The sequence below is a fragment of the Pinus tabuliformis genome, chromosome 2_2, assembly GCF_031772625.1.
Source record: "Pinus tabuliformis cultivar Carrire ecotype Pingquan chromosome 2_2, CPIR1, whole genome shotgun sequence".
NCBI classification, from domain to species: Eukaryota; Viridiplantae; Streptophyta; class Pinopsida; order Pinales; family Pinaceae; genus Pinus; species Pinus tabuliformis.
The window spans coordinates 424,759,808-424,831,896 of NC_142300.1; positions in this window are offsets into that span (position 1 = coordinate 424,759,808).

A 72,089-nucleotide genomic window follows, 5' to 3' on the forward strand; every position below is an offset into this window, starting at 1 on the left:
TGTCTCTGCTTCGGCCATCGTGGCTTTGGGCTTCTTATCCCGCCGCTTATATTTCTTCACCTGTTTCTTCAACCGGTGCACCTGCCTTCTCAGCCTCTTGACCTCTGTTTTGAGCCGCATTGTTTCTTTGAATTGCAGCTGATATTTCTGCTTAATAGGCAGCCTCTGTTGCTCACACAATTCTACCCATTCTTTTTTGACCACCACCTCATCTGGTACTGCAGCTGGTTCGACAAGTGGTGGATTACTTGAGGGAGTATCCACAGGGTTAATCGACGGGGCTGCTTTTCTTAGTCTCTCTTCCTTGGGAGTAGCTGCTTCCTTATTGACTCCTACCTCAACCTACTGTGAAGCTATCTCGATAGGTGGCGGACTCACTTGATGGGTGTCCATCGGTGGTTCAGCCAAAATTTCCCCTCCAGGTTCCCTTGTTTCAAAAACACCTGCCTCTTCCTCTATTCTGGGTTCCTGGGAAAGGTCTCTGTGGAGGTCTGCGGCCAACAAACCTGTGGTAGTTGGTTCCTTATTCGACCCATCAAACTTCAAAATCGGCGGAACGGCAACATCCTCCTCCGCATGTCGGGAAGAGCGAGACACCCTCGCCCCTTTTGGAATGGAGAAGTAAGAGGAAAATTGAAAGAATTTTCTTACCTAATCTATATTGGCCCCAGTTGTGGCATTGGGTTCTTTCCCTCTGTCTGCAATGTCTCTGCTCTAGGTTGAAACCCCTACCTGTGCAGTCCCCTGTTCTGAGGTTGATGCTAGTTCTTGTGGAGCAGCGTCAGTCTCAACGTCTAATTCCTCTGCAATCTCCAGGGTTGGACAGGTTGATGGTGGTTCTTATGTAACACCACCTTCCGTATCTAGCAGTTCTTGAACAAACGATGTTGGCACTATTTCTTCCAGCACGACACTGATAAAAATGGATTCTTGCATCATTACATCAATTCCGTCAATTATACCCATAGCCTCTCCTTTTGTTGGCCCCATGGTTCTTTCAGCTTCAGGCCCCTCTCGTCCTGGTTCATCTTCCTCCATTAGTTCTATGGTCGAGGGTGGTTCTTGTGAGACACCCCCGGCCACAATATTAATGAATTTCTCCACCTCAGCCTGATGTGGTCCCTCTTCTCTTATTACAGTGCTGCTAATTTGCTCCACTGGCTTCATGGTCGAGGTTGGTTCTTATGAGGCAGCCTCAGTCATGGTGTTCGTGACCCTTTCTATATCGACCCCTTGTTGTAGCACTTCTTCTTCCATCGTTCTGCGGTCAAGGCTGGTTCTTGTGGAGTAGCCTCGACTATCCTCTTTGGTTCACGCTCCTGGTTCTATTCCAGCCCCTCTGGTTCCATCTCCATTTCCTCTGGCTCTTCTTGATCTATGTACTCGTCCTCTACTCCGGGTTCTTCCTTCATCACTTACAGATCTTCTTCTCTAATGGAACTAGTAGTTGTTATCTCTTCCTTTGTATAGTCTTGGAATGTTTCCCATGGAATTTGAAGTTGATCAATTGCATGCATGACTAACAGCCGGACCAGCCCATGGTTGGTAATGACTGCCACCACTTGTCGTGAATGCCGAGCAGAGTGTGCCATCAGCTGGAGACTTTTTAACAGGAAGAAAGGCATATTCAATGAGAAGGCTTCTGACTGTGGGAACCAGAGGTGAGCCAAAATTCTGAAATGATATTTAAACACGGTGGTATACCTCCCCTCATAGGTTATGTATCTCACTACAAAACCTGCTACCTCACCCCATGGGTGTGGTAATGAATTCCGATGATACCCCCGGCCTTTCTAAACAACATTTTCTCTGGCATGCAAAAATGCTCCGAGGAACTCCGGGAGGGGCGTTCTTCGTAAAGACCATTTTTTCCCCTACTGGGGTAGCCTGCTAATCTTTGTAATGGTTTCCTCTCTAACAGGTATTTCTATCCCCCAAACTCGAGAGCTCCCTTCCTCTCAATTGAGTGCAAATTCAATCACAATCGCCTCGTTAAACCCCTTCAACCTGTCAAAATAAACGTTCCACCTTGCATTTTGAAAAACCTACCATACTTTGTGATTGTTTCGGACCATTATCGTGTCCTTTGGCTCATCGTGCACAGCCAACCCACCCATTGTTGTAGGAACTGGATCAACATGATGGATATAGTCGAATGGTAGGGGGCAAAGTAATAGCAACCCAACTTATGATGGAAATAATGTTAGCATGGTGGCCACAGGGTAAAAGAATGGTAACAATGGCTGGTACACCTCAAAGAACACAGAAAATAATGGTAGGGTATGGCAGTATAGGTGAATGATTATGGTGATTGAATCCAATGTACTGGGGAAATGACCGATAAGGTTTTTGGCATACGATTTCAATTTCCAATGTGTCAAAACCATGATTACAAAATCACACTATTTTCAATTTCTGTTCGCATTAGATTTGGTAATGATGTGATATGATTACAATTTTAGGTATGTTGTCATTTATTTGTAAAGGGACCCCCCCCCAACTTAAATGCGGCCATCCAGGGCACGTACTAGTCTCTTCTTTGGAATATTTTAATTAAATCTGTAACAGTCAATGAAGGCATACCTGGCGACCTACCTGGCGATGGAGTAACAGCAAAAATAACCAGCGAAGTAATAGCAATGGCGAAGTAACAGCGCTAATGGAGTAATAGCACCAGTGGAGTAACATCACCAGTGGAGTAACAACAGCAACAGAGTAACAACAACTATGGAGTAACAACACCGATGAAGTAACAGAAACGGTGGAGTAATAGCACCGGCGAAGTAACAGCAACAACAAAGTAACAGTAACTGCAAAGTAACAACGCCGATGGAGTAACAGCAACAACGGAGTAACAGCACCAGCGGAGTAACAAAAACAGCTGAGTAACAATACCGGTGGAGTAACAGCAATGGAGGAGTAACAACACTGATGGAGTAACAACAACGGTAGAGTAATAGCAATGGTGGAGTAACAACATCGGTGGATTAACAACAACGGTGGAGTAACAGCAGCTGCAAAGTAACAACGCTGATGGAGTAACAGCAACGGTGGAGTAACAACACCAGCAGAGTAAGAACAATGGTGGAGTAACAACATCGGTGGAGTAACAGAAATGGAGTAACAACACTGATGGAGTAACAACAATGGCGGAGTAACAACAATGACTGTTACTTGGAAAATTTCTCATTTTCTCCTTGTCATAATTCGGTTCTTATTCCTGCAAAAAGACAAACAAGTAAGTAGTAACAACATATTCTTATTATTATTATTATTATTATTATTATTATTATTATTATTATATATATATTATATATATATATATATATATATATATATATATATATATATATATATATATATATATATTAATAGAAGGCAGAGGGAGTTTTCCTTTGCACCAACAACCATCAAAGCAGATGTATCAAAAAGATGTTTGATCAAGGAATCCTTAAAGGTTGGACGGTTATATAACTTCGGATGGTGTCCGTTCACTAGGAAGGAAATGCGATTTTCATCTACTGTAACCAATCTGACTATTCCATTGTCGAATACAATGTCCACTTCATAGGGTCCCATCTAACGAGTGCGAAGCTTTCCTTTAAACTCTTTGAACTGGGAATCATACAGCAATGCCCAGTCTCCTGTATGAAACACCTTATTCTTGATAAATTTATAATGCCATTTCGTTCTCTTCTGTTGGATAGCAATGGTTCTCTGGATAGCTACTGAATGAATCTCATCTAACTCATTGATTTGTTCCAACTGGTGTTTCTGGGCCTCTGATAAGTCTAATCCTACCTCCAAATCTGTTCTAAGCATAATCATCTCGAACTCTACTAGAAACGAGGGTGATTTCCCATATACTAGCTCAAACGATGAAAAATCGTTTTCATTCTGCCATGTCATCCTATACGCCCAAAGAGCTTCTGGAAGTTTATACGACCAATCCCGGCAATGACTTGCTATAGTTTTTGTCAAGATATTTTCCAATAGCTTGTTTGTGCTCTCTACCTGTCCATGCACTTGGGGATGGTAAGGAGTTGTCAATCTTTGTTTAACACTGTATTTCTACATAACCTTCTCTATCATGTGGGATGTGAACTGTGCTCTTCCATCTGAAAAAATTTCTCTCAAGGTACCATATTGGGCAAAAATCTCTTCAAAAAGGAAATTTGCTACCACCTATTCTGTTGCTTTCGCAACCGCTTTGGCTTCCACCCACTTAGTCACATAATCAGTACAGACCAGGATGTGAACCTTCTAGTGAGAAGGTGGGTTGAAGGGTCCAATGAAACTGATGGCCCACTTCTCAAAAGGTTTGAGGACTATCTAGGGCTATAATGGCATTTCATCTGATTTCCCAGGTTGTCCCATCCGTTGATAGTTGTCACATCTTCGAACATAATCTCTAGCATCGTGAAAGATAGAAGGCCAGTAGTATCCCATTTGTAGCACCTTGTGGCCTGTTCTTTTATCTGCAAAATGTCCTCCACAATGTCCACCATGGGCGGCCTTCAATATCTCATAGATATCATCCTCTGATACACAACGCCGAATCTGTTGATCAACCCCTGTATGAAAGAGGTATCCTGCCATCCATGAATATCAGGTACTATGATGAATAATTTTCCATTGATCCTTATATGACAAATGACGAGGTACCTTCCCTATAGCAAGATAGTTAGCAATATCTGCATACCACGAAGTGTTAGTAGAAATTGCAAAGAGATATTCATCTGGAAAGCTATCTTCAATAGGTGTACCTTTGGCATTATTTTCTAACCTAGACAGAAAATCAGCAACCATGTTGTCCTTCCTTGGTTTATCTACTATAGTAATGTCAAATTCTTGAAGTAGCAAAAGCCATCTTGTAATACGACTAGGAGTAACGGGTTTATTCATCAGATACCTGATGGTTGCATGATTAGTGTGTACAAAGGTGGGGTAACCAGTGATATAGTGCCAAAACTTGTTGATGGCATAGATGACAGCAAGGAATTCTTTTTCAGTCACTGTGTAGTTTAACTCAGCAGGAGCCAAGTTCTTACTAACATAGTAAACTGCATATGGTACCTTATCCACTTGCTGCCCCAAAACTACCCCAACTACTGTCTGGGAAGCATCAGCATGAATATGGAATGGTAATGCCCAATCTGGCCCTCTAAGGATCAGAGCACTATAGACCAATTCCTTGATCTTCACAAAGGTTGCATCACAGTCATCTGTCCACACAAAGTCTACATCTTTTGTCAATAATTCAAAAAGTGGATGTGCTATTTTAGAAAAAATTTCTATAAAGTGCCTGTAATAACCAGCACAACCGATAAAGCTACATACCTGAGTGGGTGTTCTGGGTATTGGAAAATGTTGTATTACCTTTATCTTAGCTGGATCCATCCAGATTCCTGTAGCTGAAAGCAAGTGTCCCAGGACTATTCCTTCATTCATCATCATATGGCATTTCTCTGTACTTAAAGAGACATGCGCCTACTTTCATCTTTCAAGAACTTTTTCTAGCTTCCCCAATGCTTCTTCGAATGAATCTCCATATGTCGTGAAATCATCCATATAAATCTCAACACTATCATCCATCAGATCAGAGAAAATCCCTAAAATTGCCCTCTGGAATGTTGCAGGTGCATTACAGAGACCAAATGAAAGGACCCAGTATGCGAACGTTCCCCAAGGGCATGTGAAAGTGGTCTTATCCTGATCTTCAAGAGCTATCTGGATCTAGTTGTACCTGCTAAATCTATCCAGGAAGGAGAAAAACTTCTTCCCAGCCAATGTATCCAAGACTTGGTCAATGAATGGTAACGGAAAATGGTCTTTCTGAGTTGCCTTATTTAATTCTCTGTAATCCATGCATATTCGCCATTTACCATTTTTCTTAGGGACCAGTACCAATGGGGAAACCCATTGGCTATCTAAAATGGGGTAGATAAATCCCACATCCAGCAGCTTTTGGAGCTCTTCCTTAACAATGTTTTTCAGAGCAGGGTTCATTCTTTTCTCAGGTTGCCTCACAGGACGACAATCCTCCTTAATGTATATGTGATGGGTGCATAGATTAGCAGGAATCCCCTTCATATCTGAGTAGTCCCAGGCGAAGGCTTCTTTTTGTTTCTGAAGAACATCCAAGAGTTGTTTCTTCTGGGACTCTGATAGATCTGGATTGATATTCAGGGATTTTCCTAGTTCTATTTCCACATAAATACTGTCATGGGGCGTAGTTGTAGGTAGCTCACAAATCCATCTGCTATTCCGATAATTTCTTGAATCTCACAGCTCAAGACGGACTCCAATATTCGCTGATTTAAATATGAAACGGAATAGGGATCACTGATAAAGGTAGTAATTATGTCATCTTCAGTTTCGGTTTTCAGCTAGAGGGCCTATCCAATAGTAAGAACTGGTCTTAACTCCTCATTTTCTGATTCAGACTCTTTCATGGATAAAGATTTCTTGCGGCCTGTTGATTTTGCTGATGGGTTAGGTTCTGCGGGAGGATATAATACTAGATTCTTAGTGTTTTGTCCATTTTAAATGATCATATGTCCAGACTGACACCCAATATAAGTGTCTGCGGTTTCCAGCCATGGTCTTCCCAGAATCAGGGGATGGCCTCCAGTTGGAGATTGCGTTTGGAGTACTAGGAAGTCCATAGGGTAGTGCCATGAATCAACCGAAATTGTGATATCTTCTAAATTCCCTAACAATTTCACTGTAGATCGATCTGCCAGTTCTAACAATGTAGGTGTGTGTTTCAAGTTACGAAGACCTAATGCACACATAGTTTCAGCAGTGATGACATTTATGGCAGCACCCAAATCTACCAGTACATTTGGAATTTCTACCCCATTAATTTGTACGATTAAAATTAGGTTCCCGGGATCCCCATACTTTACAGGCATGGACCTTCCCATTATGAAATCTGATAACTTCCCCATTACGTGAATGGTGAGCGGGTCCCTTGATTTCTTTTTAGGCTTTTTATCACAATATTCCCTAAGAGTTTTTGCATTTATAGGTATGTCCCTCATAGCTTGCAACAGTGGGAATGTTTCCACTGGCATGTGCTGGGACACTATGCCACAAAGTATCCGTAAAGGAAGTTCGACAAGAAGACCTCAGGAGGAGTGGCAGGTGAAGATCTTGCTTCACAATTTGAGTTAGATTTAACCCTCATTTCTTGCATGGTGACATCGGTGATGGGCAGTGTGTGGTATCTGGTTAATGGAGCCTCATTCCATATGACTAGAAAAAAATAATTCTTCAGTGACTTGGAGGAGAAGGACCTCCATATGCACATCAAAATGGGATATGATGGAATGTATAGTGAAACTGACATCAATACTTTTACTTTTCAGGAGGAGTTTGGTTCTCTTCTCACTTTAAAATATGTCATGTATGTTTCGGGTCTGAAGAATAATTTGGTTTTAGTTGCTATGTTGGAGAACCATGGCTATGATGTGATATTTAGTAAAGGAAAGGCTTTCATTAGTCACATAGCCTCAATACAAGTGAAGTGGATCAGGGTTCGAGTGAAGAACCTCTACAAATTGGATGTAGAAGACTGGGTTGCCTTGAGCACAAAAGCAAAGAAGGTGTAGATCTGAGACATCGGTGAATTGTGGCATAGAAGATTGGGTCACTTGCACCATGGATATTTGAAGATCATGTATCATATTTCTACAAGACTTCTTAAGGGTGCACTAGAGCAGAGAGATACATGCGAAGGGTGTACATTAGGGAAGTACACCAAATCCACCTTTCATAATAAGGACATTGAAACACAAGTGATCCTTGAAAGAGTTCACCCATATGTGTGTGGACCGTTCTCGACAGCCTCCATGGCCAAGCATAGGTATTATGTAATATTTATAGATGATTTCTCATGTAAGTGTTATATTTTCTTCATGTAGAAGAAAGATCAGACATTCTCTAAATTTTATGAATTTAAAGCACTTGTTGAGAAAGACACTGGAAGGAAAGTGAAGGCTCTTAGGAGTTATAATGGTAGAGAATATGTGTCGAATGAATTCAAGAACTTATGTTCATCAGAAGGCATTCAATGGGAATTAGTAGAACCCCATAACCCACAACATAATGGAGTGGCTGAAAGGAAGAACATAAGTATTGTGGGAGTTGCATGGACGATCTTACATGATCAGGGCCTACCATTGTACTCATGGGATGAAGCATGAAACACGGTTGTATATGTGCAGAACATGAGTCCTCATCGGATTCTTGGGATGAGTACACTAGAAGAAAAATTTGCAGGTAAGAAACCAGATGTGGCACACTTCATAATATTTGGTTCATCAGTTTACTATCATGTTACCAAGGATGCAAGGAAAAATCTAGAGCCAACAACTAAGTTGGCATATTTTTGGGATACACTAATACACCTCACAACTATCAGGTGTACCTTCCATCTCACAGGATGACAGTGGTTCGTAGAGATGTGAAGTTCAATGAAGAGAAGGCCATGAGATGTTCCCTTGAGAGGGAGCTTCAGTTGCATGCAGGTGAGGAGATTTTAGCTCCAAAGGAAGAACCTTGGGATGGTGTGGAGCAGCCACATGCAGAGGAGAAGAAAGTGGAAGCACCCACTCATGGAGAAACTTCCATAGATGGAAGGAAGCACACCAGAAAGGCTTAGAGATTGATGCATGATTCTAGATAGAATGTGGTAGCACACACATCACAATGTAGGAAGAGGAGGTCACCAGAAAGGTACACTAGATACATGGCTCTTATGAGTGAGAGTGTAGAGATTGAGCCATCCTCATTCAAGCAAGAAGTGCAATAACTAGTATGGGTTGATGCCATGGTAGAGGAGTATGACTCCATTATCAAAAATAATGTTTGGGAAGTGGTCTCAAGACCAGCAAACAAGTCAGTGGTGAGTTCCAGATAGCTTTACAAGGTAAAGCAAGTAGCAGATAGGAGTGTGGAGAAACACAAGGCTAGATTTGTGTCCAGAGGTTTCTCTTAGGTGGAGGGAATTAATTACGAGGAGACCTTTGTTCCAGTAGTAGGGTACTTTTCAATAAGATCTATTATAGCACTTTCAATGAAGATGGGATGGAAGATACATTAGACGGATGTGAAGACAACCTTCCTCAATGGGGTGATTGAGGAAGAGGTGTACATTGAGAAGCCAGAAGGATTTGAGACCTTTACAATAGATTCACATGTGTGCAGACTCAAGCAAGCATTGTATGGATTGAAACAAGAACCTAGTGCTTGGTACACCAGGTTTGACAACTTTTCACAAGGTTGGGCTTCACCAAAAGTGAAGTAGATGCAAACCTTTACCATATTGTGGTTGAAGATAAATGTTTATTATAGGATTATATGTTGATGATTTAATTCTAAGTAAAATCTTGCAAAGAGGATCTTGCAAGAGAATTCGAGATGAAGTACTTGGGGCTCATGCATTATTTCCTTGGTATCGAAGTATGGCGAGGAGATGAGGAATTGCTTGTCTCTTAGGGAAAGTATGCCAACGAGATACTGAAGAAGTTCCACATTGATACTAGAAAACCCATGGAGACTCCTCTAGCAGGGAATTGGAGGAATGAAGATGCTACTTCCAGTGAAGTAGTGGAGGCTACTATATATAGACATCTTGTGGGTTCACTTATGTATTTGGTGAACACACGACCAAACATATGTTTTATAGTTAACCAACTTATTCAAGCAATGGTTAAGCCAACCAAACTCTATTAGAAGGCATATAAACATGTGTTGAGATACCTCAGAGGCAACACTTAGTTTGGTCTCTGGTACAGACGGACAGAGGGAGTGAAGCTTCAAGGCTTCACAGATGCAGATTTGGTAGGGAGTCCATTCAATGGGAAGAGCATATTAGGGGGAATCTTCAGTATTGGGTCAGCAGTGGTTTCCTGGTACAAAAAGAGGCAGAGATTAGTTGCACTTAGTTCTGTAGAAACAAAATACATGATTTCCAGTCAAGCAACTTGTGAGGCTATCTGGATGAGGAAGATCCTTGTTGGGTTATTTGGTCAGCAGATGGATCCTACAATGATTTACTATGACAATCAAAGTTGTATCAAACTCTTTGAGAATCTATTTTTTCATGATCAATCCAAGAATATCGACATTCGGAAGCACCATCTACAAGATTGCATGCAGAGGAGAATCATGTTGTTGGAGTACATTCCTATAGAGGAACATGATGTAGACATCTTGACTAAGGAACTCTCAAGAGGAAAATTCGAGTTCCATAGAGGTAGGATTGGGGTATCTGATAATCCCTTTCTTATTGAGAGGGAGTGTTGAAAATGCAACAAGAAAATCCTAATTTAATTTTGTCCTTGAATTAAATTAGGAATAAAATTGTAATTCCAGGTACCAATCGAACCCTCCGATGTGTGGAAGACTGCCTTCAAAGCCAAGGAGGGCCTTTTCGAATGGTTGGTTATGCCCTTTAGATTGACGAACGCTCCTACAACCTTCATGAGGCTAATGGATGACATCTTGAGCCATTCACCAAATCAATCCAAGAATATCAACATTCAGAATCACCATCTACAAGATTGCGTGTAGAGGAGAATCATGTTGTTAGAGTACATTCCTATAGAGGAACATGATGTAGACATCTTGACTAAGGCATTCTCAAGAGGCAAATTCGAGTTCCATATAAGTAGGATTGGGGTATTTGATAATCCCTTTCTTATTGAGAGGGAGTGTTGAAAATGCAACAAGAAAATCCTAATTTAATTTTGTCCTTGAATTAAATTAGGAATAAAATTGTAATTCCACATCACAAGATAACTTGTATGAGTTAAATAAGTTAATTTGACTTGGTTGTCTTAATTAATTCAAGTTGAGGGTCTAACTTGAGTCAGGTAGAGTGTCTCCTATTTTATAGGATCCCTGGTTGAGTTTATTATGAGTTGTAATTAATTAATTCAGTTTAACTAAGCTAAAGTCAATTAAACTAGTTCCATATGATGGAGGAACTAGTAGGAGGTCAAACAATGGGGTGATGCTTCATGTGTTCAACCATTTAATTGATGATTCACTCATAAATAACTCATGCATATCATATCTAAGAGTTACCCAGTTTAGATTAGAGTTCAGGGATAGTATATTATCATTTGTATAATCATCTGAATTGTACACGTGGTGCATGTAGTCAGAAGAAGGCCTATGATGGATTGCGCAATTCCAATTAAGGAATTTACCTAATTAATATGGGCTAATTCCCAAGGAAAAAGAGCAAGGAAATATGGACTTTAGTAAGCAAAAATTTTGTTAAGTATTGGCCTAGGATTTTCTAGGAAGTTGTGAGACAGATAAAGATAGTGTAGAGGTTGCTTAGGATTGAGAAAATCATTGTAATTGCCTCATATTTTTTGACTAATGTAATATACATATAGCATGGGTTTTTAGCTATGGCTTTCCTTGGGAAATCATTGTGTAATGTGTTGATTAAATTATTTCTCTTGTATGCTTCATGGTTTTGCGATTATTTAATTGTTTCCACTGATGAGTAGAGTAGATTCAAGTCTATTTTTTTAGTAAGTTATAGTTAACAGTTTGAATCTACAATGGTTTTCTACATATATCCTCTATTCATTATGCCAATGTATTTGGTAGTCTCATGTATGTTATGTTTTACACTAGACCACACATTACCCTAGTAGTGGGAACCTTAAGTCAGTGCATGGCTAATCTTGGACATGAATAGTGAGTTTTACTGAAGAGGGTCTTAATGGATTTGCAAGGTGCTTTTGAATATTTTGTTTTCTATCATATTGATGTTTCATGGGACCCACACTTAGTGGATTATACAAGATTAAGTGGACTTTAATTAGGTAGGGGATGTTGATAGGGGGGATCTATGAATGGTTATGTGTTTTGGTTGTTTGGTTGAGCAATGAGTTGAATGGATAAGTGAAAATATTTGATCTCTTTTTCTACTATAGAGATAGAATATGTGGTAGCTCCTCATGCCTGTAAGGAAGCTATCTAGCTTATGAAACCATGTTCAAAAGTAGGGTCAAATCAAAGTTATCATGATAGTAACAATTTCATTTGGCTAGCTAAACCCAATCTTTCATGTAAAGGCAAACAATATAAATATCCAATATTATTTCGTCAAGGACATGGTAGAGGATGGAAAGGTGATAATAGAGAAAGCTAACACCTTGCATAGTGTCACTAATATAATGACAAAATTGGCCAACATAGGCAAATTCAAGTGGTGCTATGAGTCTATGGGCCTTTTGGGTCCTAGGTATTAGCTCGTAAATTGATGCATTCTCCCATTTACCCTTGCAAAGTATATGACAAGTGAGATAATGTTAGGGTTGGTGTGGCATACACATCATAGTGTTGCAGAGAATAATGTTGTACTATTGTAGAGAATATTACAATGCTAACACAGAAAACAATTGTAGTGCTAAGTAGAGATTACCACGATGTTATAGTGGAGTAGAGCTATAACGAGGAATACTCGAAGTATGGTAATGATTAACATACTTCTTTTTGTTTCAATATGCATAAATGATAAACCATAAGTCATTTATGGGTTTTTTTATACCTTATTTATTGAGTGTTGGGGTGGAGGAAATGACATAAAGAATTTGTTAGATTATTATTATGCTAACAATTTATCTTCAAAAGTAAGTCATTATTAAACACTCTTGTAGAGAGCACAAAAAACTTTGTTTTGTAACCATTTTAATCTTTGAATAATACATTGAGTGTGACTTAGAGTGTGGTGTTTTCTCTAATAAGGGTCTTTCATGGGATATCATGATGTCAATGATTTGTTGTTCATTTGATATGTTTGTAATTATTCTATTTTTAATTTTCTACAGTTTCTTCTCTCATGGATTATTGTAGGAAGTGTACTTTGCATCTCTGCTTCCTTTTAATTTTATATATTTTAAAGTTGGAATGGTTATGATTTTTATTAAAAAATGTTTTGGTCATACTATACGTCATAGTAATAAAAATGAGATGAGGCTTTCCAACATCTAATCTTTTGAGGGGAGTTTCATTTTTTTTTTCTTCCTATACCCTATGCTAATATAACATCCAAAAATAATAGGTTATTTACCATATTTCATTGTATTTCATGTTGTTTATAATGGTTGAAGTGTTTACTTGAAATGTGTAAAACATATACGTTCTCACACAATTGCACTAACAAGCTTGAGTATAATAGCTCAAAGTATTGAAATGATGCATAGAAATGGAAATAGATTTTAAAGGATTCAATAAAGTTAATAAAAATTTTGTTAAACATTTTTTTGTCAACACTAAGCACTACTTTATTTTGGAATTTTAATGAGCATAAACATCTTATTATGTTATGCAAGCCTCTTTTCCACTATAAAGCTATACTTGGAGACACCTAGTTGTCATAATTACATAAAAGATGCACTTAGCTCCATCCATTTTTATAAACACAAGGACACACATGAAGATGAGCATGATATTTGAGACTGTTATCTTAATTGAAGCATTAACAACACCCAACATTTGAGAGAGCCTATATCAATAATATAGATTCATTTTTAACACAAAATACAATATTAACATTAAACATTTTTTTAACCCATTAAAATTTAGTTGAATCTAATTAATAGATATAGTTTCTAGCAAGATTGTGATATTTTGTTGTTTAAAATGCATAAATGGATTCAACACCTTATAAAATCCTTAAGACAAGAACTTTGCAAATCAAACTTATGATTTTTTTTAAAGAATTTACTAAATTTTAGACAAAATTAATGTCCGGAAGAAAAAAAAATAAAAAAAAAAACATAAAAAAAAACATTTCATCTATTAATTAAATTATGCAATCAACCATTTAAAAATAATAATAATAATAAATAGCGAGACTTATTTTTTAATTTAAACTTAAATATATTATTAAAAATATTATATTTAAATTATAGTGGAACAATAATGCCAATCTTACTTTCTTCCACCCACATATTTAAATACTTGTAGAAAAATAAAAAATAAAATTTTTTATTTTAACCTAGGCTAAAAATAACTTATAAAACTAGTGAGGAGTGACTCATCCCATGGACAAGCACACATACATCATTGGCTGCACTGGGTCCAGCTAATGTGCGTCAGCGAGGGGTCCATGGACAACTGTGGCGCTAGCTTCCTTTCTTTCGCTTTTGAGCATTAAATTTAAAATATTAATACTATCATATCATATCATGTGAGCAACACCATCACAATCACATGAATAGGATATCAAAAATGCAAAGGGCGTTGACATAGCTGGAATGGGATGGATATATTCTTGACTTCGTCGTTGGATGATCGTTCAGACCTTTGCTTTATGGGGTTGTATATACTATATATATGGGTTTATTATTTAAATATAAATCGAATAATTATTCGATAAATGTATTTATTTTAGATTATAGTTTTTAGAATTATTAATAATTATTAGATAGATAATAAAGATTTATTTTTATAAAATATTTTAGGATATTTATAATAATAGATATAAATTAAAGGTTGAGATTTATTTATAAATTATTTAGTGTGGTTTATGATAGGATAAGATAAAAGTGAATTATAGGTTTTTGGACATGTGGTATTGATAAATTATGGTATTGTAATAAAACCTATTTACAAATTAAAATCTTTTTGGCGAAATGGTGGTAAATCATCATGGTTAAGAATCTTATATATTAATTCTTTTTATAATTAATAATAATAGTAATAATAATAATAATTTAAAATAAAGTTATAATTTAATTATTTTTATGTTTTTTTAGCCATGTGAGATGCATTATTATGTTTTATGAAGTAAGTGCTTTGATGTTTATTATGAATTAATGTTGATCATGGATAACTAATATAAATTAGATATATAAATGTATTGTAACTTATGGTAGAGATGTAATATAATGTAATGTCCTGTAAACATGGTCAAAATAAAATAAAAATAAAAATTATTATTATTTTTTATAAATTATTACTAGTGGTTTTTGAGCTCCAAGTTTATTAGAACCCGTGTATTCATGTGGAATATAGCTTATTTAAAGGGGGAAATTAAACCAGCCCAAAATTAAATTTAAATAAAATTATTATTAATTTTTATAAATTATTACCAGTGGTTTTTGACCTCCAAGTTTACGAGAACTCATGTATTAAATTTTATTCAACTTGAAAACCAAGGAACAAAATTATATTTGGCAGATGCTTGAAAGCATTAGATTAGGTCAACCTTTAGGTTGATGCTCAAAAAAGAAAAAAAACTAAAAATATTACATAAATTTTCCAGGGCTAAGTGTGAAAAAAATCACTTGGCTTCTACTTTTTTCCTTTATTTTTTAGCACCTTTCACCAACCTCCTTAATCGGGAGCAGCCAATACTATTTCCATTCTTCTCCTTTCATCTTCATGCACACTTTTTTGTCTAAGTTGGAACCCTTATATATATGTGCCCGCTTTGTTCCACCCACTCCTTGAGTGCCATATATCTTTGCATATATTGTTGTTCTGGCACCTGGATCATTGCTAATTCAATGCATTTCTCTCCGTGATTTTCAGTGTATTTATGTTTCTTTTCTCAGGTCCTTGTTGGTTCGATTCCCCTGCATTTTGATGATTCCCACCCATTTCTTCTTCTTCGTCTTCTGAAAGATGTGGATCTGGTACCTACCATCCCTTTGGATTTTAGGGTATTTTCTTTGTCCTTTTTGTAACTTTTTAGCTTGCGGGTATGTATTATGCAAATGTCTTATTTGTAGACAAATATGACTCCTGAATATTGTTTTTTGAAAATCTAATCTTTGAGTCCACATAGAAATTTTATGAGCCAAATGAATGTGATATGGTAGGACTTTACTAAGGTTTATCCTGACACAAATCTTGACAAAGGTAAAAACCCCTTTTTTATTTCTTAATCCATCTTCAAAAACCTCTCCAATGTTTTTCCAACACTTCTAATACTTGGTGGTCCCAGAAAGGCAGAGGGAGACTGTGTAGTCTCACCCATACCTATGTCTTTGTAACCACCATTTTTGTAGCATAAAAATATGAAAAACATGGAGTTACAAAGAGGCCCACTCTACCCCACAACCATGGCCCCTTGTTTAAAACAAATTATAGATCTTTATGAGTGTCAAATTGTACAAAAACAAACCATTGTAGCACACGTAGATATCATAGTTATTTGTTTTGTTGGTGAAAACCCACTAATGGAAGTCTTCTAACTTGGTCCAGAAGCCATTGAATCTACATATAAGGGCTCTAGCTTGGAGGGTTGTGAAGAGACCACTTACCTCTAGTATATTTACTGTCATGTCTAGAAAATTTTCTATTTGTTCAATAATGTAAAGACCTAGGGTTAGCATATTTGGGATCTGTCCATTTGATATGGAAACTTTCCCTTTTACGACATCCTTGAATGAAGTTGGTCCATTTGGGGATCTAGCAAATGAAGCCCCATTTGGATTACTCATTCCTAGATTTCCTCCATGTAGCATCATATTGATGATAATAGTGGAATTATGTTCAATGTCATAGTCTTTCAACTGGTTGTCATCTTATAATGATTTACTTGCATAAATCAAATTGTGTAGATTTACTGGTATACCCAAGTTATATTGGACATTCTTTTTTAGATCTTTCACTAGATCTGAGGCCCTAACCCCTATGAGATGCAAAAATTCCTTGTAGATTCAAACTACTAATTGTAATTTACTAAAACAATAGACTTGAATCTACTCTACTCGTCAACGGAAAAAATTAAACGATCGTGAAATCACAAAGCATATAAGAGAAAAAATTCAATCAACACATTACACAATTATTTCTTTGGGAAAGCCATAGCTGAAAACCCCTGCTATCTGCATATTTCATTATTCAGAAAATATGAGAAAATTACAATGCTTTTCTCAAGCATGAGCAACCTATGTATTATTTTTATCTATCTCACTACTTCTGAGACAAGCCCAAGTCAATACTTAACTAAATTTTGGCTTACCCAAGTCCCTATTTCCTTTCGTTGTTTCCTTGGGAATTATCCCCCTATTAATTAGGAAAATTCCTCAATTGGAATTGCACAATCCTCATAGGCCTTCCTCTGACTACATGCACCACATGTATAATTCAAATGATTATACAACTGATAGTACATTTTCCTTGAACTCCAATCTCAACTGGGTAACTCTCAGATCTGACATGCATGAGTTATTTATGAGTGAATCATCAGTTAACTGGTTGAACACATGAATAAACACCCCACTATATGGCCTCTTACTAGTTCCTCCATTAGTTGGAACTAGTTTACCTGACTTTAACTCAGTTAAACCAAATTAATTAATTACAACTCAAAATAAACTCAATTAGGGCTCCTATAATGAAGGAGACACTCCACATGACTCAATTTAGACTCTCAACTTGAATTAATTGAGCCAACTAAGTCAATTTAACTTATTTAACTCGTACAAGTTGTCTTGTGATGTGGAATTACAATTTTATTCCTAATTTAATTCAAGGACAAAATTAGATTAGGATTTTTTTGTTGCATTTTCAACACTCCCTCTCAACAAAAAAGGTATTATCTACTACCCTAATCTTGCCTCTATGGTACTCAATTTTCCTCTTGGCAGTGCCTTAGTCAAGATGTGTACATATTGTTCCTCTGTAGGACTGTACTCTAGCAACATTATTCTCCTTTGCACACAATCTCGTGGATGGTGATACCAGATGTCGATATGCTTGGACTGATCATGAAAAACTAGATTCCCAGAGAGTTTGATACAACTTTGATTGTCACAATAAATCACTGTAGGATCCATTTACTGACCAAATAACCAAACAAGGATCTTCCTCATCCATATAGCCTCACAAGCTTTTCGACTAGCAGCCATGTACTCTCCTTCTATCGAACTGAGTGCATCTGATATTTTCATCTTGTTGTACCAAGAAATTGTTGTTGACCCAATACTGAATATTCCCCCTCATGTGCTCTTCCTATTGGATGGACTCCTTGCTTAGTTTGCATTTGTGAAGCCTTGAAGCTTCACTCCCTCTGTCTGTTTGTACTAAATACCAAACTAATTAGTGCCTCTGAGGTATCTCAACACATATTTAGTTGCCTTCCAATAAAATTTGGTTAGCTTGACCATTGCTTGACTAATTTGGTTAACTACAAAACATATGTCTGGTAGTGTGTTCACAAACTATATAAGTGAACCCATAAGCTGCTTGTAAATAGTAGCCTCCACTACTTCACCTGAAGCAGAATATTCCTTCCTCTAATTCCCTGCTAGAGGAGTCTCCATGGGTTTGTTGTTGTCCATGTGGAACTTCTTCAGTATCTCGTTGGCATACTTTCCTTGAGAGATAAACAATTTCTCATTTCCTTTCCATACTTCCATACTAAGGAAATAATCCATGAGCCCCAGGTCCTTCATCTCGAATTCTCTTACAAGATCCTCTTTGCAAGATTTTACCAGATTCCCATCACCTGTTAGAATTAAATCATCGACATATAATAATATAATCAACAATTTATCTTCAACCACAATATGGTAAAGGTTTTCATCTGCTTCACGTTTGGTGAAGCCCAACCTAGTGAAATAGTTTTCAATCCTAGTGTACCAAGAATGAGGTGCTTGTTTCAATCCATGCAAAGCTTGCTTGAGTTTGCACACATGTGACTCTTTGTTTATGGTATTAAATCCTTCTAGTTACTCAATGTATACTTCTTCCTAAATCATTTCATTGAGGAATATTTTCTTCACATCCATATGATGTGTCTTCCATCCCATCTGCACTGAAAGCGCTAAAATAGATCTGATTGAAGAGTAATTTTCTTCTAGAGAAAAGGCCTCCTCGTAATCAATTACCTCCACTTGAGAGAACCCTCTAGCCATAAATATGGCGTTGTATTTCTCTACACTCCCATCTGTTGCTTTATTTACCTTGTGTTTGTGGTATTGGACCCACCAACATTCGGGGGATCTCCCCAATATGAAGTCCTAATTAGACCTCACACTATTTGGTGTAGGATTCCCATCTGGTATAATGACCCTGTTTCCTGATTAGGGGCTTAGAACTATGATAAAAAATCAAAGTGTCAGAATCTTTTCAAAATCAGCTTCAAATTGAAGAGCTCGTCATTCTGGATCCAATGGTGCGAACGACACTCAAATCCGAGTTTGTATGAAGAAGTTAGAGCAAGTCAAAGTTCAAATTTGACTTGCTTACATGGTAGGATTGGGATGATGTGGAAAGGTCTTCAGCCAATAAGGAGGAACCAAGTGAAAGCCCTCCATTGGCCATTGCAAATCGCATATCACAGCGGTAGGCAGAAAAGGTATTACAAATCAGCCCTAGTCAGGTTCAGGTTTGCGATGAGATAAGGCAATCACAAATCGCAATCGCAATCGTTGAATGGGAGAATAGGTCAAAATCGGCCCCGACAAGTACCAGGTTGTGATGCGATAAATCATAGATCGTAGTCGCAACTCGCAGGAAGAAAAAGTCCTGCTTTAAAACTACCGCCAGTTCTCCGCTAAATTGTGAAATGCGACAAGACCCCAGATGCGAGGTGTTTGTGAATCGCAACATTCCACTAGATAAACAAGACCTTTCGCCCGTAAAAAATCCCCAATTACAATTTGCGATATGGCCGACAAGATATGGCCCACCCGGTTAGCGGATTTTGGGGCTAATTTGTAGTTTTCTGCCAATTTTGAGCTTTTCGTGGAAAGAATATTGAGAGAAATGGTAGAGGTCATAACTCTTTCAGTTCTTATCCAAATTTGAGGAAAAAATAGTCAATCCTAGTAGTTTTGAGTATTCTAAACTGATTTAGACTAGTTTGAGAGGCATTTGAGCATTGTAAACACACTTTTGATGTAATTTTAGCATAATAGAGAAGCCTAAGCCATTAGAATTTGGACTAAGGAGACGTAGCACAGGAGGGGTGAATTCCTTTATCATTTGCTTGTTGTGTGTTATATTTTGATGTTATTTGTTGTTATATTGTTGCTGTTCAGCATATGTTTTTATGTTAAATTGTTTATAAGATTTACATAAGAAACTCTCATGGGAATCAGTTAATTAAGAAAAAAGTATTGAATCCTTAAGCACTTGAAAAGAAAATCATAAGCATCTTGGGTTTTATTCTGAATGGGTAATTAGCACAACAATACTAATATGCTCCATTACAGATGAAGTTGGTATCATAGCTATGTTTTTCCTTACTAGATTTGCTTTGTGAAATAAGGGTTTAATTATTTGCAATTTCATGTCATGCTTACAAGGTTAAAGCTCAAAAAGGGTGAAGGAAAGTTGGTTGAAAGCCCTGAAGTTGGGTCAAGTGGAAGAATTACAAGATTGCCAAAGTCTTCTTCACCAGTTCAGCCTCAAGTTGTAGAAGTTGCAGTTGAGATTCCTGTTGGAATAATGTATAAATGATATGTCTAGATAGAGTTGATGAGATGTGTTCTCATAGTTAGTGTTTGAGTCTATTTGTCATGAGTTGTGTCTTCATATTGTGTGTTGTGAGTTGGTGATCTAAATTATTTGGATCTAGATTTTCCTAGAAGTTGTCTATGTGCCTATATAATGTCCTGGTTGTCCAAGCAGTTTGATCAATCATATTTGATTTCATTCTTGTGCATCTCTCTGATTTTCTAATATGGTATCAGAGCCAAAGAGGGAGATCTAGTGACACTTCAAATCTAAGAGAAAGAGGGCTTAGATCCATGAGGGTTGTGAGATATTGTTGTTACACCATTGCTCCCAAGTTTTTTTATGTTTTTTAGTTGAGAAAAATAGCTAAAGTGTTGGTTGTTTGCAGCCATTGTGTACAATCAAGCTTCAGATCTCGTTGGTTATCTGCAACCGTTGTGTGCAATCTAAATTTGTAGGTGGGAGGTATTCTCAGGCCTTGTCACAGGTTCCCTATAATAGTTTGGTTCCAGGCAGGTGACATGCAGATCGACTATAGACACATTTGGGAACTCGTCGGTCAATCTGTGGCGAACATTGAAATGCGAAAATGCCTTTATTTTCTCCACGGTGTGTTTGAAAGAAAGGTTTGAATAAGTTTAAACAACTATTTGCATCATTGAATAGTTCACTCTCACCGTGAACTAATTCATTATTTTTTGAAGTAATGTGTGGTAGTATTAAATATTTTGATAAGAAAGTTTTATTTGTGGTGAACGTAAAGTTTATTATAAGGAGACATAATGATTAAACTATTTTTTTATGGTTATAATGTTTGGTGAAAAGAATTCATATCAAGTTTGTTTTGGGAGCATTAACTGGGTTTGGTAAAAAGGAGAAATAAGAAGTTTTTTTTGGCTTTGTTTTTTATTGGAAGCAAGATTAAGTCTTGATTTTTGTATATCCTGTGCATTTGGTTTTGGATCTAGTGAATTTGGATGTAGATTTGATGAATTTGGGTGTAGATCTAGTGGATTTGGGTGCATTTTGTTGATTGGGGACAAATTTTTTTGTCATTATGTCAAATTTTCTAGCTGAAACTTATTTGAATGAGTCCACAAGGCTTGATGGAGGAAATTATGCAAATTGGAAATTCAAGGTATTAACAATTTTAGAGGGAAATAATTTGTGGCCCATAGTGAGTGGGGCGGAGCCCAAACCCACTGCTACTACAACTATTCCAGATTGGGAAAAAGGGGAACAAAAGCAAAGGTGTTGCTACGAATGTTAGTTAAGGACAACATCATTCCTCATATTAGGGATTGTAAAACATCTAAAGAAACATGGGATGTTCTCAAAAGCTTGTATGAAACATCTAATACTAACCAAATTTTTTTCTTGAAGACCAAGATTTTGTCAATTAAAATGGAGGCCAATGAAAGTATAAGAAATTTCATTTCCCGTGTCAAAGAGCTAAGTGATAAGTTAGGAGACATTGGTGAAAAGGTGTCCAATACTGACTTGGTCACCATCACATTAAATGGATTAGTGGAATATTATCAAATATTTGTTTCAAGTCTTTTAGCTAGAGAGAAGCCTCCTACTTTTGATGAATTGATAGGTATTCTTCTAGAAGAGGAAGAGAGGATGAAGAACTTCAATTTGGGCTCAAATAATTCAAATTTAGCATTGGTAGCCAAGGGTAAGCAACCATACAAAGGCAAGCCCTGGGACAATATCAAAGGAGGAAAGTTTCAAGCAAAGAAAAAAGGTATGGCACAATCTAAATATCCAGTTCATGATAAGAAAACTGATGATAGTTATTAATGTGGCAAACCTTGACATCATGCTAAAAAATTCTATAAAAGGAAATATAATGAGTCTAAATAGAGAAACAGAAGGCATAATGGGAATTTTGTGGACAATTACATCTCAATCAATGATGGATTTAAAAATCTCAAATTGTTTGTTTCTGATGTTGCATTGTCTGCTGAGACTGATGATGTGAATGCTTGGTTCATTGATTCTGGTGCATCACTCCATATGTCTTGAAATAAGGATAGGTTTGATGAATATCAGGAGAAAATAGATGGAACATGTGTTTATCTAGGATATAATAGATCCCTTCAAGTTCAATGATATGGAATAATAGGTGTGATGTTGCCTAATGGAAAAGGGAGATAGATCCATGATGTGATGTATGTTCCGGTATCAAAAATAATTTAATTTCTATTTCTACTATTGTTGATCAAGATCTAAAGGTGGAATTTGTCAAATCACAGTGTGTTGTTAAAGATATCCAAGATTGCTTCAAGGTTATTTCCATAGGTACTAGAGTTGGAGGCTTGTATAAGCTAAATGTCACTAGGACAGGGCATCAAGCATTGGCATCTACAACAATGTCAACAGGAAATTTATGGCATAAAAGGTATGGTCATTTAAATCAAAATGATTTAATGTTACTTCAAAGAAAAACAATGGTTGAAGGTCTTCCTATTATGAAGAATAATCATGATGAATGTGAAGCATGTGCACTTGGCAAGAAACATAGAGAGGAATTTCCTATACCTGAAGAAAAAAGGCAAAGATAAATACTTGAATTAATTCATACTGATATATGTGGAGCTATGCAAACTAGATCTCTTGGAGGAGCATTCTACATTCTTATTTTTGTTGATGATAGATCTAGATACACTTGGGTCTATTTCATAAGAAAGAAAAGTGATGTTTTTGAATACATTAAGGAATTCAAAAACATGGCGGAAAAACAAACTAGGAAATACATCAAAATTCTCATATCTGATTAGGGGGGAGAATACAAATCAAGAGATTTTAATCAATATTGCAAAATTCATGTGATTATACAACAATTTACAGTGCCTCATAAACCTCAGCAAAATGGAGTTGTTGCTGAGAGGAAAAATAGAACACTAGTGGAATGTGCACGGAGCATGCTTCAAGGTAAACATATCTCTAATGGTTTTTGGGCTGAAGCCATTAATACAACTGTGTATTTGAAAAATAGGAGTCCAAAAAAAATTTAGATCTAAAAACACCTTTTGAAGCATTTTATGGATATAAACCAAAAGTGAATCATTTAAGAGTTTTTGGATGCAAGGCATTTGCTCATATTCCAAAAAATGAAAGAAGAAAAATTGATGCAAAATCAATTAAGTGCGCATTCATTGGTTATTGTGATGATGCAAAGGCATACAAGTTTTTTTATCGTACTTCACATGGATTTCTTGCAAGTAGGGATGTGGTGTTTCATGAAAATGTAGATGAAGGTGATAAAATGAATAAAATAGGTGTATGGCATGATATTGATGATTATATCAAAATAGAAGCAAGTTTTGAACAATAACAAGAACAGGTACATCAACAGGCACATGAACAGGTACAAGTTCAAGAGTAGGAATCATCCAGCAGTCATGAATCTCCAAGAAGAGAACAAGAGACTCCACAAAGCAGGAAGAAGGATGAAAGCAGTAAAACTCTAAGGAGGTCATCACGTCAAATTCAACCACCTATAAGGTATAAAAATTTCGCATTAATGTCTCATGTAATGAATGTTGTAGAACCCTCAAGTTATGAACAAGCTAAAGAATATAAAGAATGGAGAGATGCAATGAATGAGTAATGCAACTCTATAATGAAGAATGACACATGGGAATTAACATAGTTTCCTAAAGATAAAGTCCCATTAGGATGCAAATGGTTGTTCAAACCAAATTTTAATGTTGATGGTAGTATTGATAAGTATAAAGCTATATTGGTTGAAAAATGCTATTCACAAAAAGAAGGCATTGATTATGAAGATACTTTTGCACCTGTAACTAAACTGAATACAATTAGAATCATGATTGCATTAGCTACAAAACAAAATTGGAAAATGCATTAGTTAGATGTCAAATATGCTTTCTTGAATGGTGAATTAAAAGAAGAAGTTTATTTGGTTCAACCTAAAGGGTTTGTAAAGAAGGGATAGGAGCATCTTATTCGCAGGTTAAAGAAATCTTTGTGTGGTTTGAAACAAGCACCAAGATCTTGGTATGTGAAAATTGATTCATTCTTTTATGAAAAAGGTTTTGTGAGAAGAAAAAGTGATCCTAACTTGTACATCAAGAGAGATGAAGATGGGAATATTTCCTTGATATCTTTGTATGTTGATGATCTTATCATAATAGGCAGTGCACTCAGGTTGATTGAAGAAATTAAAATTCAGTTGTCACGGGTATTTGAAATGAAGGATCTTGGTGAATTGCATTATTGTTTGGGTCTTGAAATTTGGAGGGAATCTAGTAAGGCAATCATCACACAAAGAAAATATGCAAAGAAAATCGTTGAAAGATTTCATATGTTTGAATGCAAACCAGTGTATACTCCTTTGGAACAGAATGCCAAGTTGTACAATGATGATGGATCTAAAGAAGTGAATGGAACTTTGTATCGTCAATTGGTGGGAAGTTTGAACTATCTCACCACTACTAGGCCAGATATAGCATATTATGTGAGCATCCTTAGTCAATTTATGGATAAGCCTAGTGAAAGACATTGGAAAGCAGCAAATGAAGTCCTTCGATATTTGAAGGGCACACTTTATTTTGGTATTTTGTATACTGATGAATCTGATGTTGAATTGGTAGGTTTTTCTGATTCAGATTGGGCTATAAACCTTGCTGATAGAATATCAACCTCTGGATATGCATTCAATTTAGGATCGAGGGTCGTATCATGGAGCAGCAAGAAACAACCAATTGTTTCTTTTTCATCCACATAATTTGAATACAAATCCTTGACCAATGCAACTTGTGAAGCTATTTGGTTAAGGAGGATTCTTGAAGATGTTGGAGAAAAACAAAGAGGACCAACAAGCATCAAATGTGACAACCAGAGTTCCATGAAGCTGGCAAATAATCCAATTTATCATGCCAGAACAAAACATATTGAAGTCCAACATCATTTTGTAAGAGAAAAGATACAATCAAATGAGATTCATTTAGTGTATTGTAATACAAGTGAGAATGTAGCTGACATCTTTACCAAGCCTCTTGGAAAGATGAACTTTGAAATATGTAGACAACAACTAGGCATTGTTGAAAATCCATTTCTCCATTAAGGGGGGATGTTGGAATAATGTAGAAATGATATGTCCAGATAGAGTTGATGAGTTGTGTTCTCGTAGTTAGTGTTTGAGTCTATCTATCATGAGTTGTGTCTTCGTAGTTTGTGTTGTGAGTTGGTGATCCGAATTATTTGGATCTAGATTGTCCTAGAAGTTTTCTATGTGTTCCTATATAATGTACTAGTTTTCCAAGTAGTTTGATCAATAAGATTTGATTTCATTCTTGTGCATCTCTCTAATTTTCTAATAATTCCAACACCAGTACAACCTCAAGTTGTAGTTGATTCTTCAGAGACTAAGTCTCATGAAGGAGAACCTATCATGACAGAAGATGATAAGTCCTTCAGAAATGCTTTCTTTGATATGACAAAGATGGTTAAGGTCCTCTATGGAGATAGGAACAATGGATTACAAGGAGAAAGCTCCAAGCCTCCCAATGGAGAAGGTTCTTTAGGATGAGGTAATGGGAATGGAGGCAAACCTCCACCATCTCCACCATCTTTTGCATCTTCTTCTTCAAAAGCGTCTTCACACTCTTCCACAAATACCACCATTACTCGTACTCATCATCATTCTTCGAAAGGAATTGGTAAATCACCTTTTCTGAAGCTTGATGTTAAATTCGAGTTTCCTATGTACAATGGTGAAGTTAATGCAAAGAAGTTGGATAACTGGATTCGCCAGTTGGAGGTGTATTGTAGAATTCAGAACCTTCAAGAGGATGATATCAAAATTCAGTTGGCTTCATTCAGAATGGAGGGCGCAACACTTGTATGGTGGGAAGCAAGGACTCAAGACGAGATAAAAAAAACATGGTAAGATCTCTATTTCTTGTTCTGATTTCATTTGTTCTATAAAAAGATAGTTCTAACCTTTAGCTCATATGCAGAAAGCCATTATGAATTGGCAAAATTTCAGATAGTTGAAAGGTCAAAATGTGCAAGAGTATACTCAAGAGTTTAGGAAAAGAGATCTTATGCTAGGAGTAGACTTACAGTCACAAGATACCTTGTTGAAATACACAGGAGGGTTGCATAGCTATCTTTGACATACCATTCTTATGTTCAGTCCCACGAATCTTGATGAGGTTTGTGTTCAAGATACACACCTCAAAGAAAGAGGGAAAAATATATAGGAAGAAGGTAAGAAGAAACCATTTTAGATTGGTGAAAAAGGGAAGAAGTTTAAAGGAAAGCAGAATAAAACTGCTTCTGTTAGGAAAGAAGGGGAGAAGCCCGTGTGTAAGAATTTTTCCAAGGAGGGACATGATGAAGCTCATTGTTGGAAGCTTCATCCAAAATTATGACCGAAGAAATTTAACAATAAAGGGAAATAGAAGACCAATGCTGCTGCACAACAAGACTTGGGTTCTGACTCAGGAGATGAAACCAAGATCGCAACCACAGTCACCAAAGGGAAATTTGTGGCAAAATCAAGTAAAGAGACATATGTGGCAAGCACCAACACAACAAATAATTCCCATAGCATTTCAAATGAGGAAACCCAAATTTAGTTGTTCCATATCCGAGTTATTTCCAAACATATGAAGATCAATATGTTGTTTGATAGTGGATCTCAAACCAACTTAATTTCTGCAGATTTGGTTAAGAAAATGAATATGGAAACTATGCCTCATCATAAACAATATCCATTGGGTTTGATAACCAAGGATGCTAATTTTTAGGTCACACGGAAATGTGTTTTCAGGTTTGCAATCATCGCTAATTTCATTGATGAAGTTGAATTAGACGTTGTGCCATTAGATATCTCAGGGATTGTATTGGGAAGCTCGTATTTGTATGACAGGAGAGTTGTTTTCCACAAATTTGAGAACAAATACCATTTGTTCAAAGACGGAGTGGAGTACATTGTGAGAGCTCATCGCAGAAATCTTAGTTTGTCTTTGGAAAGTGCAGGGGAAATGAAGCGACTGGTCAATTCCAGCAAGAGTCTCATGCTCCTCATGGTTAAGCAAAAGAATGACATAGAGCAAGAATCCTTTGCAAGCTGTGATGTTAAGCTGAAAGCTGAATTGGTTGATGTTTCCAATCAATATGGAGACATGTTTCAAGAACCAAAGGGATTGCCACCAAAAAGAGGAATTCAACACGAAATTCAGCTACAACAGGACTTTCCACTTCCAAACATCGAAATATATCAAATGTCAATTATGGAAAGCTTAGAAATTAAGAAACAAGTCTGGGAATTATTAGATAAAGGAGTAATTCATCCTTCTACTTTGCCATGTGGTTCACCAATTGTATTGGTACCCAAGAAAGATGGAACCTGTCACATGTGTGTAGATTATCAAGCTTTGAATAAGATGACAATAAAGAATCGATACCCATTGCCCATAATAGATGATTTGCTAGCTCAATTGAAAAATGCAAAGTATTTTACTAAATTAGACTTGATAAGTGGATATCATCAAGTTAGAATAGATGAGGAGGACATATGGAACACTGCTTTTAAAACAAAACAGGGATTGTTTGGGTGGCGGGTTATGCCTTTTGGTCTTTGTAATGCTCTAGCTACATTCATGAGAGTTATGAATGATATTTTAAGATCATTTCTTGATGAGTTTGTAATTGTCTATTTAGATGATATTTTGATATTCAAAAAATCATGAGAAGAGCGTGTCAAGCATGTTAGGAAAGTGTTGGATGTCTTGAGGAAAGAACGGTTATTTCTGAAGATGTCTAAATGTGAATTCGGGAAAACTTCCTTAGTGTATTTGGGTCACATAGTTGGAGGACGTGAGCTAAAGATTGACCCCTTTAAAGTTTTGGTCTTTGTGAATTAGACAATACCCAAATCATTTACAGAAGTAAGGAGTTTTTAAGGAGCAACATAGTATTGGAGGAATTTCATTTCCAATTTCTCCTCCATAGCAGCTCCATTACATGCGTTGACCAGCGTGAAGGTTGTCTTCCAGTGGGGAGGCAAATAGCAAAAAGAATTTGATGCTTTGAAACAAAAGATCAGTTCAGCCCCAGTTTTAGCATTGTAGGATTTGAAACAACCATTTGAAATACAAATAGTTGTAAGTGACTATGCCATGGGTACAATTATTTTACAACATGGTAAGCCCATTTCATTCCATTCTGATATTTTTAATGGTGTTTTTATTAACTATCCTATGTATGATAAAGAGCTTTACGCATTGGTGCAAAGTGTGAAGAAATGGAAGAATTACTTGATGGGAAAAGAAACCATTATTCATAGAGATCATCAGCCTCTGCAATATGTACAATCTCAAACCAAATTGCAGTAGTCAAGGCACTTTCGTTGGATGGGATTTTTACAGCAATTCCACTTGGTAATCAGGTACACGAAATGTATTTATAACAGAGTTGCTGATATGATTTTGAGACCGGTTGTAAATGTATCCATTTTACTCAAGAATAATTGTGTTATGCCTGAAAGTTATGTTGAACAATATTCACAGGATGCTGACTTTCAAGAGGTATATTTAAACTCAAGTCAAGACCACCAAGTTGAGGAATTAGACTACCATGTACATGATAATTTGTTGTATCATTTGGGAAAACTTTGTGTTCCATAGGGAGATAGAGTAAATGTCACAAGGGAAGTGCACACTTCTCTTATTGCTGGACATTTCGGTGTAAGTAAATTAGTGGCAAATCTTCAGAGGTATTTTTACTGGCCTCGTATGCTTGAAAGTTTTTCATGTTTTATCATAGGTTGTTCATTATGTGCAGTCAGTAAGCCTAGTAATAGGAAACTAGGATTGTACACACCATTGCTAGTGCCTTCACGACCATGGGAAAGTGTTCCTATGGATTTTGTAGGACGTATTCCTTTATCAAGGAAAGGTCATGATTACTTGTATGTAGTTGTGGACAGGTTCAACAATATGTGCATGTTAATGCCTTGTAAAAAGAAAATTATAGCTGAACAAACAACTCAACTTTTCTTTCAAAATGTATGGGTTCATTTTGGATTGCCTACTTCTATTGTAAGTGATCGTGATTCCCAATTTGTTGGGAATTTTTGGTCAAGTTTATGGAACTTGATGGACACCAAGTTGAAGAAAAGTACAACCTACCATCCATAAACAGATGGTCAAACTGAAGTAGTTAACAAGACAGTCATTCATTTGCTAAGAGGATATTGCAGCAAACATCCTAAGTTGTGGGATGAATAGTTGCATTATATTCAACATGCTTACAACTGAGAAAAACACTCTTCTACTCTAACTTCACCTTTTGAGGAATGTCTTGCTTATTTTCCTAAATTGCCTTTGGATTTCATATTTGAGAAAGATGTAGTTGTAGATGGACATAGTGACATAGACAGAGAAAAGAAATTCATTAAGCAAATTCAGTTGATTCACCAAACAGTTCAAGAACAACTAGAAAAGAGTCAAGGCAAGTATAAGGCAAGGCATGATAAGCATCGTGTGGATCATCAATTTCAAGCAAGTGATGAAGTTTGGCTTTACATTAGCAAGGAAAGGCTTCAAGGTGAAGGTAAAAAGTTGAAACCATTTTGCTATGGTCCATTTAAAATTATGGAAAAGATTGGTAATAATGTTTTCAAGCTTGATTTGCCTTCATATATGTAAATCTATTCTGTTGTTAATGTTGAAAATTTGAGATTATATGAACCTCCTTTAATTCAATATCAAGGAGAGAATGTTCAAATTCCATCTATTGAAGACTTTTCTCCAGAATTCCTTGGTGTGCTTCAACAAGACACTATACTTGACAGAAGGACAAGGAAAACAAAAAGGGGAAGTATTGATTGTCTTCGGGTGGGTCTCAAAGATACACATGCATCAAAGGCCAGATGGATTTAAGTGGGGAAGGTGAAGGAACAATACCCTCATCTGTTCAATAACTGAAAGTGATCATTTTTGGGTTGAAAAGGCTTCCAGTGGGGAGGAGTGATCAGGTGCTCAAAATTACGCTCAAAAATATAAGTTTCAGAATCTTGTCAAACTCAAATTCAAATTGAATATCTCTTCATTCTGAATCCAACGGTGCAAATGACACTCAAATCTGAGTTCGCATGAAGAAGTTAGAGCAAGTCAAAGTTCAAATTTGACTTGCCTACATGGCAGGATTGGGATGATGTGGCAAGGTCTTCAGCGAATAAGGAGGCTCTAAGTGGAAGCCTTCTGTTGGCCATCGAAAATCACATATCACAGTGGTAGGAGGAAAAGGTATTACAAACTGTCCCTCGACAGGTTCAAGTTTGCGATGCGATAAGGCAATCGCAATCGCAATCGGTGAAGGGGAGAATAGGTCAAAATCAGCCCCCGACAAGTACCAAGTTGCGATGCGATAAATCACAGATCGCCACTTTAAAACTGTCGTCGGTTCTCCGCTAAATTGCAAAATGTGATAAGACCCCGAATGCGAGGTGTTAGCCGATTTCGGGGCTAATTTGTAGTTTTCTTCCGGATTTGAGCGTTTTGTGGAAAAAATATTTGGAGAACTGGGAGAAGTCATAACTCCTTCAGTTCTTATCCAAATTTGAGGCAAAAATAACCATTCCTAGTAGTTTTGAGTATTTTGAACTCATTGAGACAGGTTTGAGAGTCATTCGAGCATTGTAAACACACTTTCGATGTAATTTGAGCATAATAGAGAGGCCCAAGACATTGGAAGCTGGACCAAGGAGACGTAGCCCAGGAGGGGTGGACTCCTTTATCATGTGCTTGTTGTGTGTTATATTTTTATGTTATTTGTTATTGTATTGTTGTTGTTCAACATATGTTTTTATGTTAAATTGTTTATAACATTTACATAAGAAACTGTCATGGGAATCAATTAATTAAGCAAAAAATATTGAATCCTTAAGCACTTGAAAAGAAAATGATAAGCATATTGGGTTTTATTCTGAATGGGGAATTAGCACAATAATACTAGTTTTCACCATTTCATATCATTGCCTAATCCTTAAATATTTTCCTTGGCTCTAACTATCAGTAAGAGAGAGGGATGAAATGGTGCCTTTGGAACGCAAGAAGTTGTGCCTAGTGAGTGTTCAGTTGTAAATGTGTCATGGTTCTTCTATTGTGGAGAGGGGAGAAAAGTGAGCCTCTAAGAGAGAGGTATTAGCACCACCCAAGAAGAGACACACAAGAAACAAAAGGATCCATCTAACAACAAGTCTAGTAGTCCACGGAGGATGTGACGGTCGTTACAACCAACAAATGAAGAAATATTTATCTAATATCCTACGAAATAGTCCACAAGGATGGGACAACAACAACAACCGTTAAACATGAAGTACAAACATCCGCAGAATAGTCTTACAAACATTCATAATCCATGCATAAAGAACATGCTGGCCTTGAAGACTTCTGTTATTAAGTAAAAGTTCCAAGACACATGTTTACAATGTACATCACTAGCTCCAGTAGTGGAGCATTGGAGCCACTCCTTTCTCCCCAAAGAACTAGCTTATCTCTCCAATGCTTTGCGAGAGGAGCCAAGATGAAAATTCATTTTCCCATAAAATGAGGGAGTATAAACAAGGGGTGATGCTTCCCCTTCCTTGGGACTCTTTGACTACCTTCGTGATTGTTTGACTTCCTATGACTTTTCAACTTTACATGACTCTTCGTATTCCACACATGTCCTTTGGACTTTCACTTTACAATACATTTCTGAAACATATGTTACATCATTGGCCACAAGGTGTGGCATGTGACTACTCATGACATGACATGACATGACACTATTGACATGGATTGCATGATGATGTGGAAATGTCAAGCCATTGTTACTGCTAAGTGTTGAGTGTATGCTTCTTCTTTTCACCTTTGTATGACTTGGTGATAAGGAATCTTCAATGATCTTAAGTCTTGAGTTGCAATAGTAAACTGATGTCCCTTCTGCTTCTCTTGATTGATTAGCTTGTGTATTTAGCTACAAGTGTATATTTCAACAAGCTTCCCTCCTTCATATCCTCCTTCATCATCTTGCCATGGTGTGATAGAGTACCTACATCTGCAATTCACTCATGATGAGATGAGATCAATCTAAAAACCCCCTAGTCTAAGATAATGCATTTTGATCCATTAACTGAGCCAGAACCAAGTGATAGGTTGGGAGACAGGGCTCATTAATAGCACAGCAAACGTTCCAACACAGGGGCTTCACTCAATGAACCTCTGACCTATCATGTGCGCTCGTGGAAAATTAAACAATACCCTTAATTTGACTACATATTGGAAAATACCCCTAAAAATCACATTATTTAACCCCTACCAATATGAACCCAATACACCTTCCCAATTTAAAAACCCCTACTTCAACTAGATATTGTAGGTATTCATTTTTCATTAACATTTTTTATACCCCCTTTATATTTTTTTCACTAACTTTGAGCTCCATTTTTTATAGCTGTCAATATAGAAACCCTTTGCCCCCTATACATCCCCCAATATATTATGCCATTTTTTCCTCAATATATATCCCCCAATATGAATGCACTTGGTATGGTATTTCTCCCTCGGTGAAGCCCCCATGCATTCCAATAGCCAGGGGAAAATTTTGAGCCCTGAGATTGCGCAGTGCACAGTCCAAGCAGGGTTGAGGGACAAGACTGCGCATTTTTGGGAGTTAGTGGGACATATTGAAGGGATGAAAACTGAGAGGACACGCTACGTAGTTTGGGAGACAATGGAGGTAAGGATACTACACATTTTTGCAGCTCATAGGAAATTCTTGAGGCTTGTGATTGCACAGTGCACGGTGAAATCCAAGCTAGGAGGAATGATTACACAATTTTGGAGGCCAAGGCTAGAGCTTAAGCATGGGAACTGGGTAGTACAACAGTCCTAGGAGACATGAATTGCGCATTACGCAATGTCAAGGGGAAAGATCTCAGATAGAGGGTTGGAACTACATAGTGCACATTTCGGGGAGGCCGAGTGAAGCCAAGCTTAGCCAGGAAGCCTTCTCAAAAATGGCTAAGTGTAAGACCAGTTAGACTGATGTGAACATTGATACGACTTCGATTGAGATATCACACTTAGAATACTTTATGACAGAACAACATAGATCACCCAAGACACGTGAAAAATACATTTCCCTCTGTGTGTCCACTTTACGACCATTTATGATAAGTGCAACACTTAAGATAGACTTTGGGAAGACCGTGATGACACTTGTGTGACAGTTCCTAGAACTTTGTGAATGAGTGTGACAGATGCTTACATAGTTAGAACAACTCATATACACAAAGATAGACCCTTGAAATCACTAGAATAGGCTTCTAAACATTGTGTGACTACCAATCATGCCAAAAGATGTTAGTTTACCCAACTTGCAAATGGGAGAAAAATACTTCAAGAAAGCTCATGAAATAATATTCGGTGTTTGTGACAACAATGTACAAGACCAAGGAAGGATCCAAAATTCAGTTTAAGCCAAAATTTTGGAGGGTGTTGTAGCAGCTTCAACACTTGGCAACACACTAGTAGAATTCCAACTTCTCTGTCTCAATTAACTTCTTCTAAGTAGGGCCTTGTTTCTTCAATGAATATTGATTTGTCCTGCGGATTACTTTGGTCTTCCCACTTACCCCATGAATAGACATGGTCTCCTTTATGGGTAGTGGATAAGTGATGTGATAGAATGTCATGGGTAGTATTGAAGATATTCTATATTCTATATCTATAAGCCAAAATGTTGAGATTGCAACAAGATGATGGAGCTTAGTGAAAAGAGTCGCCTTCACTAAGTGGGCCCACAGGCTATTTTTGGCGCAAGTCTATTTTTAGACATATGGATCATGTCTATGGATTGCAGATTGTTGTTTATGGATGATTGATCAAGTTGGGAAAAAAAATAGATGGACTTCTATTTTTGATGAAAGTGTGAGTGATCACAGTGTGAGTGATCAAAGTCAAAAATAGAAAAGTCAAATATTATTATCTCACAATAATATTTGGACTATAAACTTAATCTTATTCTCTTGGAGCACTTCAGTTTGAGCTACAGAGGTGGCACATGCAGCTGTCAGAAGGAAATACACTTTTCTTATGAGTCAGTTGAGTTGTTGCATGCATGACTTCAGTTAGAACTCAATCAGTTGAGTTTGGTGGAGTTGATTGTGGAGTTGATTGTGGAGTTGATGGAGTTGTGTTCAGTTTAGCTTTGTTAAACTAGTTGTATTTAGTCTAACTGGCATATAGACTAGAGATGAGTTGGGTGAATTAGTTATTAATTAATTCACAAGTTATTAACTCATAATACAACTAATGAATACATCAGTTAACTCAGTTGCATGTCAGTGCATGTTCAGTTCAACAGGGACAGGTGGTAGAGAATCAGATTGCTATCAGTTGTGACTATAGTTGTGCACCAGATCTTGCACAATCAAGGGATTGAGTATGCCAATGAGTTTTCCCACGTATTTTCCCACATATAGCTTGTGCTCACGTCCAAAAAAGAGTGAGTGACTATTTTGCAGGTGAAAAACGAGTTTGGAGAGCCATTCTCATCAGTTCTTGAGCAGGTATTGAGCAGTGGAGGCAAGCAAGCAGTGGAAGAGATTTGGAGATCAGATCTGAGCTGTATTGTGTGTAACAGAGGTGGAGATACTTGTGAGAAGTATTATGCTGTGTAATGTTACATGACTCAATCATTAATATACAGATAGTTGGGGTTTTTAGCGAGATGCTTTCCCCGGGATACATACTGTGTTAATGTGTGAATGCTCTTGATGTTTTATTGTTATTGATGCTTCTATATTGATGATCAACGTAGAGGAGCTTATGTATTGTGTATGTTTTCCGCAATAGTACATGATCAGGATAATCTCTGTTGAATATGTGTTAAATTATTCAAAATTTCTACATGGTATCAGAGCGAGCTAGATAATTGTAGAAAAAGTTTCTACATGGTATCGGAGCTGTTGATCATCAGATCTACTATTCAGGAAGTGTCTACATTCTATTTCTTCAGGCAGAGTCTGTAATCGGGCCAGGTAGCCTCTGGATTCATCCTTCCTTTGGAAGGTGAGATATCCGGTGAATGCCCATACAGTCAATCTCTGTACGAGAAATATTGTGTTCTCACGAATCTTAGATCGGAAGCGGTTGAGTTGGTAGCTGGTGGAATTCGAATTTGCAGCAGTGTTGTTGAAATGTCTTTCAATGGATTGCAAATGTTATTCCAAAGCAAGAGCGACCTGGCGCTCAAGGATAAACTCAGTAACAATAAAGGTGAGAATGGATCTTCATCAAAGGTATCTGATGAAGAGAATTGTGCTTTGGCTGCCAAAGCAAAGAAAGGGAAGAGCAAGAAAGCTTCTCAGTCTGGTGCGAAAGGCAAGAAGCAGGATATGTCCAAGGTGAAGTGTTTTCACTCTCACCAGCATGGACACTATGCCACAAATTGTCCGCAGAAGAAGAAGAACAAGCAAGCTGCTGGATCTGCAGGGGGAGAGGCCTTAGCTTCTCAGTTTGAGCTTGATTTTTCATTGATCGCATGCTTGGTTTCAAGTGTGATGGGATCAGTGTGGTTCTTGGACAGTGGTGCGTCTTTTCACATGACGGGAGATAGAGATTTGTTCTCTGATCTGGAGGAAAAGGATCTTGGAGTGCACATCGAGATGGGCGATGATGGTAGATACAGTGCAACCAGTATCGGTACCATTTCCTTTGAGAGGGAGTCTGGTAAACCCTTTGTATTGAAGGAAGTCATGCATGTTCCAGGATTGAAGAAGAATCTCATCTCAGTGGCGATGTTAGAAGACAAGGGGTATGATGTTGTTTTCAGCGAGGGAAAGGCCTTCCTGCGCAGCAAGACAACTGGTGAGACCCGGAAGATAGGGGTTCGAGTGAGGAACCTTTATCAGTTGCATGTAGATGGATGCACAGCAATGGCAGGCAAGGCAGAAGGATTGGTGAGCCGGGATGATGGTGAGTTGTGGCACAGGAGATTGGGTCACCTTCACCATGGAGCCTTGAAGATACTGCAGCAGATCACTACAGGGCTTCCTAAAGGCACACTTGCGCAGTCAGATCAGTGCAAGGGGTGTACTTTGGGGAAGTTTGTGAAAGCCACCTTTCACGAGAAGGATAGTCGCGCCACGACGATCCTTGAGAGAATTCACACAGACGTGTGTGGACCTTTCTCAGTTGCTTCGACAGAAAAACACAGGTATTATGTGATTTTTGTTGATGATTTCTCTCGTAAGTGCTGGATCTTCTTCATGCAGAAGAAGAGCAAGACATATTCAAAGTTATGTGAATTCAAAGCACTGGTCGAGAAGGAGTCGGGGAAGAAGGTGAAGGCTCTTAGGAGCGATAATGGTGGTGAATACATCTCGGACGAGTTCAAGGATTTCTGCAAGGCAGAAGGGATTCGTAGAGAGCTCATCGCTCCCCATAACCCACAGCAGAACGGGGTAGCTGAGCGGAAGAACAGAACGATTGTGGGTGCTACACGGGCATTGTTGCATGATCAGGGCCTACCCCTTCACTTGTGGGTAGAAGCATGCAATACAGCAGTTTATGTGCAGAACCGTTGTCCTCATAGGATACTTGGCATGAGTACACCCGAGGAGGCTTATTCTGGTAAGAAGCCTAATCTTTCTCATTTGAGGATTTTTGGTGCTAACGTTTACATGCATGTGACGAAGGATGCCAGGAAGAAGTTGGAGCCGACCGCAGAGGTTGGGATATTTGTGGGGTACACTGATACGCCCCACAACTATCGTGTGTATTTGCTAGACAGTGGTAAAACTGTTGTGCGACGGGATATAAAATTTCAGGAGGAGAAAGCCATGAAGTGTTCGCTTGAGAGGGAGCTACACTTGCATGCAGATGAGGAGCTATTAGTTCCTAAGGATGAGCTTCAGGACGTGGATCAGCCACAGGACGAGGTTCATGGAGTGGAAGAGACCACTCATGCAGCGCCAACCATCAGAGGGTGAAAGCGCTTGACAGAAGCTGAGCGACTGGCTCAAGATGCAGAGAAAGTTGTAGGACCACCTACAGCCCAACATAGGCAGAGACAGTCACCTGACCGGTACACTGGATACATGGCTCTTATGAGCAAGTGTGTTGTGACTGAGCCATCCTCTTTCGAGGAAGCTGTGGAGGATCCCGCATGGGTAGACGCCATGGTGGAAGAGTATGATTCTATTGTCAGAAACAGTGCATGGGAGATTGTTCCTAGACCGGAAGGGAAATCAGTGGTGGGTTCGAGATGGATCTACAAAGTCAAGCAGGCAGTTGACGAGAGTGTGGAGAAGTACAAGGCAAGATTTGTTGCCCGAGGCTTTTCACAGATTGAGGGGATCGATTATGAGGAGACCTTTGCACCTGTCGCAAGGTATTCTTCCATACGAACGATTCTTGCTCTCTCAGCACAGATGGGATGGCACATTCATCTAATGGATGTGAAGACTGCATTCCTCAATGGAGTCATTGAGGAGGAGGTGTACATTAAGCAACCCGAAGGCTTTGAAGTCTTCAGCAGTGAGTCGCATGTGTGCAGGCTCAAGAGAGCGTTGTATGGGTTGAAGCAAGCACCACGTGCGTGGTACACATAGATAGACAGCTATTTCACAGGACTTGGATTCTCCAAGAGCGAGGCAGATCCGAACCTATACCAGATTGTGGTGGAGGGTAAGTTTCTTATCATTGTACTGTATGTTGATGATTTGATTCTAAGGGGTGATGAGCTGTTGATACTGTCATGCAAGAAGGATCTTGCTACAGAGTTTGAGATGAAGGATTTGGGCCTCCTTCACTATTTCCTAGGATTGGAAATATGGCAGCGCAGTGGTGGACTGTTTGTTTCTCAGGGCAAGTATGCTCGGGAGATACTGGAGAAGTTCAACATGCATGGCTGCAAGCCTGTTGATACTCCTCTTCCTGGAGGTTGGAGGAAGGAGGATGCCACTTCGGGAGAAGAAGTGGATGCCACTGTTTATCGACAGTTGGTGGGGTCACTGATGTATTTGGTCAATACACTACCTGATATATGCTATGCAGTTAACCAGCTTTCACAAGCTATGGTTAAGCCTACCAAGCTCTTCTGGAAGGCAGGCAAGCATGTATTGCGCTACTTGAGAGGCACATCGAGATATGGTTTGTGGTACAGACAGGAGGATGAGGTAAAGCTATGTGGCTTCACGGATGCAGATTGGGCAGGGAGCCCAACAGATAGAAAGAGCACATCAGGAGGGGTCTTCAGTATTGGATCAACAACAGTTTCTTGGTACAGCAGGAAACAGAGATCCGTGGCACTTAGTTCAGCGGAGGCCGAGTATATGGCAGCAAGTTTGGCTGCATGCGAGGCTATATGGATGAGGAAGATCCTAGTTGGTTTGTTCGGTTCTCATTTGGATCCTACTGTGATTTACTGTGATAACCAGAGTTGCATTAAACTCTCGGCTAATCCTGTATTTCATGATAGATCTAAACATATTGACATCAGGTACCATCATATCAGAGATTGTGTGCAGCGGAGGATCATGTTACTTTCGTACATTCCAACGGAGGATCAGGATGCTGATATTCTGACGAAGGCTCTCACCAGGAGCAAATTCGAGTACCACCGAGGTAGGATAGGGGTTGCTGATAATCCATATCTTGTCGAGAGGGAGTGTTGAGATTGCAACAAGATGATGGAGCTTAGTGAAAAGAGTCGCCTTCACTAAGTGGGCCCGCAGGCTATTTTTGGCGCAAGTCTATTTTTAGACATATGGATCATGTCTATGGATTGCAGGTTGTTGTTTATGGATGATTGATCAAGTTGGGAAAAAAAAATAGATGGACTTCTATTTTTGATGAAAGTGTGAGTGATCACAGTGTGAGTGATCAAAGTCAAAAATAGAAAAGTCAAATATTATTATCTCACAATAATATTTGGACTATAAACTTAATCTTATTCTCTTGGAGCACTTCAATTTGAGCTACAGAGGTGGCACATGTAGCTGTCAGAAGGAAATACGCTTTTCTTATGAGTCAGTTGAGTTGTTGCATGCATGACTTCAGTTAGAACTCAATCAGTTGAGTTTGGTGGAGTTGATTGTGGAGTTGATTGTGGAGTTGATGGAGTTGTGTTCAGTTTAGCTTTGTTAAACTAGTTGTATTTAGTATAACTGGCATATAGACTAGAGATGAGTTGGGTGAATTAGTTATTAATTAATTCACAAGTTATTAACTCATAATACAACTAATGAATACATCAGTTAACTCAGTTGCATGTCAGTGCATGTTCAGTTCAACAGGGACAGGTGGTAGAGAATCAGATTGCTATCAGTTGTGACTATAGTTGTGCACCAGATCTTGCACAATCAAGGGATTGAGTATGCCAATGAGTTTGCCCACGTATTTGCCCACATTATAGCTTGTGCTCACGTCCAACAAAGAGTGAGTGACCATTTTGCAGGTGAAAAACGAGTTTGGAGAGCCATTCTCATCAGTTCTTGAGCAGGTATTGAGCAGTGGAGGCAGGCAAGCAGTGGAAGAGATTTGGAGATCAGATCTGAGCTGTATTGTGTGTAACAGAGGTGGAGATACTTGTGAGAAGTATTATGCTGTGTAATGTTACATGACTCAATCATTAATATACAGATAGTTGGGGTTTTTAGCGAGATGCTTTCCCTGGGATACATACTGTGTTAATGTGTGAATGCTCTTGATGTTTTATTGTTATTGATGCTGCTATATTGATGATCAACGTAGAGGAGCTTATGTATTGTGTATGTTTTCCGCAATAGTACATGATCAGGATAATCTCTGTTGAATATGTGTTAAATTATTCAAAATTTCTACAAAGAAGAATGCATTCCCTTCCCTGCCATACCTTATTCCTTCCAAATTCATTATTTATTCACTAAGGTAGAAAGGAAGATAAGGAAATAACTCTTTAGGAAGGAGAGTGTAAGTAATTATGGGGGAGAGTGGCTTATCTGCCCTGACTTATTCCTTTCCAGGCTGATTCAATCCAAGTTAAAGCTAGCCATGAGCCCCAAGCAAACAAACAATCATATGCTTCTCAATCAACCAAAGCCTCATCTAAACAATCACACCACAAATTGGTAAAACTCCCTCACACTCACAGGTAATCCATTTCTATTCTTTGTCACACCACTTTCACAGGACCTAGTAACAACAAGGAAACATTGAGGACCATCACCTCTCTTGACACCTACACCCCTATGAAAGAAAGCACAACCTACACTCTAGCATTCATCTACACCTCGACCTATAAGGCTCCCCCCAATAGGAATGGGACTTTGCTCAATAAGCCCGTTGCAATCCATTTGAAAGCATGCACGACAAAGAATAGACCTAACACCTGGATGCACGTGAGAACGAACATGGTAAGGGACAACACGGGGGGGAAACTACAACTCGTTTATGCCTTCTCGATTGAACACAACATAAGATTCAACGATATCATAATTTTTTGAATAAGGAAGGGTAGTGTAGCTCACAAGCTTAATATTTTTAGACTAAAATTTTTCATCTCTAACGTTGCTCCACTGCTAACAAGCTTGGACAATACCTCGACGGTGTCACGTAGGAACACAAACATTGCTCCGTTGCCAATGATCCTAGACAGTACCCCAATAGAGTTACTTGCTTCACCTCTCTGCCCAGGAAGCCTTTCTCTTATTTCGCTTTTATTTATTTATTTTAAAGAGGACTATGCATTAACACTTATTTATTTTGGGGCAAAAGAAGGATCCTGACTTATTGAGAGAAGAAGAGGTTTTTCCTTCAGAGAAGCCTATAGAGACCTCTGATTTATGTTTTATCATTTATATTTTTCTCCTTCTTCTCTTCTCCTGATTAGATAAGCATGAAAACACTGTAACACAAAAACCGATTATGGGCATAAGGTTTCCTAGATAGATACAGGTTCATGGTTGGAATAAATCTTTCCTTACAAATAGATTGTATTTTCTGTCGGAACTTCATCAAACAAAAGATATAACCAACACAAGGAAGATGGAAAGAAGGTTAGGCAAATGTTGAAGTGTCACAAGACTCTTTAAATTTCATCCACACACATACTAAGAAGCCACAACATGTTCATGGAAAACACTTATTCACATGAAGAAAACAAAACAAAACTCAAACCAACAAGAAAGGAAAGACTAAGTACACAGTGTAGGGAACACCCCAAGATATTCATTGAAAGTAGTGTTTTAAGTCTTGGCCATTAACAGGGAGAGATTCAATCTTCCCGTCAAGTGATTGAAGATGATAAGTGTGTTGGCCAATCTTTTCATGGACAGTGAATGGCCCAATCCATAGGGATTGAAACTTAGTGTGTTTTCCTTTGTCCTCGTGGACTTTGTCCCACTTCAATACTAAGTCAACCACACTAAAGTTGTTTTTCCCTATAGACTTCTTGTTGAACCACCTCTTGATATGATTTTGATGAAGTGAAATTTTTTCTTTTGCTTTCAACCTTTCTTCCTGTAATTTGTGAAGGGTATCCATCCTACACTACACTAATAAGCATGGCTTGCCTTGGGATTCTTGCAAAATTTGGATCATAGACAAGTAGATGTTGGGTGGGAAGATGATTTTTTTCCCATATACTAGGGAGTAAGGGGAAGTTTTCAGAGAGGACTTTGGCGTGACTCGGTTAGCCCATAAAGCATTTAGCAAAGTAGAGTGCCAGTTTCATTACTTAGAGAATATGGTCTTTTTGATGATGCAGATTAGGTTCTTATTTGTGGATTCAACAAGACCATCCCCTTTCAGATAATAATTAGCTTAATGTTTCAATACAATACCATTTCCCAATGCAAAAACATAAAGTCTTAGTGATGAAAAGTATGTTGCATTGTCAAAAACAAGTGAGGTAGGAATGCCAAACCTGGAAATGATGTTTTGCTAAAGGAAATTTATGACTTCTTGATCATTCACCTATTTGAGCAGAACAACTTTTGCCCACTACGTGATACAATCTGTAGCAATGAGAATATATTATTTTTTCTTAGATGAAACTAGAAATATTTCTCCAATGATATCCAAGCCCCACTGTTGAAAAGGTTCTTCCACTGCAATGGGGTGGCTAGCTTCCCGTTTTTGTCGGCACACCTCTAACAAATCAGAAACTTGTAGGAGTAAACATGAGCATCTCTGAATAATGTATGGCAGTACAAGTTGGACCGCATGACTTTATGTGATATTGTGTTACCCACAAAATGTCCCTTAGCCAGTCCACCATGGAGATCACGCAGTACTTTCTCTTAATCATGTGCTTCCAAGCACCTAAGTAGTTCTCCATTACAGTGCTTTCTGAAAAGCACCCCATGCACTAGTTGGTAAGATAATGCTTCAAGTCTAAGTGCCCTGTTTTTCTATGTGGATAGATGGGAGGGCATGGTGCAATTCTTAAGGTATTGGCGCACATTCATGTAGCAAGAGTTCATGATAGTAGTGGGGAGAGCTCGCTCGACATTGTACATTTTGATTTCTTGCTCCCAACCTGAGATATATTCTTCTTCCTTTGTGTCCACTTCTTTTGCTGCTAGTCGACATAGACCATGGCCCTTGATTGTGTGAAATGGTTTGAATTCTAAGTCATATTCATGTAGACCAATCATCCAGTTCGCTCTCCTTTCACCCAACTCTTTTTGGACAAACAATGATCTGACTGTTGGGTGGGGCACAAAGATAATATAGTGAATTTTTGGAATATAGGGTTGAAAATGATTCACCACCTTGTATATTGTGTAGGCCTACTTGTCAATGGTGGGAAATTGATTTTAGGTCCTTGAAGACTAGCTCTCATGAAAGATATAGGCCGCTCATTATTTTGGTCATCCTTTTGTGTGAGCATAATGGAAAGAGAAGTGTCAGAAGAAAAGGTGTAGAGAAAAAAATCTCTACTGAAGTTTGGGTTGTATAATGTAGGTGCTTTTGCGATAGCTTGTTTGATACTATAAAATGCATCCTTTTCCCTTCTGTCCCATATGTATACTGCATTCTTATGTATCATCTCTTGTATTGGTTTAACAATCTGAGTGTAATCATAAATGAACTTGCAGAGGAAATTAATTTTCCCTAGAAAGGATTGTGTAGCTTTTTTATTCACTGGGAAGGGAATCTACGTGATTTCTTTGACCCTCTATGGGTCCACCTTAATCCCACTCTTATCAATTATGTCACCCAATAGGTTACCCTCAAATGCTGCAAAGATACTCTTCTTGGGATTAAGAGATATCCTCTACTTGCAATATCGCTCAAAATTTTTCTTCAAGTGGCGTATGTGATCTGATTTATATATGAAAAACACTATAACATCGTCAAGATAGACCACTACACTCTATCCAATCAATCCCCAGAATGTGGTGTCCATGGCACGTTGAAATGTAGCACTAGCATTAATAAACCCAAATGACATTCGCTTGAATGCGAACGTGCCCCACTTCGTACGGAAAGTTGTTTTAAGTCTGTCAGGATCTGATACCAAAACCTGGTTATATCTTGAATATCCATCCAAGAGAGAAAACATTTATGACCCCGATATTGTTTTAAATATCTTCTCCATAGATGGCACGAGTTAATTATCTTTGTCCGAGACACTATTAATATTTAGGAAATCAACACACAAGCGGATTTCCCCAAACTTTTTTCTTACCGAGATCAAGTTTGATACCTAGGTGGAGTGTCACACTTTGTATATGATCCGAGCATCCAAAAATTTCCTTAACTCCTTTCAAATGATGGTTTCAAGCATCAGATGTACCTTCTATAGATTTTATTGAACAAACTTGGCCCCTTCTCTTATCGAAATCACATGCTAGATAATTTTTGTGTCATAAGTTTTCAACTCATCATACTTCCATGCGAATACATCTCAGTACTTCCTAAACAAGCGTATAAATGTTTTTCTCCCTTATTGTGTAAAACAAGTACCAATATTCACAAACTTCAGATCCTTTTCTATTCCCGAATTGATTTGTTCATGTGACATCGTGGAACTATGGGTTTTAGCATTAACAGGTCCCCGGAAGCAGTTTTGCAGGTCGTACAATTTTTCTAGTGATACAACACCTTTCGGCTGGAGATCTCCTTTGCTTGAGCTAGCTGCATCATGCAAGGTCCTTTCATGCTCGTCTTCATCAATTGTTACATCCTTGGAAACATCAAAATTTGCCATGAATTGCAGTATCTACTGGTCATCATTAAAAACACGTAAATTAGTGATATTATCAGGGATAGATGGCTTATAAAGAATTTCAACAAAAAATAGTCCCTTAATGGTGACAACCTAGTAGCATTATTTGCCAATGCATCCACAATTGCTTTACAAATTATAGGAACAACAATAATATCGAAATCTTGGAATTGCAAAATCAAATATCATACCTCTTGTTGATAGCTTTCAAGGTGAGGTGACACAGAGTGTATGGTATCACGTACCTATCACACAACAATTTATGAGTCACCTACTGGTTTGAGGATCACAACATTGTGGTCAATGACTCTTTTCAAGCCCAAGATAAGTGCCTCATGTTCTGTAGTGTTGTCCATTCACTCATATTCCAAGTGGCTAGAGATCAAATGTTTTCTCTGTAGTGGGTATATTAAAATGCAACCAGCTATAGAGCCCCCCTACATTTTGGAACCATCAAAGTACAAAGTCCACATATCATATGTACAAGGATTGGGAACTACACTAGTACTATTATTGCTATTACTAACTATACAAATGTCAATTTCACCAGTTGGACTAGGAAGGAGCTCCAACTGTCTATCTTGTGGGACTGGGGATGGTTGTGCAAGATAGCACCCCAATTGCGTTTCCAGGAAGAAAATATCGAAGATAAGTTCAGCTAAAGCCATAATTTCATTATGTCCATTCAAGGGAGTGACAATATGTTTCATGTATCTCTCTGAATTCACCCAGATCTAATTATTTCTTCCCTTATATGGAAGCCATAAATGTGACCAGTTCGTAGCAAAGTACCCTTGTAGCTTGTTGGACCAATCTCTGCTCAACAACACTCCATATGCTTTTGCAATGTCCACAATCACTGTGTTGATACATTAGTGGAATTGCTCATCAAATGATAAACTGATAATCACATCTCTAAGTTCACCAACTACATGGACAAGAGTTTTGTCCAGTTGAATGATTTGTGCATCTTTTTTGTCCCATTTTGCATTGATTTTCTTCACGACAAATAATGGAATTAAGTTCGCCAATGCACCAAAATCAACCAAGAAATTGTGTACATTGAAATTGAATATCTCAAAAGTTAAAAAAAAACGGATGGCGGAGTGTATTTGCACCCATTGTCAAAGCATTAAGTATAGATTCAAGGGAACCAGAGGACATACTAGATACTTTGTCAGAAGAAGCATCATTACCTGCGGTAGACTACCCAAGTGCATGTAAGAGGATGTCTCGCTGGCTCATGATATTTGTTAGTTCGAACGTTAAGATGTTTGCATGAACCTTCTTCATGTCATAAACTATGTTGTAATCTATAGCAGAAAGGATTGTTGAATTGTTTGAGGGCATGAATTGGTTTGTGACTTCCAAAATGTTGATCTTACTCTTACTACTTACGGAAGAACTTTTCATTGTAGCTTCGTTAATAGAATGGCTTTGAGTGGTCTATGTTGAGCTGACGGGCGGACTGGTCATTCTTAACATGTTTTCTTTGAGTTTCTATTTCTTCAACTCTGGTCTAGTGGTTGGCCTCTGGATTCTCAAATTTTACCGGTTGGTCTTCTTCTGGGTCGGACCATCACTCATATTTTGTTTGTCAGTCGTGCCCTTTTGGGCCATGAGTATGAAATTGAACATGTTTACTATGTTCCCCACACTCGAAGTCTCTTTGGTTGTAGCAGCTTCTGGCTTTTCTTCTACAGGATTGGTCTACTCCTCAGCCATTACTGCATCAACAAGATACATAGCAAGAATTCTCATGGAATGATTCCATTATGGGAATGTTTTCTCGGAATGATATTCTTGATGGTATGAATAATAATTTTCTATGTCCACGCTTTCAATATTCAATACAACGTTTGAGCTCTGCATAGACTTGGTTGGTTGTTGCCACTACCATAATTTGCAATCCTTATGAATAGGTTTAACTTAGGAGGCTTGCTACTCATGGTAGTCTTGCTTGACCTTCGTTTCATCTCTTCCAACTTATTCAACAGAACCTTGATAGTATGGTTCAAACTCTCAACATAAATAGTTTCTTTCTCTTTGGCCTTTCTTACATAGGCCTAAGACCTTTTACCCATGTATTTGGAGTCTTTGGCTAGTTCATCATCTTCCATGACTCCAATCATGCACAAGTCCTTTTCAATCGCAATTGCCTCTTCATAATTTTTGGTCAAAGTTTGTTTTGGAGTTCTCTTTAGAAACTGTGCAATGTTTGTCAGCAAGGTAGAAGTGCAATAATCGATGGTGATGGAGTCATGAAGTTTAGTGTTTGTTGAGAATTCATTTAGAATGTGGTTAAACCTCTTATTGAAATATTTCACTTTTTCTTTTTGCTCCATCTTGAGACTGCCCAACTCTTTCAATAACATGGCGGGGCTCTTGTCATCAGCAAATTTCTCAAGGAAAATTCTCTTAAACCCCCTCAATTTCTATATAGAATTCAGAGGAAGACTATGATACCACACAACTGCTCTACCATCTAAGGTACACGAAAACAGTCTACATGCAACATCATTATAGTGTACCTCAAGTGTTTGCAAATGTAAGTAGAAGTTGTTTAGATGATCCTCGGCCTTTACTACTCTATCAGGGTCATACTTCTTTAGGAGATTTTCTAGATGCCTTGGCACCCGATAGTGCAAGTGGGCCCTAAGACATATAATCTAGATCTTGGTCTGCCATTTCTTCTTCATTGTCTTCCCCTTCTTCTTCAGAATTTGATTGGTCTTCTTCTTCTTCTTCTTCTCCTCCTCCTCTTCCCAACCCATGAAAAGTATCGTCTGAGAGAATTGTGTTATCACTGTCTCCACCGTTGAAGAATGGAGGTTGTTTTGGTTTTTCTGTGTTTCCTTCAAACTCTGCTAACTCTTCAAGGGTGGCGATAACCAACTATTCAACTATTAAAACCACTATCCCAGTAGGGGTAGTTTGGTTCTTCTTCAGAAAATATGGAAGAGTTTATATTCCAGGTATCACTCCAACATCTCTCGCAAATTTTTGGGTTATGGGGAAGATGGCTAAGAGTTGTTCGTATGTAATTTCGTAAGGCAATGCAGTCTCAGGCTATGAATAGTTACCAACTTCAAGAATGCACACAGTTGAGTTTCTCAGAATGTCACTACCTTGACTAGAGGAAGTAAGATTGGGGTTAGTGGGGTTAGTGAACTATTTCAATTGTTTAAGTACGTTATCATCTCCTCCTTCATCATCTTACCATGGTGTGATAGAGTACCTACATCTGCAATTCACTCATGACGATATGACATCAGTTTGAAAACCCCCTAGTCTAAGATAGTGCATTTTGATCCATTAACTGAGTCAGAACTAGGTGACAGGTTGGAGGAGAGGGCTTAGTGACTGCAAAGTGTCAAATTCCAATAGCCAGGAGAAAAGCTTGAGCCCTGAGACTGTGCAATGTGCAGTTTAGGCATTGCTGAGGGACGAGATTGCACATTTTTGGGAGCTAGTGGAACAAACTAAACAGATGAGCACTAAGGGATGCATGGCTACTATGCAATTGTACAATTTAGAAGCTCAAGGGATAAGCTTGAGGATTGTGATTGCATAATGCATAGAGAAACTTGGGCTGGGAGGAATGATTGCACAATTCTGGAGGCCAAGGCCAGAGCTTGAGCACAGGAATTGCATAGTGCAACAGTCTTGGGAGATAGGAACTATACATTGCGTAGTGTCAAGGGTCAAGGTATTAGCTAGAGGGTTGGAACTACGTAGTGTGCAATTTAGGGAGGCTGGGTGAAGCCAGGTTGATTAATCAGGAAGCCTTCCCATAAATGGCTAAGTGTAAGACCGATTGGACTGATATGAAAAATGGTAAGACTTCGACTATGATCTCGCACTTAGAATACTTGATGACAAAAAAACATAGATCAGCTAGGACACATGAACAATGTGTTTCCCCATGTGACCACTTTACGACCATTTAAAACAAGTGTGACACTTAAGATAGACTTTTGGATGACGTGACAAAACTTGTTCGACGGCGCTAAGAACTTTATGAATGAGTGCAAAAAATGCTTACATAGTATGAAAAATTATATACACAAAGATAAACCCTTGAAATCACCATAAAAAGCTTCTACACATTGTGTGACAACGAATCACACCAAAACACGACAGTTTACCCAACTTTCAAAAGGGAGAAAAATACTTCAAGAAAGCTCACGAAATAAGATTTGGTGTTTGTGACAACAATGTACATGACCAAGGAAGGCTCTAAAATTGAGTGTAAGAAAATATTTTGGAGGGCATTGTAGCAGCTACAACACCTTGTAAAGCCATCTGGAACACACTAGTGACTTGTCTGCTAGTCTTGGGATCACTTCCCAAACATTGTTTCTCATAATGGAGTCATACTCCTCTACCATGGCATCAATCCATACTTTTTAAGGCACTGCTTCCTCGAATGAGGATGGCTCAACCTCTACACTCTTTCTCATTAGAGCCATGTAGCCAGTGTACCGATATGGTGACCTCCTCTACCTGCATTGTGATGTGGGTGCTCCCACATTCTCTTTAGCATCATGCACTAATATGTAAGCCTCTCTGGTGCACTTCCTTCCATCTCTGGAAGTCTCTGGATGAGTGGGTGCTTCCACTCTCTGACCCTCTGCATGTGGCTACTCCACATGATCTTGAGGTTCTTCCTTTGGAGCTAAAATATCCTCATCTATATGCAATTAAGCTCCCTCTCAAGGGAACATCTCATGTTCTTCTATTCATCAAACTTCACATCTCTACAAACCACTTTCATTCTATGAGATGGAAGATACACATGATACTTGTGATATGTATCAATGTACCCCAAAAATATGCCCAACTTAGTTATTAGTTCTAGCTTTTCCCTTGCATCCTTGGTAACATGACAGTAAAATCATGAACCAAGGATCCTAAAGTGTTCCACATTTGGTTTCTTACCTAAAAACACTTCTTCTCGTGTACTCATCCCGAGAATCTGATGAGGACTCCTATTCTGTACATATACAACTTTGTTGCATGCTTCATCTCACACATGCAACTATAGGCCCTGATCATGTAAAATTTCATGTGAAACTCCCACAATACTTATGTTATTCCTTTCAGCCACCCCATTCTGTTGTGGGTTATGGGGTGCTATTAACTCCAGTCAAATTCGTTCTGATGCAAAGAAGTTCTTGAATTCATTTGACACATATTCTCCACCAGTATCGCTCCTCAGATCCTTCACTTTCCTGTTAGTTTCTTTCTCAATAAGTGCTTTAAATTCACAAAATTTAGCGAAAATTTGATCTTTCTTCTACATGAATAAAATCTAGCACTTACGTGAGAAATCATCTAAAAATATAACATAATACCTTTTCGTGGTTGTGGAGGTTGTTGAGAACATTCCACACACATCTGAGTGAATTTTTTCATTGATCTCTTGCGTTCAACTACCCTTATCATGAAAGGTGGCTTTGATGTACTTCCACAATGTACACCCTTTCCATGTATCTCACTACCCTAGTGCACCCTTGGGAAGTCTTATAGAAATATGTTGCATGATCTTCAAAGCTCCATGGTGCAAGTGACCCAATCTTCTATGCCACATTTCACCGATGTCTCGACTCTGCACCTTCTTTGCTTTTACTCAAAGTAGCACAATCTTCTACATCCAATTCATAGAGGTTCTTCACCCAAACCCCGATCCGCTTCACTTGTCCTGAGGCTATGTGATGAAGGAAAACCTTTCCTTTTCTAAATATCACATCGTAGCCACATTCCTCCAACATAGAAACTGAAACCTAATTCTTATTTAGACTTGAAGCATACATGACTTCTTTTAATGTGAGAGGTTAACTAGACTCCCTCTGAAAAGTAATAGTACTGATGTCGGTCGCACTATACCTTCCATCATCTCCCATTTCGATGTGCATCTGGAGGTCCTTATCCTCCAAGTCACTGAAGAATTATCTATTGTTCGTCAAATGGAATGAGGATCCGTTATCCAGATACCACACACTACCCATCACTGATGTTACCATGCAAGAAATGAGGGTGAAATCCAACCTGAATTCTGAAGCAAGAGCTTCACCTATCGCTACTCCCGAGGGCTTCTTATTGACCTTACTATGCAGACACTTTGTGGCATAGTGTCCCAACACATGACGGTGAAAACATTTAATCTTCAACAAGTCCTTCTTCTTGCCGCTCTGACTAGAATCTGATTTGGAATGGGATGACTTCCCTTTCCCTTTATTTTCCTTTCCATCCAAGGAACATTCTCCTCATCATCATGCTTGTGTGAAGATCCACCTCTGGTGTTCCACCGAATCTCTTGTTACACCAATTCAGACCACAAACGCTCCCACTCTAGTAGCTTCTCCCTCCCATTTACCGAATCCTGGTAGTTGTGCCAGCTCTTGGGAAGGCCTAGAAGTGCTAGGTTGACCAGATCATCTTCAGCAACTGTAACACCAACACTTCCAAGCTCATACTGACATTGGGTGAACTTGGTCAAGTACTTTGGTATTGTGTCACCATTCTCCATCTTGATTTTCCTAAGCTTGTCCTTCAGAGCCAACATATTGTGGTCACTGTTGTTTTGAAACAGGTCTATCAAGGCCTTCCACATTGCATATGGAGTATCCTTCCCATGGAGGTTCGAGACAATATGATCTCAAACTTCTTCTAGTATGATCCTTCTCGCCTTTGGTACACATTTCATCCACTCTACCAAATCTTGATCATCAGTTGTTGGAGGCTTAGGAATATATTTTTCTATGAATTCCTTTAGCCTATAGTCTTCCAAAACTACCTGCATCCTATCTTTCCAAGCAATATAGTTCAAACTACCCTCAAGGGCATATTCAAGTCTCAATTCGTAGAACGACATTGTGCTGATTTTGAAGAATGATACTACAAATTTGATTTCACATGAAAAAGACAAACATATATTCTCCTCTTCTAGATTATTTATGCTCTGATACCATGTATAAATTCCTTCTAGATTCAAACTTCTAATTGTAATTTACTAAAACATTAGACTTGAATCTACTCTACTCATCGCCAGAAACAATTAAATGATCACAAAATCATGAAGCATACAAGAGAAAGAATTCAATCAACACAATAGATAATGATATAGCTAAAAAGCCCTGTTATATGTATATAACATTAGTTAGAAAATATGATAAGATTACAATGCTTTGTTCAAGCCCGAGTAACCTCTGCACTATGTCTATCTATCTCACTGCTTCCTAGACAAGCACAGACAAATACTTAACCAAATTTTGGCTTTCCCAAGTCCCTATTTCCTTGCATTGTTTCCTTGGGAATTATCCCCTTCTTAATTAGGGAAATTTGTCAATTGGAATTGTGCAATCCTCATAGGACTTCCTCTGACTGCATGCACCACTTGAACAATTCAGATGATTATACAGCTGATAGTACCTTGTCCCTGAACTCCAATCTCAACTGGGTAACTCTTAGATCTAACATGCATGAGTTATTTATGAATAAATCATTAGTTAACAGGTTGAACACATGAAGCGGCACCCCACTGTCTAACCTCCTACTAGTTTCTCCATCAGTTGGAACTAGTTTAACTAACTTTAACTCAGTTAAAATGAATTAATTAATTACAACTCAAAATAAACTCAACAAGGGCTCCTATAATGTAGGAGACACTCTACATGACTCAATTTAAATCCTCAATTCAAATTAATTGAACCAAATAAGTCAATTTAACTTAGTTAACTCATACAAGTTGTATTATGATGTGGAATTACAATTTTATTCCTAATTTAATTCAAGGACAAAATTAAATTGGGATTTTCTTGTTGAAATTTCAACACTCCCTCTCAACAAGAAAGGGATTATCTGCTACCCCGGTCCTACCTCTATGGAACTCAAATTTTCCCCTTGATAGTGCCATAATCAAGATGTATGCATCTCGTTCCTCTATAGAAATGTACTCTAGCAACATGATTCTCCTCTACACACAATCTAGTAGATGGTTATATCGAATGTCGATATGCTTGGACCAATCATGAAAAATTAGATTCTGATAGAGTTTGATACAACTCTAGTTGTCACAGTAAATAAATGTATGATATATATGTTGACCGAATAACCCATCAAGGATCTTACTCATCTAGATAGCCTCACAAGTTGCTTGACTAGTAGCCATGTAATATGCTTCTGTCAAACTAAGGTGCAACTAATCTCTACTTTCTGTTGTACCAAGAAACTCTTGTTGACCCAACACTAGAGATTCCCCCTAATGAGCTCTTCCTATCGGATGGAATCATTTCCCAATCTCCATTTGTGAAGCCTTGAAGCTTCACTCCCTCTATTTGTATGTACCAAAGACAAAACTGAGCGGTGCCTCTGAGGTATCCCAACACATGTTTAGCTACCTTTCAATAAAATTTGGTTGGCTTAACCATTGCTTAACTAATCTAGCTAACTACAAAACATATGAAAGTAATTTGATGAACCAAATATCCTGAAGTATGCCACATCTAGTTTTTTCCCTAAAAAATCTTCTTCCAGTGTACTCATCCCAAGAATCCGATGACGACTCTTGTTCTGCACATATACAAATGTGTTGCATATTTTAGTCCACAAGTGCAACATTAGGCCTTGATCATATAACATTGCTTGTGCAACTACCACAATACTTCTCTTCTTCCTTTTAGCCACCCCATTCTGTTGTGGATTATGGGGTGATATTAACTCCTGTGGAATTCCTTTTGATGCACATAAGTTATTGAATTCATTCGACACATATTATCCATCATTATCCCTCCTGAGAGCCTTCACTTTCCTGCCAGTATCTTTCTCAACAAGTTTCTTAAATTCACAAATTTTACAAAACATATAATCTTTCTTCTACATGAAGAAAATCTATCACTTACATGAGAAATCATCTACAAATGTTACATAATACCATTTCTTGGCCATGGAGGTTGTCAAAAACAGTCCACACACATCTATGTGAACTCTTTCAAGTATCGCTTGCGCTTGATTGTCCTTATCACGAAAGGTGAATTTGGTGTACCTCCCCAACGTACACCCTTTCCATGTATGTCTTTGCTCTAGTGCACCCATGGGAAGTCTTGTAGAAATATGCTGCATGATCTTCAAATCTCCATGGTGCAAGTGACCTAATATTCTATGCCACAATTCACCGATGTCTCAGATCTTCACCTCCTTTGGTTTTTCTCAAAGCAGCACAATCTTCTGCATCAAATTTGTAGAGGTTCTTCACTTGAACCCCGATTCACTTCACTTGTCTTGAGGCTATGTGGCGAAGGAAAGCCTTTCATTTTCTAAACATCACATCGTAGCCACAGTCCTCCAACATAGCAACTGGAACCAAATTCTTCTTCAGACCTGGAACATACATGACATCTTTTAATGTGAGAGGAGAACCATACTCCCTCTGAAAAGTAACAGTACCGATGTCGGTCACACTATACCTTCCATCATATCCCATTTCGATGTGCATATGGAGGTCCTTCTCCTTCAAGTCACTGAAGAATTATTTGTTTCCAGTCATATGGAATGAGGCTCCACTATCCATATACCACACACTACCCATCATCGATGCCACCATGTGAGAAACAAGGGTGAAATACAACTCGAATTGTGAAGCAATAACTTCACCCACTGCTCCTCCTGATGGCTTATTGTCAGCCTTCTTGTGTGGACACTTTATGGCATAATGTCCCAACTCATGACAGTGGAAAGATTTAATCTTCGACAAGTCCTTCTTCTTGCCACTTTGACTAGAATCTGATTTGGAATGGGATGAATTCCCCTTCCCTTTCTTTGCCTTTCCAACCAAGGCAGAATTCTCCTCATCATAATTCTTGGATGAGAATCCATCTCTATTGTTCTGCCAAATCTCTTCTTGCACCAAGTTAGGCCACAAAGGCTCCCTCTCTAGTAGCTTCTCCCTCCCATTTATCGAATCTTGGTAGTTGTACCAGCTCTTGGGAAGGCCTAGAAGTGCTAGGCTGATCAGATCATCTTCAGCAACTGTAACACCAAAAGTTCCAAGGTCATTTTGACATTCTATGAACTTTTTCAAGTACTTTGTTATTGTGTCCCCCTTCTCCATCTTGATTTTCATAAGCTTCTCCTTCAGTGCCAACTTACTGTGGTCATTGTTGTTATGAAATAGGTCTGTGGAGGCCACCCACATTGCATATGGAGTATCCTTCCCATGGAGGTTCAACACAATATGATCTCGAACTCCTTCTTGTATGATGCTTCTCACCTTTGTAACACATTTCCTTCGCTCTCCCAGATCTTGAGCATCAGTTGTTGGAGGATTAGGAATATCTTTGTCTATGAATTCCTTTAGTATGTTGTCTTATGACGCTGCCTCCATCCTGTCCTTCCAAGCAATATAGTTCGAACTACCCTAGAGGGAATATTCAAGTCTCAATCCATAGAATGATATCCTGCTGGCTCTGAAGAATGATACTACAAATTCAATTCCACCTGCAAAAGACAAACTTGTATTCCCCTCTTCTAGAGTGATTTATTCTCTAATACCATGTATAAATTCCTTGTAGATTCAAACTTATAAATATAATTTACTAAAAAAATAAACTTGAATCTACTCTACTCATCAATGGAAACAATTAAACGATTGTGAAATCATCAAGCATACAGGAGAAAGATTTAAATCAACACATTACACAATTATTTCATGAGTAAATCCATAACTAAAAACCCCTACTATCTATATATTGCATTAGTAAGAAAATATGAGAAGTTTACAATGATTTTCTCAATCCCGAGCAACCTCTGCACTATTGCTATCTGTCTCACTGCTTCCTAGACAAGACGAGGCCAAGACTTAACCAAATTTTGGATTGCCCAAGTCCTTATTTCCTTATTTGTTTCCTTGGGAATTACCCCCCTATTACTTAAGGAAATTCCTCAATTGGAATTGCACAATCCTAATCGGCCTTCCTCTAACTACATGCAACACTTGCACAATTCAAATGATTATACAACTGATAGTGCATTATCTCTGAACTCCAATCTCAACTAGGTAACTCTCAGATCTAACATGCATGAGCTATTTATGAGTGAATCATCAGTTAAGTAGTTGAACACATGAAGCAACACCCCATTGTCTCACCTCCTACCAGTTCCTCCATTATTTGGAATTATTTTAATTGAATTTAACTCGATTAAATTGAATTAATTAATTACAACTCAAACTAAACTCAACCAGGCCTCCTATAATGTAGGAGACACTCTACATGACTCAAGTTAAACCCTCAACTCAAATTAATTGAGTCAACTAAGTCAATCTAACTTAGTTAACTTGTACACTTTGTCTTGTAATGTGGAATTACAATTTTATTCCTCATTTAATTCAAGGACAAAATTAAATTAGGATTTTCTTGTTGAATTTTCAACATTCCCTCTCAACAAGAAAGGGATTATTTTCTACCCCAATCTTGCCTGTATAAAACTCAAATTTTCCTCTCGACAGTTCCATAGTCAAGATGTATGCATCTTGTTCCTCTGTAGAAATGTACTCCAGCAACATGATTCTCCTCTGCACACAATTTGGTAGATGATTATACCGAATGTTGATATACAATCTAGTAGATGGTTATATCGAATAACCCAACAAGGATCTTCCTCATCTAGATAGCCTCACAAGTTGCTTGACTAGCAACTAAGTACTATGCTTCTGCCGAACTGAGTGCAACTAATATCTACTTTCTGTTGTACCAAGAAACCACTGTTGACCCAATACTAGAAATTCCCCACGATGTTCTCTTCCTATCGGATGGAATCCCTTCCCAATCTCTATTTGTGAAGCCTTGAAGCTTCACTCCCTTTGTTTGTATGTACCAAAGACAAAAATGAGTGATGCCTCTGAGATATCTCAACACATGTTTAGTTGCCTTCCAATAAAATTTGGTTGGCCTAACCATTTCTTGACTAAGTTAGTTAACTACAAAACATATGTCTGATTGTGTGTTCACAAAATACATAAGTAAACCCATAAGCTGCTTTTAAATAGTAGCCTCCACTACTTCACTTGAAGTAGCATATTCCTTCCTTCAATTCCCTACCAGAGGAGTCTCCATGGGTTTTCTTCTCTCCATGTGGAACTTCTTCAGTATCTCATTGGAATATTCTCTCTGAGAGACAAACAATTTCTCATCTCCTTGCCATACTTCTATACCAAGGAAATAATGCATGAGCCCCAGGTCCTTCATCTTGAATTCTCCTGCATGATACTCTTTGCAATATTTTACCAACTTCTCATCTCCTGTTACAATTAAATCATCAACATATAATACTATAATAAACAATTTACCTTCAACCACAATATGGTAAAGGTTTACATATGCTTCACTTTTGGTGAAGCCCAACTTGGTGAAATAGTTGTCAATCCTAGTGTACCAAACACGAGGTGATTGTTTCAATCCATACAATGCTCGCTTGAGTCTACACACATGAGACTCTATGTTGAATGCCTCAAATCCTTCCAACTACCAATTGTACACCTCTTCCTCAATCACTTCAATGAGGAATGCTTTCTTCACATCCATATGATGTATCTTCCATCCCATCTATGCTAAAAGTGCTAGAATAGATTTGATTGAAGAATACTTTTCTAATGGATCAAATGTCTCCTTGTAATCAATTCCCTCCACTTGAGAGAACCCTCTGGCCACAAATCTAGTGTTGTGTTTCTTGAAATTGCCACATGTTGCTTTCTTTACCTTGTAAAGCCATCTGGAACTCATCAATGACTAGTTTCTTGGTCTTGGGACCACTTCACAAACATTGTTTCTAATAATGGATTCATACTCCTCTACCATGGCATCAACCCATACAAGTTTCTACACTGCCTCCTGGAATGAGGATAACTCAATCTCTACACTCTCGCTCATCAGAGCCATGCAGCCAATGTACTGATCTGGTGACCTTTTTTGCCTGCATTGTGATGTGGGTGCTCCCACATTCTCTCTAACATCATGCATCAATCTGTCATCCTCTTTGGTGTTCTTCCTTCCATCTCTAGAATTCTCTACATGAGTGGGTGCAACCACTCTCTTCTCCCCTACATGTGGCTACTCCACATCATCCTGAGGTTCTTCCTTTGGAGCTAGAATCTCCTCATCTACATGCAACTGAAGCTCCCTCTCAAGGGAATATATCATGGCCTTCTCTTCATCAAACTTTACATCTCTATGAACCACTGTCATCCTATGAGATGGCATGTACACCTGATAGTTGTGAGGTGTATCAGTGTACCCCACAAATATGCCCAACTCAGTTGTCGGTTCTAACTTTTTCATTGCATCCTTGGTAACATGAAAATAAACTAATAAATCAAAGATCATGAAGTGTGCCACATTGGTTTCTTACCTGAAAAATCTTCTTCCGGTGTACTCATCCTGAGAATCTGATGATGACTCCTGTTCTACACATATACAACTGTGTTGCATGTTTTAGCCCACAAGTGCAACAATAGGCCCTGATCATGTAACATTGCCTATGCAACTCCCACAATAATTTTGTTCTTCCTTTCAGCCACCCATTTCTGTTGTGGGTTATGGAGTGATATTAACTCTCGTGGAATACCTTCTGATGCACATAATTTCTTGAATTCATTCGACACATATTCTCCATTGTTATCCCTCCTGAGAGCCTTCACTTTCCTACCAGTATCTTTCTCAACAACTGCTTTAAATTCACAAAATTTACAATACATCTGATCTTTCTTATGCATGAAGAAAATCTATCACTTACATGAGAAATCATCTACAAATATTACATAATACCTTTTCTTAGCCGTGGAGGCTGTCAAGAACGATCCACACACATCTAATTGGACTCTTTAAATGATCACTTGCGCTCAACTATCCTTATAATGAAAGGTGGATTTGGTTTACTTCCCCAATGTACACACTTTCTATGTATCTCTTTACAATAGTGTACCCATAGGAAGTCTCGTAGAAATCTAGTGCATGATCTTCAAATCTCTGTGCTGCAAGTGACCTAATATTCTATGCCACAATTCACTGATGTCTCGGATCTACACCACTCAAAGCATCACAGTCTTCTACATCCAATTTGTAGAGGTTCTTCACCTGAACCCCAATCCGCTTCTCTTGTACTTAGGCTATGTGATGAAGGAAATCCTTTCCTTTGCTAAATATAAACATCTTAGCCACGGTCCTCCAACATAGCAACTCAAACCAAATTCTTCTTCAAACCTAGAACATACATGACATCTTTTAATGTGAGAGGAGAACCATACTCCCTTTGAAAAGTAACAGTACCGATGTGGGTCACACTATACCTTCCATCATATCCCATTTCAATGTGCATATGGAGGTCCTTCACCTCAAAGTCACTAAAGAATTATTTGTTGCTGGTCATATGGAATGAGGTTGCATTATGCAGATATCACACACTACCCATCACCGATGCCACCATGCGAGCAATGAGGGTGAAATCCAACTCGAATTGTGAAGCAAGAACTTCATCTGTTTCTCCTCCTGAGGGATTATTGTCAGCCCTCTTGTGCGGACACTTCGTGGCATAGTGTCCCTGCTCATGAGAGTGGAACCATTTAATCTTCAACAAGTCCTTCTTCTTGTTGCTTTGACTAGAATTTTATTTGGAATGTGATGAATTCATTATCCCTTTCTTTTCCTTTCCAACCAAGGCACAATTGTCCTCATCATAATGCTTGGATGAGGATCCATCTCTAGTGTTCTTCCAAATCTCTTCTTGCACCAAGTCAGACCACAAAATTCTCCCACTCTAGTAGATTCTCCCTCCCATTTATCGAATCTTGGTAGTTTTGCTAGCTCTTGGGAAGGCCTAGAAGTGCTAGGCTGATCAGATCATCTTCAGCAATTGTAACACCAAAAATTCCAAGCTCATCCCAACATTGCATGAACTTCTTCAAGTACTTTGGCATTCTCTCGCTTTATCCAGGTGGATATTGGTGGCCACCCACCAATTCGACTTGGACCACCACCATTGCTTCTTTCAATTTTTCAGTTCCCTTAATTGTAGCACAATATACTATTTTTAGCAGTTTTTCGGGTCCTAAACTTTTGAATCCGTTTTGAGGCCCTAAAAAATATTTTTTTGGAAATTTACCACCAGCGAATTTTTGTCTAAAATTGTCTTTTTTGTGGTAGTCCTCGGAGAGATCTTTCCAACAAGTTATCATGCGCGTCAAACAGAGATAATATGACCAAGTCACGACCCCCAGAAGTTGGCTGTCCAACTCACCCCAACGGGGCCCATAAACTCTTGGTGTTACATCTCCTCGGGTTAGGGTTTTGGTTGTTTAGGGTTTGCTCTTATTGTTCAATAATAAAAAGGACCTTGAGCCTCATTGTAAGGCAGTTCAAAGGCATGTAGCCACCACATCTCTTCTCAGAGATAAGCTACCATCACCCTAGCTGGTTTATTTCCATTTCTGTTTGTAAGCATATTTCAATATTTTACATTAATGAAATGAAGTATTCTTTCTACTGCATCTCTATGTTTATGGTTATCTCTATAATTTTCTACGCTCCTGTTTAAATCTAGATCATCACCCTTCTCCATCTTGATTTTCCTAAACTTCTACTTTAGTGCCAACTTACTATGGTCATTTTTTTTTATGAAACAGGTATGTCAAGGCCATCCACATTGCATATAGAGTATCCTGCCTATGGAGGTTCGAGAAAATATGATCTCAAACTCCTTCTTGTATGATGATTCTCCCCTTTGCAACACATTTAGTCATGTCCTATGCTTCTACCGAACTGAGTGCAACTAATCTCTACTTTCTACTGTACCAAGAAACTTTTGTTGACACAATACTAAAGATTCCCCCTAATGTGCTCTTCCTATCAGATGGAATCCCTGCCCAATCTCCATTTGTGAAGCCTTGAATCTTCACTCCCTCTATTTGTATGTACCAAAGAAAAAATTGAGTGGTGCCTCTAAGGTATCTCAACAAATGTTTAGCTGCCTTCCAATAAAATTTGGTTGGCCTAACCATTTCATGACTAAGTTGGTTAACTGCAAAACATATATCCAGTCGTGTGTTCAAAAAATACATAAGTGAACCCATAAGATACTTGTAAATAGTAGCCTCCACTACTTCACCTGAAGTAGAATCTTCATTCCTCCAATTCCCTACCAGAGGAGTCTCCATGGGTTTTCTTCTCTCCATGTGGAACTTCTTTAGTACCTCGTTGGCATACTTTCCCTGAGAGACAAAGAATTTCTCATCCCCTCGTCGTACTTCCATACCAAGGAAATAATGCATGAGCCCCAGGTCCATCTCGAATTCTCTTGCATGATCCTCTTTCCAATATTTTACCAAATTCTCATCACCTATTTGAATTAAATCATCGACATATAATACTATAATAAACAATTTACCTTCAACCATAGTATGGTAAAGGTTTGCATCTACTTCACTTTTGGTGAAGCCCAACCTAGTGAAATAGTTTTCAATCTTGTTGTACCAAGCACAAGGTGATTGTTTCAATCCATACAATGCTCGCTTGAGTATGCACACATGAGACTCTATGCTGAATGTCTCAAATCCTACCACCTACTAATTGTACACCTCTTCCTCAATCACTTCATTGAGGAATTCTTTCTTCACATCCATATGATGTATCTTCCATCCCATCTATGTTGAAAGTGCTAGAATAGATTTGGTTGAAGAATAGCTTTCTACTGGAGAAAATGTCTCCTCGTAATCAATTCCCTCCACCTGAGATAACCCTATGGCCACAAATCTGCCGTTTTGTTTCCTGACACTCCCACCAGCTGTGTTATTTACCTTGTAAAGCCATTTGGAACTCACCACTGACTTGTTTCTTGGTCTTGGGACCACTTTCCAAACATTGTTTCTAATAATGGAGTCATACTCCTCTACCATGACATCAAACCATACAAGTTTCTTCACTGCTTCCTCGAATGAGGATGGCTCAATCTCTACACTCTCACTCATCAGCGCCATGTATCTAGTGTACCAATTTGGTGACCTCCTCTTCCTGCATTGCAATGTGGGTGCTCCCACATTCTCTCTAGCATCATGCATCAATCTGTCATCCTCTCTGGTGTGCTTCCTTCCATCTCTGGAAGTCTTTGTATGAGTGGGTGCTCCCACTCTCTTCTCTTTTGCATGTGGTTGCTCCACATCATCCTGAGGTTCTTCTTTTGGGGCTAAAAGCTCCTCATCTGCATGTAATTGAAGCTCCCTCTCAAGGGAATATCTCATGGCCTTCTATTCATCAAAATTCACATCTCTATGAACCAATGTCATCCTGTATGATGGAAGGTACACCCAATAGTTGTGAGGTGTATCAGTGTACCCCACAAATATGCCCGACTCAGTTGTCGGTTCTAGGTTTTTCCTTGCATCCTTGGTAACATGAAACTAAATTGATGAACCAAATATCCTAACATGTCCCACATCTAGTTTCTTACTTGAAAAAGTTTCTTTTGGTGTGCTCATCCTGAGAATCTAATGACGACTCCTGTTCTACACATATATAACTATGTTGCATGCTTCAACCCACAAGTGCAATAGTAGGCCCTGATCATGTAACATTGCGTGTGCAACTCCCACAATACTTTTGTTGTTCATTTCAACCACCAGTCTTCTATGGGTTATTGGGTGCTATTAACTCCTGTCGAATTCCTTTTGATGCACCGAAGTTCTTGAATCCATTCGACATATATTATCCATCGTTATCACTCCTGAGAACCTTCACTTTCTTGCTAGTTTCTTTCTCAACAAGAACTTTAAATTCACAAAATTTAGAGAACATATAATATTTCTTATGCTTGAAGAAAATTCAACACTGACGTGAAAAATCATCTACAAATCTTACATAATACCTTTGCCTGGCCATGGAAGTTGTCGAGAATGGTCCACTCAGATATGACTCAACTCTTTCAAGGATCACTTAAGCTCAATTTTCCTTATCATGAAAGGTGGATTTGGTGTACTTCCCTAATGTACACCTTTTGCATGTATCTCTTCACTATAGTGCGCCCTTGGGAAGTCTTGTAGAAATTTGTTGCATGATATTCAAAAATCCATGGTGAAACTGACCCAATCTTTTATGCCACAATTCACCGATGTATCGACTCTACACCTTCTCTACTCTTACTTAAATCAACACAATCTTTTACATTCAATTTGTAGAGGTTCTTCACTCGAACCCCAATCCACTTCACTTGTCCTGAGGCTATGTGATGAAGGAAAGCCTTTCCTTTTCTACATATCACACTGTATCCACAGTGCTCCAACATAGAAACTGAAACATAATTCTTCTTCGGATCTGGAAAATACATGACATTTTTTCAGAGAGGAGAACTAGACTCCCTATGAAAAGTAACAGTATTGATGTTGGTCACACTATACCTTCCAGCATCTCCCATTTCGATGTGCATATGGAGGTCATTCTCCTCCAAGTCACTGAAGAATTATTTGTTTTCGGTCATATGGAATGAGGCTCCACTATCCATATACCACACACTACCCATCACCGATGTCACCATGCAAGAAATGAGGGTGAAATCCAACTCGAATTGTGAAGCAAGAGATTCACTTGTCACTCCTCCTGAGGGCTTCTTCTTAGCCTTCTTATGTAAGCACTTCATGGCATAATGTCTCGACTCATGACATTGAAAACATTTAATCTTCGACAAGTGATTCTTCTTGTCGCCCTGACTAGAATCTGATTTAGAATGGGATGACTTTCCTTTCCATTTATTTGCATTTCCATCCAAGGCACAATTCTCCACATCATAATGCTTGGATAAGGATCCATCTTTAGTGTTCTGCCAATTCTCTTCTTGCACCAAGTCAGACCACAAAGGCTCCCACTCTAGTAGCTTCTCCCTCCCATTTATCGAATCTTGGTAGTTGTGCTAGCTCTTGGGAAGGCCTAGAAGTGCTAGGTTGATCAGATCATCTTCAGCAACTGTAACACCAAAAATTCCAAGCTCATGCCAACATTGCGTGAACTTTTTCAAGTACTTTGGTATTGCGTCACCCTTCTCCATATTGATTTTACTAAGCTTTTCCTTTAGTGACAGCTTCTTGTGGTCACTGATATTCTGAAGCAGGTCTGTCAAGGCCTTCCACATTGCATATGGAGTATCCTACCCATGGTGGTTCTAGATAATATGATCTTGAACTCCTTCTAGTATGACCCTTCTCACCTTTGCAACACAGTCCTCCACTCTGCCAAATCTTGAGCATCGATTGCTTGAGGCCTAGGAATATCTTTTTCTATGAATTCCTCTAGCCCGTTGTTTTCCAATACTACCTCCATCCTGTCCTTGCAAGCAATATAGTTCAAACTACCCTCAAGTTCATATTCGAGACTCAATTCTTAGAATGACATCCTGCTAGCTCTAAAGAATGATACTGCAAATTCGATTTAACCTACAAAAGACAAATTTGTATTCTCCTCTTCTAGAGTGGTTTATACTCTGATACCATGTAGAAATTCCTTGTAGATTCAAACTACTAATTGTAATTTACTAAAACAATAGACTTGAATCTACTCTACTCATCAGCGAAAACAATCAAAGGATGGCGAAATCATGACACATACAAGAATCAACACATTACACAATGATTTCGTAGTGAAGCCATAGCTAAAAAAACCTATTATCTATATATATATATATATATATATATATATATATATATATATATATATATATATATATATATTGCATTAGTTATAAAATATGAGAAGATTACAATGCTTTGCTCAAGCCCAAGCAACCTCTACACTATCTGTATATGTCTCACTTCTTCCTAGACAAGCATAGGCCAATACTTAACCAAATTTTGGCTTTCCCAAGTCCCTATTACCTTGGGTCGTTTCCTTGGGAATTAACCCCCTATTTATTAGGGAAATTCCTCAATTGGAATTTCACAATCCTCATAGGCCTTCCTCTAGCTGCATGCACCACCTGTACAATTCAGATGACTATGAAATTGATAGTACATTGTCCATGAACTCCAATCTCTACTGGGTAACTCTCAGATCTAACATGCATGATTTATTTATGAGTGAATCATCTGTTAATTGGTTGAACACATGAAGCAACATGCCACTGTCTGACCTCCTACTAGTTCCTCCATTAGTTGGAACTAGTTTAACTGACTTTAACTCAGTTACACTGAATTAATTAATTACAACTAAAAATAAACTCAACCAGGGCTCTTGTAATGTAGGAGACACTCTACGTGGCTCAAGTTAGGCCTTCAAATTGAATTAACTAAGCCAACTAAGTCAATTTAACTTAGTTAACTAGTACATGTTGTCTTGTGATGTGGAATTACAATTTTATTCCTAATTTAATTCAAGGAGAAAATTAAATTAGAATTTTCTTGTTGCATTTTCAGCATGAGAAACGATTTCCCACTTAGGGTTTTTACAAATATTTGAAAATAAACATAAAGATCCAAATTTGTATCCTAACAAAAAATCCTCTAAGCATAAAGAAAAAGAGGCCAGATCTGAGACTTGGACCAGATTTTGGATGAAATATTTCATTCACAGCCATACTATAGTGGCAATATGGTACAGTTTGGTCCCATATCTACCAGACTACGAGGAAATTGGCACCATATCTGTGTATACCACAAAGCCCCCGCATCTCGATCCAAGTAGAAAAATGAAAGAGAAAGTGGATTAGACTTCCACAATTTTCCCATGCCTGCTAATTCCTCAAAAGCAATTGTGAGAGGTCTTGCATAAGGATAAAGGTCATGTGGTAGATCAGTTTGTGAAAAGTAGATATTTCTGATGGTCAATATAAAACCAAGGGCTGAGTATTGAATTGTGTAGTTACGAGGTACTCCACAATCCTAGTAAGATGGGTTTGTGTGAGTTTAGTCACAAAAGGGTTTGTGGGCAAAGAACCCAAGTGAAATGGTTTTAAACCCATGATGGGGTTTAAAATCTAAAGAAGAAATTAAAAGGAAAAAATATTTCCTAAGTCTAGATGATCGAAACCCCTAAGTTCTAAAGGGTTCCTAAGAGGCTTATGGAAGGTTATTTAAAGAGGGCTAAGGATAGGCTAGAGACATCAAGGGAGAGGAGCTCACTTGGTCAAGTTGGGTTGCTAGAGATGTATCTCCAAGTAAGGCCAAGCTAGTATGTTGAGTACCACTGCTAGAGTTGACCTATATCTTGTCCATCTAGGGCATGTGTTCAAAAGGAGGTACAAATTAGAGGTAGTCGCAAACCCCAAGAGATTAGTCGACTTAGGAAGGGAGGGAAATGAGTTTGTGTTATGTGTTGTGCATTGTTTTGGGAAAAAATATTTGTGTAATAGGTTGCAGTTGTATAGGTCTCAAAGTGAAGACCAAGAAACATGTGAGTGGAGAATTGAAGGGTCATAAGGCATAATCTTAGTCAGAAAAGAAGGTTCGACACTTTGGTGGACCAACGCAAGAGTATAAGGCCTTGTAGAAGGGATGTCCCAAGGGTTAAGAGGAGCATAATTGGCCAAATTTTAGGGCCATCCTATAGCTAATTCAGGAACCCTAATGGAGGACCGAAACACCTCAGTTGTGCATATAACATGACCTAATATAGGACAAATATCTATGCCTAGATGAAGTTTTGTTGATTTGATTCCTCAAGCTAACCAGATGCAAAGTGATGGTAGATTTGGTCATCATTTGGTCCTAAAGTATTTAGGAAAATAGTTTGTACCCCTGCTAAGGGTTCCTTTTGAGGTACATAAACCTTAATGGTATGCGTTAAACACAACAATGTTATTGCTCAAGGATGAGAGGTCGAGACCCAATGAAGACAAGTGGACCTACTTTTTTGAGGATAGATTGATCTTCAAAGAATGAGCAGATGGGAAACCAAGAAGGCACTGTATAGTGAAGGTAAAAAGAAAAACCAATGAAAAAGTTTGGAAGTATGCTCATAGATCATGAGAAAAAATGTTTTGGAAGCCCTAAATTTGTGTGACTTTAGGGTAAAATCACAAGTGTGAGGGAATGTATATAAGCCCCATTTCAATAAATTGTGTGGTCATTGGATGACTGATAAGAAGGGCAGTGCGGTGTCCTGAATTGCATTGTCTAGTTGTGGTGAAAAGTACTGCAAGAAGGAAGCATGAAGAATCCCTAGATGAGGGCATATCTAAAGCCTATATCTGTGAAATTTGAGGAGTCAAATTGTAACAGATAACAAACATTTGTAGCCCTAGATTAATCCAGGAGATGACTACCAGTGGGAAGATCTGAAATCATGAGCACTATTCACAAGCAAAGTTGTGAACAACATAGGAAGTAGTATGCAATACATGATGCAGTGCAGGAAGTAGTCTAGATTGGGAAAGTTAGTTGGCATCTTAAGGAGTAGTTTGGAGGGCTAATAGTAGGTGTCAAAAGTGCCCTAAGTGCAAAATTGTGAAGGACAATAAGTCTACTAGGAGCGGTATGGGTATTGGCCTAAGGGTTGGCTCTTTGAAGGACAAAAGAAGGCATCCAAGTGGGCTAGCGTAATAGCCATAGTTCACTGTTGGAGAAGGACATATTCAGTGAGAGTGGGTAACCTCCAAGCCCTAGACTTGCCATCATTGTAGTAGTAGGAGAAGGTAGAAGTGGAAAGGTGTATTGAAGACCCTATGTGTTGTATACCTTGAAGGACAAAGGAGTAGCTAGAGGGAAGAGTTTTTGGAGCTGAGTTCAAAGACCTAAAGGACCAAAGTTCACTGATAGCTTGGCATATTGAGGAGCTACATATTGGGAGGCAAGGGGACCTGCCATAAGTGTTAAATACACATGGGTTGAAAGGGTTGTGGAGCGCTACCTCAGTAAGTAAGTCAAGTGTTGTCTTGTTCAAGGTAGATTTGTGATCAAAGTAACTAACATGAACCCCTAGTTGTATCCTTGTATCAAGCTTGTATGTAAGGGCCATGATCCCTAGTATGAGAGCCCTAAGACTATTGTATTATAGCTTGTAATATAACAAATAAGGGTTTAAAAGGTTAAAAATGGTCATGTGAACTAGTTGATTCATTGATGTGTGTTTTTCTATTATGCAAAGTAGTATTATTGTGGCATTTGAGTCGGTTGCATCAGAGATTCTAAGACCAAACCTGGATTCTTGAGTGGCGTGGAAATTCAACATTGAGCCCCTACTATCTGCAAGAAACTTTATCAAAAAATATTGGTTCGGCCAGATCCCCACCCCAAATTTCTCAAAGTGGTTGTAACCTTGCACTATACCACAAAGAGGCAAAAAACCTTCAAGACATTGTACATCAAGGGCATCTTAAGTGAGTAGAATCTCATCAACAGTGGCATGTTCTGATTCACAGGCTGACGAAAAAACCCTAGCGTGTTCTATCGCTCTCTCTTTTACACACACACACACACACACATAGAGATATATATATGTGTGTGTGTGTGTGTGTGTGTGTGTTTGTGTGTGTATGTGTATGTGTATGTGTATGTGTATGTGTATGTGTATGTGTGTATGTGTATGTGTATGTGTATGTGTATGTGTATATATGTGTGTGTGTGTGTGTGTAAAGTTGCCAATTGGATTTATTTTGGGTGGTTGGGAGGAATGTTTAGGGTCCTCTCCACCCAAGTTCAATTAATATAAGTTACTTTACCTCTCTATAAAAGGTTGGTATAAAAAAATGTTACTTAATATGGACATAGAAATTTCATTAAAGGAATTACATATGGGCACCAACATTTTATAATTTTGATTTATAATCATTTGAATTGGGATTTGTGATCCTTTTATTAATTAGTGGTTGATTTGAAATCCTGAATTAGTTGTAGTAATAATGATCCTAAGACTTGAATTATTACCAACCCCATTGTCACATTTATTTTTCTTGTTTGCATAGTAGAGTTTTTATTGGTGGTTTATTTGAATTCCTTGAATTTGCAATCACAACCCTAAGATTTGAGTTCTTGCCAACCCTTTTGCCAAAATTGTCTTTCTTGTTTGCATCGAAGATATTTTTTTGCAATTGCATTAATTACTTAACTTTTAGTGCTAGGCTAGTATTAATTTATAATTGATATAAATTCTTAATTAAATGTAGGATTTGTATAACTACCCTAAGATTTGAATTCTTGCCAACAATTTTGATACATTTGTCTTTCTTCCTTGCATCCGTGGGCCTCATCCTATTGGCATTTATGTAATTTAACTTATATATAGCTAGGATAATGTTAATATGTAGTTGATTAGAATTGCTAAATCAAATGTAATAATGAGTTTATTTGAGATTTTAGTTAAAAACGGAAGGTAACATTCTTTTCCCAATGAGTTGATATCCATGGTCTATATATGTATGGTATATAAAAGTTTATGAGATTAATTTAATTGGCAATTGTAATGTTATTACGTATTAAGTTAAATCTTAAATATTGTTATATATTAAATTACTTTTTTTTTTGTATATATATATATATATATATATATATATAAACCATAACATTTAGAAAATTTTGTGGGAAAAATAGTTTTCAAAAATAAATTTATTATTCTTTCACTAAAAAGCAAATTACAATGGTGTCATCATGGTCTCAAATGATGTACATTATAATATCATGGACAAAATAATGAATTACAAAATGTACAAAACCATCGGTCACTAAATCCATGGGTAGTAGGGTATTTATTTTATTTATTGTTCCTATATTTCTAGGAAAAATATATATATAAAATTATGAGTTTAATTTAATTGGTTTTTCTAACAATATGCTAAGTTAGTTAGTAAATGTTGTTAATTTGTGTAGTTAATTTTATTATGTTGATAGGGATATCTATATTGGAAATATGGTGCCACATCATAGAGTTTATTTTGAAAAATAACAAGTGTCGCAGTCCTTGCCATTTAATTGGATGCTATGTTTTTAGAGAAATTGAAAATTGATATATGAAGTGGAAAAGTTAATTTCTTACTAAGGGAGGACTTGCATAAATTTTTGGTGGGTAGTAACCACTACTAAGTTTGCACATTTACACTTTTACTCCTACATGTTAAAGCATTTAAGAAAACATAAATAATCATAGGCAATAACTCTTGGTAGGTATATTTATTTTCATCTTGTTCCTATTCATTTTTTATGCAAATACTTTCTTAAATTATGGTGGGTAGTAACTGATGGTAAATATATTAATTTACCTAAGTATGATCTATTTTCAAGGATTTTAATTTTAGTTGGTTTTCCTATAAAGTTTAACAATGAAAAATCATTACACAAATATTTAAAAATCATGGAAGTAGAAGGATGATATCAATCAGGGATGACCATGAGGGCTTGGAGATGAGAAGATAAATATAAATATCAGAAAGTGTAATTTTGTTAACCCATTATTACGAGTGCAGGCTAGGATCATTCTCATCAATAATGTTAGGCATATCCATGTCACAATTTGACAAAATATGTGAACCACCATTTTCCCTATTGTATTGTTTCCCCTGATTGGATAAGAAAGTTGTGAGACATAAGTTAATGTCCTTGTGGCACTAAAAAATGAAATACATAAATGAGTAGTAGTTGTGGTTTTTACTAATTTCTGTTTTATTTTGATTCAGGAATATTTTTGCAGATCATGCTTTTTTAACTAGATGGCTATTGTCCTTAAATCCAATTAACTCATTTATTTCAAGAATATGTGCCTTCCAAGGAAGCTTGGATTGACTTCATGGTTGTGAAGTGTGAGCTTTCATGCAAAATAAATTGCTTTCATGTTCTAGTCACTAATTATCCTTAGTAGTTATCTAGTTTAAAAGAAAAATTTGTTGCAACTAGGACTTTCAATTTGGTTTGTATTATTCTATAAAAAAATTATTGCATTAGGTTTGAAACAAGGCTAAGGCAGGTGAAGTGTAATAATGAAGTATATGAAAAAACTCAATAGCCATACTCATTTGTATTTGACTTTGCACCATGTAAATAGAAAGATTTGAATTTTAATTTGCATCACATAACCATAAGGATTCAAACACAATCATATTGTAACAAAATTTATTCTTATAAAAGCTCAAGCATCCATCACTTAAATAATTTGAAATGGAATATATTGAAATGGAGAAAATTCTTCTAAATAGCCAGACATCAAATCATTTGGAACCTAATATTTAATAATTTTGTTCAACGTTTGTTTAAAAAAGTTCACAAATTTATTTTTAAATCTATTAGAGATGTCACAGATGAAAAAGTGTGGGTGCCAATTCACCCGAGACAACTTTGCTCTTTGCATAGACATTAAAGCCCAAGAAAATGAAAAGTATTTGCCTTCTAATAAAATTTATCTTCATATTTTCCATAGGAGCATGTTATGATATACGCATTCAAGACAATATCAAACTCTAAATTCTTCTATCTTCTACCATGCTAGCTAAAACATCTATTCAACAACCTAAGTGACTAACATAATTCTTCTGTAAATCATGATAGAATTACAAGATCTATAGTTGTTGCAATATTCTAGATCTCTTGAATTCAAAACACCTAAGATTTGAAATTCAAAATGTATCAAATAGATTATAGAACGAAAACAACCCTAAACCATAAAGGAAGGAATAGAAAATCAAAAAACTTGTTGTGATACAAAAAAAGATTGACAAATTACACACTTTCTATGCATCTATTTACAATAGTGTACCCATAGGAAGTCTTGTAGAAATCTGGTGCATGATCTTCAAACCTCTGTGCTACAAGTGACCTAATATTCTATGCCACAATTCACTAATGTCTCGGATCTACACCATCTCTAGTTTTTCTCAAAGCAGCACAGTATTCTACATCTAATTTGTAGAGGTTCTTCACCTGAACCCCGATCCGCTTCTCTTGTCCTGAGGCTATGTGATGAAGGAAATCCTTTCCTTTGCTAAATATAAACATCTTAGCCACGGTCCTCCAACATAGCAACTCAAACCAAATTCTTCTTCAAACCTGGAACATATATGACATCTTTTAATGTGAGAGGAGAACCATACTCCCTTTGAAAAGTAACAGTACTGATGTGAGTCACACTATACCTTCCATCATATCCCATTTCAATGTGCATATGGAGGTCCTTCACCTCAAAGTCACTAAAGAATTATTTGTTGCTGGTCATATGGAATGAGGCTGCATTATGCAGATACCACACACTACCCATCAACGATGCCCACCATGCAAGCAATGAGGGTGAAATCCAACTCGAATCGTGAAGCAAAAACTTCACCTGTTGCTCCTCTTGAGGGCTTATTGTCGGCCTTCTTGTGTGGACACTTTGTGGCATAGTGTCCTGGCTCATGAGAGTGGAACCATTTAATCTTTGACAAGTCCTTCTTCTTGCTGC